This window comes from Nicotiana tomentosiformis, chromosome 11 (genome assembly GCF_000390325.3).
Source record: "Nicotiana tomentosiformis chromosome 11, ASM39032v3, whole genome shotgun sequence".
Lineage (NCBI taxonomy): Eukaryota > Viridiplantae > Streptophyta > Magnoliopsida > Solanales > Solanaceae > Nicotiana > Nicotiana tomentosiformis.
Genome location: NC_090822.1, coordinates 104,083,859 through 104,155,947, shown reverse-complemented (window position 1 = coordinate 104,155,947; position 72,089 = coordinate 104,083,859). Strand labels below are relative to the sequence as shown.

Sequence of the window (72,089 nt, the reverse complement as noted above, 5' to 3'; positions counted from 1 at the left end):
TGAAAAAAATATAAATTTAATATCATTCTAAAAAGTGAATATAGAAATATTACTATATTATTTTATATGTTTCTTTGATTATAACTTTTGGAAATATTCCAGATACTTTTGGAAGTATAGTATGATTTATACTTTATAATATTGTAGGTGAGTTTTAAATATTTAAATCTTATTTTAAAATATTAAAGAATCAATGTTTGATTTCACACGACTAGTTAAATAATTTGATCAAAGTATTTTGAACTTTGCAAATCGTTTTAGGATGAAGAGATTAATAGGTGGATAATTAATTTTTTTAAGGATATTATAATGTTTAGTTTTTTGTTTTTTGGCCAAAGTAGAGAAAATAAGCCAAAAGGAAGAATCCAAACAACTCTTATGAATATGATGAGAAGTATAGTATAAATAAAGAGAAATGCACAAACACAATACCTTGCATCTTACATAGTTTTTCCTTATCAGAAAAACCTTCATGTCTTCATCAGTCATTTTCTCACTTTAAACAAATCATTATTTGTCTTGTGAAGTTGTAGGATTAAATAATTTTCTAATCTTTATTATAGGATTAAGCTAGTTTAATTAGCTTATAAGCTTAGCGAATCACTTGTTTAACATAAAATTTAAATTCGGGCTTATGAGTGGACATGTATTATTAACATATTCTTGTTTAACCCAAAATTTCAACCATACCTAATTCAACATATTCTTCTCTCCTTTTGTTTTATATTAAGTATCATTAAAAAATTAAAATCCCTAAAATTTCAACTATACCTACTTCAACTAGCTAGGATGTTCATATATAAAAAATTACTACAAATTTAACAATGAAAACAAGATATATATATCAACAAAATACTTACCTCGACGAAAAAAATGCCGAAGAAGTCGACTGAGGAGTTGTCGCCGCCGCCAACCTTTGCTGCAAAATAGATAAAAAAAATTTAATAAATTAAGGAAAAAAGGGAGGAGAAAGGAGAGGGAGAAGGGAGGAGGAAACGAGAGAGAGAACAAACATACATTGTTCTTGGGGATGTAGGAGAAGGACGAGGGGGAGAGAGGAGCTTCTGTTGGGAACGAGAGAGAGAGATGAGAGAAGAAGGAGGAAGAAAAGTGAGCTTCTTTTTTGGGGGGGACGGGGTGTAGGGTTATTTAAAAAATATTCCGACCGATTCGGTCGAAATTGTTATTTTTTTTTTTTTTAAAAACATCTACCAACCAAATCGGTTGGAAATGAAGTCAAAAAGTCAAAATAAAGTTTTCGCCAAAAGTTGCGATCGATTTGGTCGGAAATGTGGTCGAAAATTTTTTAAAAATATATAGGAGATTTTTTGAAAAATCCGACGGAATCCTTTGGAAATTTCGGACAAAAACATTCAGTCGAAAATTTCGGTCGGAATTTAGCATTTTTTTAGTAGTGATATGAACTACGAATATAGAATTGAAGGCTTGAAACACGTACGAAATGCTTTCCTAAAAAAATATTTAATTGCTCATTCTACTCAACAAGATTGCTATGGATCATTTTATACAAATAACTTTAGTGGATATGATAAGCCTTTATATTTTTGCACTAAGCAAATAGTGAAGAAATAAATGATAAGTACATTTATGTAACTTCAACTACTAGTCATCGAAAATAAATTACTATAAATAATACATTTCTTTTGGTAAAAAGAATTTTTTTATTATTCACAAGTATGGTTATTTTCTATGTTCTATTTTATGTGATGTACTTTAATTGAGCAAAAAGTTTCAAAGAAAGGGAGACTTTTTATACCTGTGCGCTTGTATAGCTATAAATTATATCATTAAATTGAGATGAAAAGTTTAAAGTAAATTATCGTCAAATATTATTTTTAGATAATGCTGAGATTGATCAAGTAATTTTCAACAACCGGCTCATAACGCCATGCCTATAAATTGAAGACTTGTAAATTCTCAGCAATGCAAATTCTACCAAAAAAACACTCTTGAGCATGTTTGGACATAAGAAAACTTTCACTTTTTTTCGAAAATTTCACTTTTTTCTGAAATCAGTATTTGGCCATAAATTTTCAAATTCTCACTTGAAAATAAATTTTAGAATTTTTCAAAATTTGAAAAACTCCAGAAAGCTGTTTTTCAAAATTTTCACTCAGATCACTCACAAAACTTTCAAAACAACCCAAAATTATATTCATGTTCAAACACAACTCTAGTTTTCAAATACCATTTTCCTTGGAAAACAATTTCACTTTTTTCTGAAATTTTACACTTCTTATGTCCAAACGCCCACTAGGCCTCATTTGTTTGCACTTAATGGGAGTCTGAATCTTAATCATTCAGATCTTAGACATTAAGTGTGTTTGTTTTTAAAGTCTGAATCTTAATCATTAAGATCTTAATCATTAAGTTTGTTTATTTTTTTTTACTTCATAACCACTTAATGGGTCTTAATATGTCTGTATGATTAAGATCTATAGCAAAGACTTAATTTCATTAAGATGTTATTATCAATATTCATTATTAATTGCCACCACCTCCTACCATTATCAACTATTACCGTGCCACCCATAACCACCATACTCAACCACCACCACCACCACCACCTCCTCCTCCTCCTTCTTAATCATAGCCGCCACCATTATCGACAACCACCACCCAGAATCCCCCTACCCCTACCACCATCATTCTCAATCATAACCACAAACTCATTTACCTCAACTACAACAGCTAACCACCCCATCATCATCAACAACCATAGTCGGCACCGCCCACCATTATAAACTACCACCACCTTCCTCAATCACAACTACAATCACCACCACCAACTACCATTATTAATTATTACCACCTACCACCACCATTCTCAACCATAATCGACATCATTACCAATTACCATTAGCTTCTACTCAGAACCACCACCATCAACCAAAATCACCACCAATCACCGCATGTAGTCGGCATTCACAAGTACCACGGTTAGCCATCACCACCACTAACTATCATATTTTTAAATATATATATTTTATTGATAGAATATTAGATTAATTAGTATTTTATTTGAATTTTATGTTTATTAATTTTCAAATAAAGATAAATTTTATACATTCATATGTTAAAAAATAAACAATCTTAATCATTTACTATTCAAATCTCAATACACATCTTAGTATTGAGATATGTATTCAGATTTTTTAATTTTAATGCACATTTTGATATTCAAATATGTACGCATATTCAGACTAAAAAAAAAAAAAAAACTTTTGACAATTTTCACTATAGAAAACAAAAATAAAAGCGAGAAAAGTGTAATTGGAGGATCATCACGGTGGCGGATGACATGCGAGTGGTGTGCGGGACAGGGAGGAGCGCGGCGGCGCTCTGCTCCTCAATGGAAGCGGCGATCTCCTCAGACACCTTTCCTTCATTTGCAGGTCCACCAGCTGTTTGTCCAGTGGATCCTGTAGGTGCCGTGACTGTATCCATTTTTTGAGGGTCAAAATTCAATCAAATATTTCGTTTCGGGTCGACAACATCCTGGTAATGGACAGATGAAACAGTCGCCATTATTTAATATTCAATTAGTAAGGCATGCATGAGCACTGTGGATCACTAAGTATATATCGGGAATCTACTTCACTAATAAGAAACTGAGAGGGTAATCGGAGCAGAAAAGAATTTGCTCAAAGTTTATTTTGCATCCCCCTATTTTCCTCCCCTTTTACTTTTGGCAAGATCGTTATTGCTACTTTTGTCACAGTTTAGCATGATGTGATTGTGGTTCTCTCCGTGCTACCATTTTGACATAAGTTTTCAGCATTGTATGATGTGATCCAATCTCTCTGATGAGAAGATAATTGAGTCGATAGATATTATTCCAGTTGGCTAGTCCTATCCTTTGCTATTTCCTAGCTTATTAAATATGGAGTAACTTGTAGCAAGTTCAAATGTGTCTGGTTCTTTGATTTCTGAATCAACCCAGTCCAAATAGATGATTTCTGAATACAATGGTTGTTTTTCAGGTGTCATTAAAACTTGTATACGTGGCAATCGCTTCAGGTGTAGCAGCATTTTTTCGTAAGTCAAACTAACAAAGATACATGAAAGGTGTAATATATTTGAAATGCAAAAGTTCCTAAAAATTGTGCTAATTGTTTGCTAGAGGTGGCTTGTTGGACGGTGACTGCGGAGCGACAAGCTGCCAGACTAAGGGTGTTGTACTTAAAAAGTATTCTGCGACAAGATGTTACTTTCTTCGATAAGGAAGTAAATACAGGGGAAGTTATGGGGAAATTGTCTGGTGACATTTTTATCATACAAGATGCTATGGGCGAGAAGGTACGACCATAAATACTCTGATCATTTTTGTTTATAAGAAAAAAAGTTTGAATAATTCCAAGATCCGTATTGGACAAAAAATAGTGCGGTTGAAATTATACAAGAAATGTCTTGTGATTGCAACTTAAATTTTGCATATATAATTAGACCTATATTATAAAATTCTCTCTAACTCTCTCTGTTTTCTTTTTTATCTTGCTTCCAACTTTTGCTTATGCTCAGGTGGGTAGGTTCATAAGGTGTGTGGCAATGTTTATAGGAGGATTTGTTATTGCCTTCATCAAGGGGTGGCTTCTAGCACTTGTTATGGTTTCACCCATTATTCCACTGGCAATAGTTGTTGGTGTCATGTTCTTGTTCATGTCTAGAAAGGCTTCTCATTCACAAAAAGCTTATTCTAAAGCAGCTAATGTGGTTGAGCGAACAATTGGTTCCATCAGAACAGTAAGACTAAATTTAACCTTATAACTTAATGTTTATTCTCTCTCTGCTTATGTGTGTTTATTGTCCATAATTATTTTCCTGTCATTTAAATATTTTAACTTAATGCTTTATTAGTTTCCGAATTTCCACATGATTTAGCAGCTTTAGGATTAACTTACCTATCTTTGCTTTTCCTCCTTTGGAAGCCCCCCCCCTTCTGTTTGATTCCTTCATTTTCCTAGGGAACCAACTAAAACATCTTATATTTAATTTAAACATGATGAGTTGTAGAACACAGAAAGCGTTAAGCAAATGACCAAAATTAATTGCGGAAAGAAGCATATAACATTTAGAACATTTTAAACACATAAAAATCTAGATAAAATAAAGAGAGAAATAAGAAAGACGTGGGATAAAAACCTATCTGGAACGCAATACATGTTCCGAAATATTACGCACAATCTAAATAAAGTTTACAAACATTGTGCTAATCGTACATGAATACTGAAAATTGATTCTTTCTGGGGTTATTACTTTCTGGAATCTCATTGAGGAAAATGCCAGGGATCATATACTTTTTATAACTTTTGGATGAAATCCACTCTGCATGTTGTATAGGTTGCATCATTCACAGGGGAAAAGCTGGCTCTCGAGGAGTACAATAAGTCCTTACAGAAGGCATACAGATCTGGTGTACATGAAGGACTTGCAAGTGGCTTAGGCTTGGGATCAGCCAATTTTATTCTTTTCTGCAATTATGCTTTGGCTTTCTGGTATGGTGGAAAGATGATCCTGGAGAAAGGTTATACAGGAGGTTCGGTGTTGAGTGTAACTCTAGCTGTATTATCTGCTTCAACGTGAGTATTTTGTCGATGAATCTGCAGTAGCTTCGAACATGCTTTCAAGTTTAAGAGCTCTAATGTGGTCATTATCTACACAATTGCAAAAACTATTTTGTAGGTCAATAGGTGAGATATCTCCTTGCTTAGCTGCATTTACAGCAGGGCAAGCTGCTGCTTTCAAGATGTTTGAGACTATAAACAGAAATCCAGAGATTGATGCGTACAATAATATTGGGGTTATTTTGGATGACATCCGTGGAGATATATCGATGAAGGATGTTTGTTTTAGCTATCCAAGTAGACCAACAGAAAGAGTACTCAACGGGTTTTCATTGTTAATCCCTAGTGGAAAATCTGCTGCTTTGGTTGGTGAAAGCGGAAGCGGGAAGTCCACAGTTATTAGTTTAATTGAGAGATTCTATGATCCACAATCAGGTGAAATTTTTATAGACGGACTTAATCTCAAAGAGTTCCAAGTTAAGTGGATTAGACAGAAAATTGCTCTAGTAAGTCAAGAACCTACTTTGTTCTCAACTAGCATCAAGGAAAATGTTGCATATGGGAAAGATGGAGCTACCAAAGAAGAAATTGAAGCAGCAATTGAGATAGCAAATGCAACTAAATTTATTAACAGCCTACCCCAGGTTCATATTTTTTAATATGTTTTTGTTTGTCTTGATTAAAATTACTGTATAAGGATTTTGTTGAATTGAATGATTTTGCTTGTAGGGAATAGAGACAAAGGTTGGTGAACGTGGAACTCAACTCTCTGGTGGACAAAAGCAGAGAATTGCTATAGCTAGGGCAATTCTGAAGGACCCTCGCATTTTACTTCTAGACGAGGCAACAAGTGCCCTAGATGCTGAGTCAGAGAGAGCTGTACAAGAAGCACTCGACAAAATTATGGTTGATAGAACAACCATAATAGTTGCACATCGCCTCAGTACAGTGAGGAATGCTGATAATATTGCTGTCATTCATCAAGGCATAGTTGTTGAGGAAGGTATAAACAAATATGTATGGTTTCTTCAACAGTTAACATATAATGAAAACTTACTTTCACGTGTATACATATTTTTCCTAAAAGGGAAAGCCACAAAGACCATTTCTGAATGCATATTATCTTGCTTAATTATTTTTATTAGTAAGTGGTTGAAGCACTGCTGAATGAGTTGATGCTTTTAAAAAGATTTCCTACTTATCTGTTACACCTGAGAAAATTGCACAGATCTTTTTCCATGTGTAACATATATAGCTACCCTACCCAATGTTCTCTAACATTTTTGGAGACTGAATGCTAAATGTCATTATATATCTCAGGCAAACACTTTGAGCTACTGAAAGATCCTGAGGGAACATACTCGCGACTTATTCGCTTCCAAGAAGTAAATCAAGCAAAAGAGCAAATATGCCTCGATGATCCACAACATCTTTCTACTGAGTCAAGACCAGAATCCATAAATAATTATGATACTACAGCTATTGAAGAAATTCCCGTTACTAGATTGCTAAGAAATTCAGATACTAATTTAAAAGTATCTAAAAAGCTCGATAAAGCTCCTGTTACTCGTCTTGCATATCTGAATAAGCCCGAGGTTCCTATTCTTCTTGTGGGAGCAGTAGTTGCCACAATTTCTGGTTCCGCCTTCCCTGCTTTTGGGTTAGTATTATCCAACATACTTAAATCATTTTATGAGCCACCAGATGAACTAAAGAAAGATTCACAATTTTGGGCACTCATGATTGTGGTTATTGCAACAATATTACTGATTTCATCTCCATTAGAGACACTATTTTTTACCGTGGCTGGTTGTAAGTTGATCCAACGAATTAGATCGATGTGCTTTCAAAAAGTTGTCCACATGGAAATTGGTTGGTTCGATGAGCCAGAGAACTCAGTTGGAGGGATAGCCACAAAGCTCTCTGCTGATGCAGCTCTTGTTCGAGTTCTTGTGGGAGACATATTGGCGAAAATAACTAAAGATCTTGCAGCTGCAATTGTAGGGATAGTGATTGCTTTTCGAGCAAGTTGGTTATTGTCTCTTATTATCTTAGCCATGCTACCGTTCATGATGGCCAACATTTATGTTCAGAGAAAGTTCGCTAAAGGATTTAGTACTGACGCAAAGGTTTGATATCAAAACTTGATAAGCTCTTTATTTATCTTTCTCTCCTTCCGTAAGTTTCTCATTGTCTTATCTTATTACATATATCTCTTTTTGCTTTCATTAGGTGTCTTATTTTTCCGCCAAAATATAAAATTTTGCCAACTGGTATTTTTTAATATGTTTGTTCAGTTGAAAGATTGGACTGGATATACAAGTAGTCTAACCCTTCACTTTCACATGATTCCCAATTTTTAATCAAGCAATTAGCGTGGAGAAGGAGACTCTTCTTTTCCTTTGAAGGTTCCCATGTTTACTCAAGAAATTATCTTAGCTAACAAGTTTCTAATAAAAGCTTTATCTTAGAAAGTGGACTTATAGTAATATTTGATTAAGGTAGAAGCTAAGATAGCTGCAAAAGAATGTTGTCAATGATGCGAGTAAATGACTAAATATTAAAAGATAATTGAACATTAAATTTGATTCATGGGATATGCCATAATTGGATTATCTTCATCATTGTACAATATTTACTATTTATACAGGGTAAATTGGCTGTTAACATGCTCAACTAATTATCTAGTCGTGCCAGAGATTTTGCTCCTAACATTAGGACACTATCCATTGAAGTTGTTTAGTATTAGAGTGTTAATAATTTTGGGGACCAAATTGCTTTATTGATATGGAGAGGTTAACCTGCAATCATTCTTTATGCTCGATGAAGTGTACGTGAGTGCCCCAAAGTCATGTGTCTAATCCATGGTGGCATGTGATGATTGGTTAGGACTCAATATTTGACATGCAGCAGAATGTGTATAGACTGAATCTCCTTAGACAAAATAACATACTATTTTGCCCTTTTAGCCGAGCCGTGCTCATTTTATGATCAGAAAGCTTGGGCATTAGTTAAATTTTAAAGAAACCGTTAAAATGATAAAATGGCAGATGGAATGTCAAAAATCAGATAGAGAAATTTAAGAAAAAACAAAGATTAGCAAGTTAATAGAATGTGCAAGAGAAAGTGAAAAGCTCTTAATTGATGTTAATTCCCTCCTGGAAAATATTTAGTTATTTTTTTATTTTTTTTTTGGCAGAAGTTGTATGAACAAGCAAGTCAAGTAGCGAACGACGCAGTTGGTAATATAAGAACAGTTGCTTCTTTTTGTGTAGAAGAGAAGGTGGTGGAGCTATATAAGAAGGAAAGTGAAAGCCCAATAATGACCGGGACAGGAAAAGGGCTGATTAGTGGGATTAGTTATGCTATTGCATCTTCATTACTTTTCTTTGTATATGCTGCAAGTGGTTATGCTGGAGCTCGACTTGTACAGGACGGGAAAATTGCAACTTCTGATACTTTCCGCGTAAGCATTTACTTTACATGTGTAATGCATTTTTTCTATTTTTAATAAATTTATTCAATGGAAATCTAGAAATATGATTTATGATGAAAATTCTCTTATGCTTTTTCATCCATCAATATATATAGAACCCAATGTATAATCCTTCATGGATATTTGGACATCACCATTGATATGGGACAAGGGAAAAATAAAAAAAAGGGCGAAATGCAGAAATAGTGTTTGAATTTAGGAAGAAACCTCCAAATGTAATTTCTTTTTCTTCTTCAGAGCTGCCAAAAAGTGGCTAAAATTAAAAAAATAGGAAAAGGAAAAACAAAGATAAAGGACTAGGCCACATTTCTGTTAGATCTTGTGTCACCTTTTTGTTTTTAAATTTTGGGGGGAGCAGCCCGTCATAATGGGAGGAAAGAAGGAAGAGGGGACGTTTTTTTATGGAGTTCACATCACTTGCGACTATTGCGATGGAACTCCAATCTCCATCAAGTAGTTACACGTGTATTTCACAATTTAAAATTCCTTTTGTTTTTAATTATTAAGTTATCTCCCCAGTATTAAATAATAACTCTCCCTCATGTTTTCTTTCAGGTTTTCCTTGCTGTGTATTTGACAGCTATGGTTATTTCTCAGTCAAGCTTCTTTTTTAATGATTTGAAAAAAGCTAGGGGTGCTGCCGCTTCAATAATTGCTATATTAGACAGAAAGTCTAAGATAGACTCAAGTAACGAGGATGGTTTGAGTTTAGACCAAAGCAAAGGAGTAATAGAGTTTAAAGAAATATGCTTTGCATATCCAACAAGGCCAAATATCCAAGTTCTTCATGGCTTCAACTTGACAATTTTAAGTGGGCAGGTATATGTCTCAAGTAATAGTTAGTCATTTAATTACTCTATGATTTTGTTTGGTATGATTATTAGGATGCAGAATGTAGCAACACAAATTACAAAGGAATAATAGCACTTCTGGTCCCTCAATTATTGGTAAATTCTGATTTTGGGACATGTGATAAGTGACTAAGCACATTTAACCTTCAAGTAATAAAAATGTGTTTTTGGTCCGTTTATGTTGGAAACATGTTATATTTAGATTATTTATAGAATTATATTATCCTCATATATAGAGTAACAATAAAAACTTAGCAACATGGGTAATTAAATGGTATAACGGTTAATAATTCGGTAAATTTGTAAAGATTCACAAGCAGAGGTGTCAAAAGTGTACATTTAAATTAATTGAAGGTTAAATGTGCTTAATCAGATATCACAAGGACCCAAAATAAGAATTTGTCAATATTTGAGGGAGTAAAAGCGCAAAATTTTTAATTACAGATTTGGTTAGTTTAAACCATGTTCAAATCTTAGCTTGAATTATAAATGCGGGTAAGCTTTTATTTCAACTAGCCATCACAGAAAATAAAACCATTGCATATCAGGAACATGCAAAAATGGTGATCTACACCAACAGGAAATAGACAAAGTTTAGCCTATTACTCGCTCGTGACAAAATTGTGTATTTCTCAATTATTAACATCTACATTTGTTTACTACGTACATCTAGACAATTGCTTTAGTCGGAGAAAGTGGCTGCGGGAAGTCTACAGTGATCTCAGTCTTACAACGATATTATGATTTTAATTCGGGTCGAATTATGCTAGATGGAATAGACATTAAAAATTTCAACTTGAAATGGCTGAGGCATCAAATGGGGCTTGTGAGCCAAGAACCAGTTCTGTTCAATGACACAATCCGAGCCAACATCATGTACGGGAAGGACGGAGATGCGACTGAAGGAGAACTAGTAGCTGCAGCAAAATTGGCAAATGCCCACAAGTTCATTTGTGGCTTACAACAGGTTAGGAAACCATTCATCTAATTAGCCATAGAGCAAAAGCTAACCTGGATATGCAATATTAAAGAATTCATGTTCTCCCTATGCATCTTAAAATATTCAATATGTGAGGGAGGAGGCTTACTTTGTGTTCTTTAATTTTCTTTAGAGTTGGAGCAAATCTGAAGTTGTAACTACTAGCTAGTTTACAACTCCAACTTCCTTTTTATTGGGGGTGGGGAGGTGGGGGGTCCCATGGAAAAAGAAAAGGCTTACTAATATTATATTTTTTATAGATAATGTTGGAAAATACTCTACAATGAAAAGTTGGTATGAGAAAAAACACTGAGATTTGAGAGGCTGGTCTTGAAAATTCTTAAATACATGGTGAATGATATTAGAACAATTGTTTCTTGTTACTAGGTCTTTTCTTCAAGAATTAGTAATTATGCTTATCCTTTAGATTAGATTATTATCATAGATAGGCTTTAAGAGTTATCTTTCAGTTAGCTAGGTTTTACTGGTGTTTCGACTTGTACGAGCCTCCTAATACAAGTAGTCCTAGGAAGGTGGTTACTACTTAAACCTATATTAAAACTCATTATGACGTTCAATGCAACACACAGTTTTCATTGCCTTTCAAAGTGTTTATAAATACCATATACAGAGAGACTAAGGGCTTTTTAACCTATATGAGGACATTGAAATCCAGACATTTAAAATCAATGTATACATTTTAGTTCTTAATCCAATATTCTTAATTGATTTCAATGTGTCTAAAACCCCAAAATTGAAATTTGTATCAGGGTTACGATACCATAGTTGGGGAGCGAGGTGTTCAGCTTTCAGGTGGTCAGAAACAAAGAGTTGCCATTGCACGAGCTATTGTGAAAAATCCCAAAATATTGTTACTGGATGAAGCTACCAGTGCGCTTGATGCAGAATCTGAAAGGATTGTCCAAATGGCATTAGACCAAATCATGGTAAATCGAACTACGATTATAGTAGCGCACAGATTATCAACAATTAAGGGAGCAGACTTAGTTTGTGTGATGGAAAATGGAACCATCATAGAAGAAGGAAACCATGAAACTCTTATCTGTAACGAAGATGGCCACTACGCCTCCCTCTTCAAACTTAATGTGGGATCTCTCTCATAATCTCTTATTATGGCTATATACATGCCTCGTGCTTTTTATTAACCTGATGCTGGGATATTATCAAAAGTAGTATGTTATTGGCAGTTGCATAGCAAACTGTACGCACTCGCATTATGTTCATTGTTAATATGTACTATTAAACTATGCTTAGATGTTCTTGCAAGGAAATACATGTCAAGTGGTCAAAATATGACTTCCATCCACATTAAACCACCAAAGTAAAAGCCATATTATCCTTGTGTCAATTTGAGCATTAGAAATTGTGGATTACTAGCTTGACGGTTATCCAATGGACTATGAGCAGTGGTGCCTTTGGAGATATTTTGTGTAAATGTGCGTCGAAATGTGGCACCCATAGATATGTTGTCTTCGGATCGGAGTAGTTTAACAGAAGTCCAGCAGTGTGTGGCCACTGAATGTTATCAAGAGAAATTTCAAGGAAGGAATTCACTCATATATACTACTGAAGTTTATGTAGTATTGAATGAGATGGTATTTGGCTCTTTTTTTTCTTTGTAGGTGGTATTAAACGCTAGCGAAAATCTTGATTATTTTGCTAGTTCTACAAGTTTGATGGGTACATATGGGGTAGTGAAGTTGCATGAAATAATCAATATTTACAATCGGCAAGTTTGATGGGTATAATGAGAGGCTGACTGAAACGAATCTCTGTTTCAAATGTTACTTACTTTCCAGGCCAGAAGTCAAAACCAGAACCTTTAGTATGTCTTGAGTGGAAAAGAGGAAGAGGATGGTAGAATTGTTATATACACAGAGAGGATGCTTCCACCGACCCAAATCACGAGACCACGTCGTCCCAATACCCATAAGCCATCTCTTACCCTCCTCGTGCACTCCATAGTATCTCCAACTGATACACCTGATCTGAAAGACCTCCTGCGAATCCAAAGTTGTTTCTCCCATTTCTCTAACACTGCACCGTAGACCTGATGATAATATAGAAATTCCCCAAGTATTCTTCACACTCTGCTGCAAAACTCAGTCCTCAGCCACATAACGAACCCAAAATCTTTAAACACCGCACTTTACTTGAACCCACTAGAACCATTATTGAGAGTCACTCACTCAGACCTGGTCCCGAATATGTAATCAAACTCTAGTGCTCTGCTAGCACATGAACACTTCCAAGGAAGCAACCGGATGAATTCTTTTCCTTGTACATCACATCCACGGGAAGCATAAATTCTAAGTCATCCCCAACACCTGCACATGAATCGATAAGGCGAAATGTAACACATGTACGTCAAATTCCTTGTCCAAAATGCCCTTGTTGTTTTTCTCCTCTTGGTCATAACTAATCCACCAATGCACCGATAACCAGAAACTACACAGGCACACAACCACGTGACTCAATCATAGACAGTGGGCTCCCCCACTTAGCTTTACGCTACAATCACATAGATCCAAGCCCCAAAACGACCTCTTCTGCCCAGTTACCATGATCCCACACCGTTGCTTGGCCAAAATTCTCATAAGTTCTTGTTGGACTAATCATAACACATCCCGAATTATCAGCCACAATCGCACACTCGACCTCTTAACAGTCGTACTATCCTTTTCAAGCGATCCAAGCTCACATCGCAGTACATGCATCCCATGTTGAGCTGAAAGTAGAACTCTTCGTAGGAACCTCATCAAAATCACGCAACCGCTAACCTGCTCATAGGAGATAGCCCACCTGTGTAACCTCATATCGACCTCCTCCAACGTCATTGCTATAGTTATATCCATCATGAAATCAACTAATCTCCCTGGGTCCATATTGATCCGCTAGCCGTAAGAATCCCTTCATTCATTAACATCACCCAAAGGTCCAACAACGTGTTTGAAACTCGAAGCCGTATTGCATCCAAGACAATGGTCGAATACTTCACCTTTTCCTACATTCCTGTAACGACCGGGGCCGATAGTTTTGAGTATTTTAGCGCTGATCTCCTATTTATTGTTTCATCTATGTTATATTGTAGTTATGCGACTTGCCGGGGTGTTTGGTTTTGGTTTGAGGTGAATTTTGGAGTGAAATAGGACACATAGTCCCTAAGTTGGAGGTTTAAGTTATAAGAGTTGACCATAGTTTGACTTTTATGTAGATGACTCCGGAATGGAGTTTTGAAGGCTCCAATAGCTCCGTATGGTAATTTTAGACTTAGGAGCGTGTACGTATATTGAATTGGAGGTCCGTAGGTCATTTCAGCATGAATTGACGAAAGTTGGAAAAATGGGAGATTTTGAAAAGTTTGACCGGGAGTTGACTTTATTGATGTCGGGGTCGGATTCCGGTTTCTGAAGTTGGAATAGGTCCGTACTATCATTTATAATTTGTGTGCAAAATTTGAAGTCAATCGGAGTTAGTTTGGTATGAATCGGGATTAGTTTTGGAATTCGGAAGTTCATAAGTTTCTTAGGCTTGGATCGATGCGCGATTCGTTATTCTAGTATTGTTAGAGGCAATTTGAGGCTTCGAGTAAGTTCCTATTGTATTTTGGGACTTGTTGGTATGATTTGACAGGGTTTCGAGGGCTCGGATGAGTTATTTTTTAACGTGTTTGGTGTTTTGACATTGTTTTGAGCATAATCATGTAATGATCCAAATGTCCATTTTTAGTTCTAGAGATCTAAATTCGATTTTGAAACTTCCGGGAGTTTAATAATGATTTATAGGAATGATCTGGAATGTTTGGTCTAATTTTATTAAGTCGCAATTGGGTTTTTACCGCGAAGCATGAGTTAATTATTAAACGAGTGAAGTTGGTATCGCATTGAGCAAATGAGCTCTGAATTGAGTTTCGATTGAACGACTAGGTTTGTATTATTATTTTTGACTCATAGGAACAAGAATCGTCGAATTCTGAGTTCGTATGATGGAGTTAGAGCCTTGTGAGTGAAAAAGAAATTGTTGGTGCAAGCAGGTTCTGGAGCGACCAGATTTGGCACTTTTAGTGATGGGACTCGGGCTTTTAGTGACCAGATTAGTGTTTTTATTGGGCAGTTTTTTTTATAATTATTTCAACATTTTTGGAGTTAGGGAACTCGAATTTGTCGATTTTTGAGAGGATTTTTACCACAGGGATTGGGGTAAGTATTTTTGACTCGGTTTTGATTATATTCCATGATTCCATCTTCGTTTTTAGTCTTTAATTTGGTGAATCAAAAGTGAAAATTTGGGGATTTTGTCAAAAATCCGAAAATATGAAATTCATTGCTTTGGGAGTCAAATTGTACTCCGATTCGAACACAAATCACGTAATTGAACTCGTAGGATTATGGGATATCGAAATCTACCCATTGTCTCGAGTTTGACCGAGCGAGCCCGGGTATTGACTTTTGAGAAAAATTTAGCAATTGAACCTTTATGTTATGGAATTAATTTCTAATGCATTAATTGATATTATTAAGTTAATTTTGACTAGATTTGGATCGAACAGAAGTAAATTCTAAAGGAAAAGTTGTGACTGTTTAAATTGTGGATTTTTAAGCAAGGTAAGTAACTTGTCTAACCTTGTATTGGGAGAATTTCCCCTTAGGAATTTTGTTGGAAAATGGAACCATCATAGAAGAAGGAAACCATGAAACTCTTATCTGTAACGAAGATGGCTACTACGCCTCCCTCTTCAAACTTAATGTGGGATCTCTCATAATCTCTTATTTTGGCTATATACATGCCTCGTGCTTTTTATTAACCTGACGCTAGGATATTATCAAAAGTTATATGTTATTGGCAGTTGCATAGCAAACTGTACGTACTCGCATTATGTTCATTGTTAATATATACTATTAAACTATGTTTAGATGTTCTTACAAGGAAATATATGTCTGTGGAACCCACTTAAATAAAAAGAAATAAAATAAAATGATAACAAATTTTAATGGGGCGGCTGAAATATATAGTTGGTTTGTACGGTGCAACAATTTTTAAATTGTAACAAAGACTTGCAATTTGCAAGTTGCAGAACCATGCAATATGGTTGATTCAATGTTTGGCAGGTTCTCCTATAAATAGGAGCTTCGTTCGTTCAGTTTAAACACACAAAAACAAAGAGAAGCAATAGAAGTTAGAGAGAATAATCCACAGATTGTAGTCTGTGAGATAAATAGTGAGTTCCACTAATATTGTAGTGAGGTATTTTAAATAAAGAGTGTAATTTCTTTCAAAAATTATAGTAGTCTCTTGACACTACTAAGTTGTAATATTATAGTAGTAATATTGCTCCGCTCGGGTATTGTATTTACCTCGTGAAAAGAGTTGGTGTCGTTGTTACTCTCTTGTGTCATTATTATTTTTCGTGGATATTATTTCTGGCCGGGATTATCATTTTTCCCAACAACGTGGTATCAGAGCCATGGCGAATAATGGTCCACTATCGTTTCAGTACCCCCGTCTCACAAAAGATAATTATGAGAAATAGTGTCTACGTATGAAAGCCATTCTTGGCTCTCAGGATGTATGAAAAATCGTAGTCAGAGGGTATGCAAAACCCTATAATGAGAAAGCTCTGACTCAAAATGAAAAAGAGGTCTTAATAAAGACGAGGAAGAAGGATCAACAAGCCATCACGCTTATCCACCAATGTTTGGATGATGCCATGTTTGAGAAGGTGGCAGATGCTGCCACCTCAAAGGAAGCTTGGGAGATTTTACAAAATTCTCTCTAAGGAGTTGACAAGGTCAGGAAGGTAAAACTTCAAACTCTAAGTTCTGATTTTGAAGTTTTAAAAATGAAAGAATTCGAATGCATTTCGGATTATTGTTCAAAAGTGAAGGCCGTTGTAAATCAATTAAGAAGATACGGGGAGGACATAGAAGATGTCCGTGTGGTAGAAAAGATTCTTCGCACTTTAACACCTAAATTTGATTTTGTAGTGTGTACTATTGAGGAGTCTAAATAATTAGACTCTATGATGGTAGAGTAATTGGAGGGCTCTTTACAGGCCCACGAAGAAAAGATTAAAAGGAGACAAGAAGTGCTATTGGAGCAACTTCTTAAAACTCAGGTATCTTTCAAGGATTATGGAGGTGAAACGAGCTATCGAGGGAATGGACAAAGACGAGGTCGTGGCGGTCATAGAAGAGGAAGAAGTAACGGTAATAACTTTAACAATGAAGTTAAAATCCACCAGACATTCAGAGGTTGTGGTCGTGGACAAAGAGGAGGAAGAGGACGTGGCTACTACCAAGAAAATAATAGACAAAGGTATGATAAATCCAAAATTGAGTGTTATAATTGTCATATATTTGGCCATTACTCTTGGGAATGTTGTAGCAATGTTGAAGAAAAGGCTAACCTTGTTGACGACAAGAAATAAGAGGATGAGTCAATGTTGTTACTGGCACTTAAGGAAGAAGACATGGATGATTCTAGCTCGTGGTATTTGGACAATAGAGCAAAACATCATATGTGTGGATGCAAAGACAAGTTTGTGGAGATCAATAAGTCGGTGAGAGGTAATGTGTCTTTTGGAGATACCTCAAAGATTCAAATCGAAGGGATAAGTACGATTCTAATCTCCTGTAAAAATGGTGGCCACAAGTTAATTCAAGATATTTATTATGTATCGAAATTAAAAAGTAATATTTTGAGTTTGGGCCAACTTCTTGAAAAGGAATATGACATCCACATGAAAAATATATATCTTTGGCTTAGAGATTCAAGTGGAATTCTAATTGCTAAAGTGCATATGGCAAAGAATAGATTATTTTCTCTGAATCTTAAAACAATTGATGCAAAGTGTTTGAAGGCTAATGTGCAAGATGAATCATGGTGTTGGAACATGCGATTTGGGCACTTGAATTTTGAAGCACTCAAATCAATGGGAGAAAAGAACATGGTACATGGGATAATAAATCAACCATCCCAATTAATTGTGTGAAGCTTGTCTTGTCGGAAAACATGCAAGGAGGAGTTTTCCAAAGGAGGCCATGTCAAGATCAACCAAATCGCTCCAGCTTGTTCACACTGATGTGTGCGGGACAATCAATACACATTCCTTTGATAAAAGTAAATACTTTCTACTCTTCATTGATGACTTTAGTAGAAAGACTTAGGTTTATTTCTTGAACCAAAAATCTAAAGCTTTTGCTGCTTTTAAAAATTTCAAAGTACTTGTGAAAAAAGAAAGTGGCTATGAAATAAAAGCTTTAAGGTCCGATAGAGGAGGCGAATTCACTTCAAAAGAATTTAATGACTTTTGTCAATCTCATGGAATTCGTCGCCCTCTAACGGTACCTTATTCACCCTAACAAAATGGAGTTGCAGAGAGAAAGAAACGAACGATTCTTAATATGGCTAGATGTATGTTGAAAGCTAAAAGAATACCCAAGGAATTTTGGGCTGAAGCTATTTCTTGTGTAGTTTATTTGAACAACGGGTCTCCAACAAGGAATGTTATAGATCAAACCCCTCAAGAAGCATGGAGCGGAAGAAAGCCAAGTGTCAAGAACTTAAGAATCTTTGGGAGCATGGCATATGCTCATGTGCCACAGCAAGAGAGAGCGAAACTTGACGATCGAAATGTCAAGCATGTGTTTGTTGGCTATGATACGAGTTCAATAGGATACAAGTTATACAACCCAAGCAGTGGCAAGGTGGTGGTGAGTCGTGATGTTGAGTTTGATGAAGAATTGGCATGGAATTGGGAAGCTCAGGAAGAAACTTCATATGATTTTCTTCCATACTTTGGTGATAAAGAAGAACCAGAGACCGTGGAACCGGTACAAGATGTAACTCCACCTCCTTCTCCAATCAATGTCGCATCTCCTTCTTCTCAACAAAGGTCAAATGAACAACCGCAACGGACAAGGAGTATTCAAGAGCTCTATGATGGCACGAAAGAAGTTACTAATTTTGATTTTTTATATTGTCTCTTTGCTGATAGTGAACCAATAAACTTTGATGAAGCTGTTACAGACAAATGGTGGAGACAAGCCATGGAGGAGGAGATCGAGTCAATAGAGAAGAACAACACTTGGGAGTTAACAACTCTTCCCAAGGCTCATCACGCAATTGGAGAAAAATTTGTATACAAGACAAAGAAGAATGCTGATAGAGATGTGGATAGATACAAGGCATGACTTGTGGCTAAAGGCTACAAGCAAAGGCAAGGCATTGACTATGAAGAAGTCTATACACCTGTTGCCCGCATGGAGATGATTCGTTTGCTGATCTCTTTGGCGGCGCAAATGAAGTAGAAGATTCATCAACTTGATGTCAAGTCAGCCTTCTTGAATGGATATCTTGAAGAAGAAGTCTATGTTGAACAACCATTGGGCTTCATGGTCAAAAACCATGAAGATAAAGTGATGAAGTTGCATCGACAAGTATTTTTAAGAAAATGGGTTTACTCGTTGTCTCTATGAACATGCTCTTTATTAAAGTTCATACTAATGGAGATATCTTGATTGTTTGTCTTTATGTTGATGATCTTATTTTGACGGGTAATAACCTAAGTTTGTTTGAAGCTTTCAAGAAAGATATGTCCCGTGAGTTCGAGATGACAGACGTAGGGCTCATGTCATACTACCTGGGTCTAGAAGTGAAGCAGATGGAGGGTGGGATTTTTACCTCTCAATAAAGCTATACAAACGAGATATTGAAGAAGTTTAACATGCTCGATTGCAACCCCATGAACACACCGATAGAGAGTGGGAAAAAGTTGTCTAAGTATGATGAAGGAGAAAAAGTGGATCCCACTTTTTTTAAAAGTCTTGTGGGAAGTTTGAGGTACTTGACTTGTACCAAGCCAGATATACTCTTTGCAGTTGGAGTAGTAAGCCGCTTCATGTAAGCTCCTACCTCCACTCATTTGAAAGTCACTAGAAGAATTCTTCGTTACCTAAAAGGTACGATTGATTTTGGGCTGTTTTATTCTTATTCCAGTGATTTCAACCTTATGGGATTTTGTGATAGTGATTATGCGGGAGATATTGATGATAGAAAAATCATAACAGGTTTTGTGTTTTTCTTGGGTGATTCTGTTATTTTGTGGAGTTTAAAGAAACAATCAATTGTTAGTCTCTCGACTTGTGAAGTTGAATATGTAGCAGCAACATCTTTTACGTGTCATGTTATTTGGTTGAGAAGATTGTTGAAGGAGCTCAATTTATCACAAATTGAATCTACAAAGATTTGTATTGACAACAAATCCGCACATGCACTCGCGAAGAATTCCGTGTATCATGATCGAAGCAAGCATATAGACATAAGGTATCACTTCATTAGAGAATGCATTGCCAAGAAAGAGGTTGAGCTCAAATATGTGAAATCTCGTGACCAAGTTGCAGATATTTTCACAAAGTCTCTCAAGCTTGAAGATTTTTAGAGATTGAGATCAAGTCTTGGAATGAAGAAGAAAAATTAAAATTATGGGGGAAATTTGTGGAACCCACTTAAATAAAAAGAAATAAAAAGAAAATGATAACAAGTTTCAATGGGGCGGATGGAACATAAATGCAAAACCAATTTGTGTAGTTGGTTTGGACGGTGCAACAATTTTTAAATTGTAACAAAGACTTGCAATTTGCAAGTTGAAAATTGCAAGTTGCAGAACCATGCAATATGATTGGTTCAATGTTTGGCAGGTTCTCCTATAAATAGGAGCTTCGTTCGTTCAGTTTAAACACACAAAAACAAAGAGAAGCAATAGAAGTTAGAGAGAATAATCCACAGATTGTAGTTTGTGAGATAAATAGTGAGTACCACTAATATTGTAGTGAGGTATTTTAAATATAGAATGTTATTTATTTCAAAAATTATAGTCTCTTGTCACTACTAAGTTGTAATATTATAGTGGTAATATTGCTCCGCTCGGGTATTGTATTTACCTCGTGAAAAGAGTTGGTGTCGTTGTTACTCTCTTGTGTCATTATTATTTTCTATGGATATTATTTCTAGGCGGGATTATTATTTTTTCCAACAATGTGGTATCAGAGCCATGGCGAATAATGGCCCACTATCTTTTCAGTACCCCCGTCTCACAAAAGATAATTATGAAAAATAGTGTCTACGTATGAAAGCCATTCTTGGCTCTCAGGATGTATGAGAAATCGTAGACAGCGGGTATGCAAAACCCGATAATGAGGAAGCTCTGCCTCAAAATGAAAAAGAGGTCTTGGCAAAGACGAGGAAGAAGGATCAACAAGCCATCACGTTCATCCACCATTATTTGGATGATGCCATGTTTGAGGAGGTGGTAGATGCTACCACCTCAAAGGAAGCTTGGGAGATTTTACAAAATTCTCTCTAAGGAGTTGACAGGGTAAGGAAGGTAAAACTTCAAACTCTAAGTTCTAATTTTGAAGTTTTAAAAATGAAAGAATTCGAATGCATTTCGGATTATTGTTCAAAAGTGAAGGCTATTGTAAATCAATTAAGAAGATACGGGGAGGAGATAAAAGATGTCCGTGTGGTAGAAAAGATTCTTCGCACTTTAACACCTAAATTTGATTTTGTGGTGTGTGCTATTGAGGAGTCTAAAGATTTAGACTCTATGATGATAGAGCAATTGGAGGGCTCTTTACAGGCCCACGAAGAAAAGATCAAAAGGCGACAAGAAGTGCCATTGGAGCGACTTCTTAAAACTCAGGCATCCTTCAAGGATTATGGAGGTGAAAAGAGCTATCGAGGGAATGGACGAGGACGAGGCCGTGGTGGTCATAGAAGAGGAAGAAGTAACGGTAACAACTTCAACAATGAAGTTAAAATTTACTAGACATTCAGAGGTCGTGGTCGTGGACATAGAGGACGAAGAGGACGTGGCTACTACCAAGCAAATAATGGACAAATGTATGACAAATCCAAAATTGAGTGTTATAATTGTCATAAATTTGGCTATTACTCTTGGGAATGTCGTAGCAATGTTGAAGAAAGGGCTAACCTTGTTGACGATAAGAAAGAAGAGGCTGAGTCAACGTTATTGTTGGCACTCAAGGAAGAAGACATGGATGATTGTAGCTCGTGGTATTTGGACAATAGAGCAAGCAATCATACGTGTGGATGCAAAGACAAGTTTGTGGAGATCAATAAGTCGGTGAGAGGTAATGTATCTTTTGGAGATACCTAAAAGATTAAAATCGTATTGATAGGTACGATTCTAATCTCCTGTAAAAATGGTGGCCACAAGTTAATTCAAGATATTTATTATGTGCCGAAATTAAAAAGTAATATTTTAAGTTTGGGCCAACTTCTTAAAAAGGAATATGACATCTACATGAAAAATATGTATCCTTGCCTTAGAGATTCAAATGGAATTTTAATTGCTAAAGTGAATATGGCAAAGAATAGATTATTTTCTCTGAATCTTAAAATAATTGATGCAAAATGTTTGAAGGCTAATGTGCAAGATTAATCATGGTGTTGGCACATGCGAGCGGGCCCGGGTGTTGACTTTTGGGTAAAATGTAGCAATCGAACCTTTATGATATGGAATTAATTTCTAATGTACTAATTGATATTATTGAGTCTATTTTGACTAGATTTGGATCGAACGAAGGTAAAATCTAAAGGAAAATCTGTGATTGGCTAATTGTGTATTGCTAAGCGAGGTAAGAGATTTGTCCAACCTTGTAGGGGGAATTTCCCCTTAGGATTTGTGTTGGTTGTAAAAATTGTGATATGTGAAAGCCGTGTACGCAAGGTGACGAGTGTGTACATGGGCTAAATGTGGAAATTTCCGGTTTTAGCTATGTAGATTTCTTCCATGCCTTAATTGAGTTATCCTATCATGTTATATTCGTCATCATTAGTCTATTTTTATATGTTCTACTTGTTGTATATCTTACTTGCTAATTGCTATACATATTTAGTTGAAGTTCTTGTTTCCCTTGTTCCGTATTCATTATTTAATCATTGGACCCTTTACTTGAAGTTGTTAAATTATGGATTATCTGGTAGTTGAAATTAGTATTGAGTTATAAAGGTCGTGATTCACATTAAGGCGAAGTGTTAAGTTGTGAAATTCTATGTTGTTGAATTATTCACTTCCAATTGTTATTGTTGAGATTGTGGGTACAATGTGGTTAGGCCTTGGGCTCCTAGTAAAAATTCTGTTATTGTTGATTTCTTTTGGCAAGTTGTGATACTGGGCACTTGAGATGCGATCTGTGGTACATTGTGATATTGATACGCATGCGGTGAGATAAGGTGGGCTTGATACGCGTGGCTAGTAGGGGAACTACTAGAAGTCATGTGTTGTGATAAGGTAGGCTAAGCGCATGATGCTTTTTCGGGAAAATAATTTTTAAAACTAAATGTGAAAGCTCTCACGGTGATATAAGAAAATATTATGATTTATTTATGTGATTTGAGACTACGAGGCAGTACCTCGGTAGTGACTCTTGTTGGCATTTATCCATTTTTATCACATGCCCTTGGTTGTTATTTCCTTAGCATATTATTAATTATTTTCTCTGCGCTGCATTAAATTGCTTTAGTTCCGTATAGTCAACCTTGATATGCCATTTGTTGTTTAAATTTCATTACTGCCATTATTACACTGCCTTATACTTGTTCAGTATTTTATTTATTCCAGTAGGGCCTTGACCTGACCTCGTCACTATTCTACCGAGGTTAGGCTTGGCACTTACTGGGTACCGCTGTGGTGTACTCATGCTACGCTTCTACACATCATTTTGTGCAGATCTGGGCACTTCCTACCAGACCAGGCATTAGTGAGCTGAGTCAGTATGCAGAGACTTCAAGGTATACCTGCCGGCATCCGCAGGCCTCGGAGTCCCCATTTACCTAGATTATTTTATTTCTAAACCTTTATTAGACTCTGATGTATATAGATGTTCAGTATCACTTCATAGAGCTTGTGACTTGTATTTCGCCGGATTTTGGGAAATTATGTATATAGTAGTTGTTGGATTTTAAGACTTTGATTGTTATTTCAGTTATATTTTGCATGTTGTTAGGTTTACCAAGTCTTAGAGACTACGTGCCGTCACGACATCCTACAGAGGGGAATTTGGGGTCGTGACAAGTTGGTATCAGAGCCCTAGGTTCATAGGTGTTATGAGTCACAAGTAAGTTTAGTAGAGACGTCTGTACTTATCTTCGAGAGGCTATGGAACTGTTCGGAAAAGTTTCACTTCTTTGATTCCTTATTGTGTGAATTTGTTGACTTCAAAATTTTAAATCATTGTCTTTTTATTCTCTCACCGATGGTGAGGACACACACAACTGGATCTGATGATCAGACACCCGCGCCCCCTGCTATAGCCGCGAGAGGCCGGGGCCATGGCAGAGGCTAAGGACGGCTATGTGGTGTAGCTAGAGCACCCGCACGAGCTGCTACAGAGGAGCCACCAGTAGCTCCAATTGGAGAGCAGGCACCTGAGACACCTGTTGCTACCCCTGCACTTCAGGAGACTCTCGCCTAGTTTTTTAGCATTTTGGTACTCTAGCTCAGGCTGGGTTGATTCCACTTGCTCCTGCCACATCTGAGGTCGGGGGAGGAACACAGAATCCCGTCGCCCATACCCCAGAGTAGCGGGTCTAGGTTGACCAAGTACTAGAGGTCATACCAGTACAGTCGGTTGTCCCAATTCAGCCCAAGGTTAGGGCAGCAACTTCCGAGGGGGAGCAACTCAAGCTCGAGAGGTACAAGAAGTACCACCCTACTACTTTTAGCGGTTTGGCGTCAGAGGATGCTTGGGGTTTTCTTGATGAGTGACACTATATCCTCCGTACTATGGGTATTGTAGAGTCGAGTGAGGTTGCTTTCACGACGCTCCAGATTAAGGGAGTGGCTTATCAGTGGTGGCGAGCATATGAGTTGTGTAGCTCGGCCGAGGCAACTTCACTCACTAGGGCTTAGTTCTCAGATATGTTAGTGAGGGAGTTTGTTCCTCAGAGTCTTAGGGATGCATGGCGCGCAGAGTTTGAGCAGTTGCGATAGGGTGCTATGACCGTATTGGAGTATACAGTCTGATTAAGTGATTTGTCCATGCATGCACCAGCCTTGGTTGCTACTGTCAGAGAGCGAGTTTGTCGATTTATCGAGGGGCTCAACCCTGGTATCAGATTCAGCATGGCCCGAGAGTTGGATATGGACATCCCATACAAGCAAGTAGTGGAGATTTCTAGGAGATTAGAGGGTATGTTGGCCTAGTAGAGAGGGGAGAGGGAGGCCAAGAGGCCTCGAGACTTTGGCACATACAGTGGTGCTCGTGCCCCAGTTGTAGCCCGTCATGGTAGGGGTTATCTGAGCTGCCCTGTTCATTCATCCCTTCCAGCTTCCAACGGCATTCTGGCTACTTCCAGGCCTCAGGTTCCCAATTATTCACCGCCATTGTCTAGTGCACCTCCTGTGCAAGGTGCTTTCAGCGGTCAGTCCAACCGACTAGGTCCAAGCCAGCTCCAGCAGCCACGTCCTCCGAGAGCTTATTTTGAGTGTGATGATACTCTTCATATGGTGAGGGACTGCCCCAGACTCAGGAGAGGTGAACCTCTATAGACTATTCAGGCCCCATGTATTCCACAGGGTCCTTAGGCTTCTCAGGTTGTGGTTACCGCACCAGTGACCACTCCACCTACTCAGCCAGCTAGAAGTGGAGGTCAGGCAGGTAGGGGTTGCCCTAGAGGGGCAGGCCAGGCCAGATATTATGCTCTTCCTGCTTGGGCTAAGGCAGTTGTATTTGACTAAATTATCACAAGTAGTATTCCGATTTGTCATAGAGAGGCATCAGTCTTGTTTGATCCAGGCTCCACTTATTCCTATGTATCATCTTATTTTGCTTCATATTTGGATATATCTCGTGATTCTTTGAGTTCTGTTGTCTATGTGTCCACGCCTGTGGGATATTTCATTGTTGTTGACTGTGTGTATCGGTCGTGTTTAGTTATTCTTGGTGGTTTTGAGACTAAAGCCGATCTATTGTTGCTCAGTATGGTAGTTTTTGATGTTATCTTGGGTATGGACTGGTTGTCGCCCTATCATGCTATCCTTGATTGTCACGTCAAGACAGCGACGTTATCTATGCCAGGTTTGCCGCGATTGGAGTGGAGGGGTACTTTAGACTATGTTCCTAACAGGGTGGTGTCTTTCCTTAAGGCACACTAGATGGTCGGTAAGGGATGTGATGCGTATCTAGCCTATGTGAGAGATGTCAGTATTAATACTCCTACCGTTGAGTCAGTTCCGCTAGTGAGAGATTTTTCAAATATATTTCGATCTTCCAGGCATGCCGCCTTACATGGATATCGATTTTGGTATTGATTTTCTACAAAGCACTCAGCCCATTTCTATTCAACCATATCGTATGGCCCCAGCAGAGTTGAAGGAGTTAAAGAAACATATGCAAAAGTTACTTGATAAGGGTTTCATTCGACCAAGTATATCGCCTTGGGGTGCTCCGGTCTTGTTTGTAAAGAAGAAGGATGGTGATACTAGGCACTTGAGGTGCGATCTGTGGTACATTGTGATATTGATATGCATGCGGTGGTATAAGATTTTGTAGTTGAAACGCATGCGGTGAGATAAGGTGGGCTTGATACGCGGGGCTAATAGGGGAACTACTAGAACTCATGCGGTGTAATAAGATGGGCTAAAAAATGGGATGTTATTTTGGGAAAATAATTTTTAAAACTAAATGTGAAGGCTCCCTGGTGATATAAGGAAAGATTGTGATTTATTTATGTGATTTGAGACTACGAGGCGGTACCTCGATAGTGACTCTTGTTGGTATTTCTCCATTTTTGCACCTGTCCTTGGTTGTTGTTTCCTTAGCATATTATTAATTGTTTTCTCTGTGCTGCATTAAATTGCTTTAGTTCCATGTAGTCAGCCTTGATATGTTATTTGTTGTTTAAATTTCCTTACTGCTATTATTACACTACCTTACACTTGCTCATTCTTTTATTTATTCCAGTAGGGCCTTGACCTGATCTCGTCACTACTCTACCGAGGTTAGGCTTGGTCCTTACTGGGTACCGCTGTGTTGTACTCATGCTATGCTTCTGCACATCTTTTTGTGCAGATCTAGATACTTCCTACCAGACCATACATCAGTGAGCAGAGTCAGTACGCAAAGACTTCAAGGTATATCTGTCGGCGTCCGAAGGCCTCGGAGTCCCCCTCTACCTAGATTATTTTATTTCTTATCCTTTATTAGACTCTGATGTATAGAGATGTTTAGTATCACTTCATATAGCTTGTGACTTGTATTTTGCCGGGTTATGGGCAATTATGTATATAGTAGTTGTTGAATTTTAAGACTTTGAATGTTATTTCAGTTATATTTTGCATGTTGTTAGGCTTACCTAGTCTTAGAGACTAGGTGCCGTCATGACATCCTACGGAGGGGAATTTGGGGTCGTGACAATTCCAATCAAGCCCTTTTGTCATATTCATAATTCCTAAGCATAGAAACTACCTCAGAGATCATCTCCCTCGAACCATCAACACTGGAAACGCTGATTTGATCCTGAAGTCGCAACACACAACCATCTTTGATAACTTCCTCTTAGGTTCCATCTCACAATGCCGTGCCCAGAGGAAAACAAATGAAAACCAACATGCCGATGAGCCTAAATGCATTCAATCAAGGACGGCGACGCCACAATATTAACAAGAGTTCCACCAAATTCGAAAATATCAAATCTCGACCGTAGGCAACACCAACACTGGGCTGAAATGACAGAACACCCCTCCACAAGGTGACAATAATAGCCCACTCGAATACGCAGGGAGAAACATCATGAACCACATCTGCAGTACCATTACAACTCCTCGATGCCCAATTGATAACGAGCGCTCAACGTCGTATAAGAATGAGTATGAAGGAAATGAAGGCATAACCTTCTATGGAACCAAACCGCACGATGATGAATCAAGAAGAGAAGTGCTCCTAACAGGCCTGTAGCCTCTCAAAGATAAGTACAGACATTTCTGTACCAATCCGCAAGACTCTACTAGACTCGCTCATGATCGTGATACCCAAGTGAACCTAGAGCTCTGGTACCAAGCTGTCACGACCCAAAATCCACTATAGGTCGTGATGGCGCCCAACGTCGCCGTTAGGCAAGCCAACGGTGAACTATCAGCTTAATTATTCATTTTATTATTTTTGAAATTATGAATATTATAAGATAGAGAGATCAATGTAATAAAAATAGTAGGTACGTACAATTTCAATAGAAAATAAATTAAAAGTGTGTGAATGTAAGCAATTGTACACAAATTCTAGAACACCCCAAAATCCGGTATCACAAGTGCATGAGTATCTACTAGGAAGTACAATAACAATACATCATCTGTCTTGAATACAAGTTTAAAAAAATGTAAATAACTCTGATGGAGACTCTGTATGCTACGGATCGTAACATGGGATGCAACTATGTGTGCTGCGAATCGTGGCATGGAATACAGCTCACCAGAGAGTCCCCTCAACAGCTGCGCCTCCGCGCCCAAGTGACCATCAAATGAACCTGTCAAATCCTGCACATTTAGTGTAGAAGTGCAGTATGAGTACGTAAATCAACATGTACCCAATAAGTATCTAGCCTAACCCCAAAGAGGTAGTGAGGAGGGGTCGACATTGACACTTACTAGTAGTCCAGTAAATCAAATATAATAAAGTAGGCAAATATGAAACATAGTAGGTAACAATGAGTACAGGTATAGGAAAATAATACGGTCTACAGCTGAACAATGAACACAAAGTCCTCAAATACCGGATACCTCTCAAATGGAGTACGTAATGGTCAACACCAAATCAACGGTGACACCTCAAGTTTGGGAAAATTCATGAATACACGGACTTCTTATCAAGTATTTCGCATGATTATGTCGATACGAGCGGCCCGATCCCATAAAAGTGGTTTTATAGAAATGTCGAGGCGAACGACCCGATCCCATAAGAATATGATACATGATGATGCCAAGGTGAACGTCCCGATCCCATAAGAATATGATACGTGATACTGTCGAGGTGAACGGCCCGATCCCATAAGAGTGTGTTACAATATCCTACCGAGGCGAACGACCCGATCCCATAAGAGTGTTGCAGAGGCGTTCAGCCCGATCCTATTAGAGTGTTTTTATAGAAATGCCGAGGCGAACGGCCCGATCCCATAAGAATATGAAACTTTTATGGGTCTTTGACCCCACTCACAAATATACGTGTGAGTTACGAGATTCAAGAAAAACTTTCCGATGGATACGTACAATGCGGGAGAAATCCGTAAGGGAAGTACAATTTCTACGGCTAACCAAGTAGCTCGTCAAATAGTTAAATAGCGAGTATGATACTCTACGCGAGTCTAATCTCATGATAAATGTAAATTAAAGCATTTAAACATGTAAGAAGGACTCAAATAGTACAATTTAAGCATGGCGTGAGTCTAAGTCTTCCCGGACATAATCAGAAATCCTAGCATACGCACGGACGCTCGTCACCTCATACGTGTATATCTCCCACAACATGTAGCGCATAAGAATATAACACATACGGGGTAATTTCCTCCTCACAAGATTAGACGGGAGACTTACCTCGCTCTGAAGTTCCATAACCGGCTCCAACACTTCTCTAACAGCTTAAACTGATGCCCAACGATCCGAAACTAGTCAAACAATCATGAAAATCAATAAAAATAAACTCCAACATCATAATTAATTACTTTATAATAATTCCCAACTCCGCTCGAAAAGTCAACAAAGTCAACCCTCGCACTCACATGCCCGGATTCCGAAAATATTTGAAGATAAATATTACCCATAATATTACGAACTCAAATATATAATTTATTCCAAATTCCATGCACAATTTTGTGGTCAAAAGCAAAAAATACCCAATTCGAGGTTTTCTCTTAAAATCCCATAATTTTCATAAATATTCATGTTTTAATCCACTTATAAATCATGTATTTAACTCACAAGGTGTAGATATCACTCACCTCAAGTTTGATGATGAACATGGCTCTCCAAAATCGCCCCAAATCCGGCTCCCATGGAAGAAATAAAGTGAAAATTAGCCAAACCCCCGATTTAAACAAGTCTGCGCAGAATTACCTTCTTCGCGATCGCGGAAAACGTCTCGTGATCGCGAAGGCTAAAATGCCACTGCCCCAAAAGCCTTCTTCGCGTTCGCGGCCTTGAGGTCGCGTTCGCGATGCATCATTGCCCGACCTTCCGCGTTCGTGATCCCCAAGTCGCGTTCGCGTAGGCCAAAGGCCTCCTGCCTCGTTTCCTCCATTTTCCTCCTCGCAATCGCGGTTGGGCCTCCGCGTTCGCGAATCACTGCCAGACCAACCTACGCGATCGCGGACCCATCTTCGTGTTCGCATAGGGCAATCGGCTTCCCCTCCAATTTTCGTTCTTCGCGATCGCGAGACAATCTTCGTGATCGTGATCGCGAAGCACACCAGCATACCAACAGACCAGCAGTTCCAGCCAAGTTCCAACATGCACCGGGTGGTCTGAAACACACCCGAGACTCACGAGACCCCGTCCAAATGCACCGCTAAGTCTATAAATACATTGCGTACCTACCCGAAGCCCCGAAACACATAAAACAACATCGGAATCAAGAATTGCACCTCAAATCCTCATTAATCAACTTCTAAGCTTCAAACTCATTTCAACCAACTCCGAATGCGTCGACATATACTTAGACAACTCAGAATCATACTAAAATTTATGTACAAGTCACAAATCACGGTGCGAGCCTATTCCAAGTCTCAGAATCCCAAACGGACATCGATAACATCAAAATCTACTTCAAATCAAACTTATGAAATTCTAAAACTTTTAAAATGCTAACTTTTCAAAATAAGCGTTGAAATGCTTCCGGACTACCCGATACCCAACCGGAACATACATCCGAGTCCGAAATCATCATACGAACCTATTGGAACCTTCAAATCCCGATTCCAAGGTCGTTTACTCAAAAGTCAAACCATAGTCAACTCTTCCAACTTAAATCTTCCGAATTGAGAATTTTCCTTCCGAATCAACTTTGAACTCCCAAAATTCAATTCCGACTATACGTACAAGTCATAAAACATGAAGTGAAACTACTCAAGGTTTCAAACCGTCGAATGACGTACTAGAGCTCAAAACGACCGGTCGAGTCGTTACAATCAACAACTATAGACGGCATTGCCCACCGTTATAAACTATCACCACTTTCCTCAATCACAACCACAACTACCACCACCACCCATCACTATTAATTATTACCACCCACCACCATCATCCTCAACCATAATTGCTATTACTACCAATCATCACTAGCTACTACCCAGAACCACAACCATCAACCAAAAGCACTACCAACCACTGCCTCTAGTCGGCATTCACTAGCACCACTGTTAGCCATCACCACTACTAACTACCATAGTTTAAAAATATATATTTTATTGATAGAATGTGTATCATATCGTGATACACATCTTAATATTCAGATGTGTACTCAGATTCAGATACTTTAATCTTAATGCACATCTTGATATTCAGACGTGTATTCAGATTCAGATATCTTGATCTTAAAAAAAATAAATGATACTTAATCTACGTCAAGTGTCTTCAACTTGACACTCTAATAAAACTGAAGAAGTGAAAGCCACTTGACAGTTGACTGTGTAAGAAACGGAGCAAAAAGTCAGGGCTTTGTAAGTAAGCAAGCATTCTGCTACGCTAACTTCAAATTCCTTCTCTTCCTTTTTTTTCAAGTTACGATCAGAACGATGACATTCTAGGGAATCCAAACCTCCGAATCTGTTGGATATAAACTTCGACCGCAAAGACGGCTGCAGTAGCGCCGCCAGTAAAGCTTGTGTTGATTTGACTCTTGAGCATCACAGGCTCCGTCCATAGCAGTGATAAGAGAGAATAATGTTTAAAAAATGTGCAACAAAACATGTATCTGAAGATTCGGCTAATTTCACAGTCGTTGATATTCATCTTAGAAATTTTTTCGAAAGCTCATTTAATACAATGTATTAGATCAAGTCTTTCTGGAATTATAAATTCAGGTTTGCGACACAACTCACAAGGTGCAATAGTTTTCTTGCGTTTTCAATTATACGTGATGGTCGTTGGTCGGTATTCATTTTCAATTAAAGTTTTCCTTCATAATTCAATCATGTTTTAATATTCTAGCATTATCTTGGTCATTTTTATCGTTGAAAACGTTTCAATCTTTCAAAGAGCTAATTTTCTTTCTACTCTGAACTCACTGTTAATTAAGAAAACCAGAGTCTTCTACTAGTTGACCCAATCATCTATACATGGTAATGCTGATTAATCTTAGTTTATTTCAAGATCTTAATTAAATTAGTAAAGAAACTGATACTATCAGAAGGTTCCTGAAAACATTGATTGGATCTTTCACGACTTCCTTTTTTTGTAAATATATTTACCCTTGAAAACGGATAACAACTGAATTTATACGCGGTTTTAAGGATATGTAGATTAATTCAATACAAGTGATCAATGACGTTAAATTAAGCAAATAAAAGACGTAATAAATGATCAAACCAATGATAAGAGTGATCCCGAGCGCGGTTAATAGTTTAACAAGAAACTGCCTTTGGTACCGAGCTTGCACTTATGAATAAAAAATAAGAACTTTGAATAACGTTCTGAAAAACTAGAAGTAAATTGCCTCGTTATGCGTGTTCCAATGTCCTTAATGAATAATAAGCTTCCCCTTTATATAGTGAGAGGGTTTTACCCTAAGTACAATCCTAAGAAAGGTAAAAATCTTCTGTTTCGCTAATCACTGATTTCCTGCCGATACGGGCCGAGATTCACGCCGTGATATCCGGTTGGGAGCAGACATCACGGCCCTTTGTTAGTCGTGTGTGGTTGTTTGGTAATGCTCTCCGAAGTCTCGGGGCTCGAACCGGACCCGGAGGACGTAGACCCGATGCCCCCGGGGGCGGGTATTTTGCTCGAGCCCTAATACGAGGAGCTCTTCGCTCCGATACTGACTCCTTACAGTCATGTCCCTGCTCCGTTTATCTCACCGTGAAACCGAGGTGCTTAGTGGGCTCGGTTTTACCCGTATACAGATAGTTCCTTCATTTCTCAGAGAGTAGGCTTGCCGAACGATAGGAAACGATAGATGGTTTTGGTTCATTCCTTCGTACGCTACGATGAGTGAATTGAAACGTCCCATCAGTCGCGTCGTTCTGACTTCGGACACGTGTCGCTCTCCGGATGGTTACCTACGAATGCAAAACGTCGGTTGTTTCCCTATAAAATCTACCTCCCCTTGTTCTTTTTCCACTTTTCGACTAAATTGTTATCTTCAAGCTTTCCAGCCATCATCAAACCTTCTTCAAACCTTCATATATTCATCCTTGTTCTTCAATCTTCATTGTGATTTCCAGATTTTCTCCAGACTTTCTTTAAATCTTCATACCTTGTTCTTCATCTCCAAAATCCGTTTCTCCGGAACTTTGCGTTCTTTCCTCAAATTTTCAAACCTCCCCTAGATGACAATGGTCAAAACATTAAAAATTGTTCCTCAACCAATTGCCTCTTCATCTTCTCAACCGGCCGCTGGTACCGAAGCGGTTGCCCCTGAAGTGGTCGCCCTCGAAACGGCTTCGCCCGATGTGGTTGCTAACGAACCGGCCCCGGATCCCTCTTTGAAAGCGTTCATTCCTCGGGGTTGCTCAATTGAAGACGACTTTAAAGTCGATAAGGCTTCGCGTAAACGGGACCGGGGCGAAGGAGTCTCGAGGTACATATGCTCCGTGATTGAAGACGTTCTTCCCATAGTTTGTAAAGACTTCAATTGGGAGGGCAAGGACGTAGTAGTCCCCGGGCCTGAGGACGTCGTTACTACTCACGTGGAGGGGTACTTAAGTATTTACACTTACCCCTTCACACTAGGCCCGGTGGACCCGATCATTCTGGACTTTTGCAAGAGGTATGAGGTGTACCTCGGGCAAATCCATTCGTCGTTGTAGAGGATCGTGATCCTCCTCCGCTACTTCGTGAACAAAACCGAATCTCGTCGGTTCACGATCGACCACTTGCTTTGATTATACAGTACCCGGATGTTCTGAGAGGTACTGATCAAGCTTACTCGCCAGGCCAGCAAGGCCCCTATTTTGAGCATCGATGAAGATCGAGATCGGGGCTGGCAGGGACGCTTTGTCCGAGTGAAAACCGAGGATTTTATCCCCTCCGAATACATGTCATTCCCTGAGAAGTATAATGTGTCTCGTAAGTGCAATCCCTCTTTGAACGTCAAAATTCATTTTTTTAAATTTCTTTCTTCTAATTCATGTCTGTGGTTGTGCAGCTGTCACCCGGGTTTTAAATGCAGTTCCCCGGCTAAAAGAATTGGATCGAGAGCATATGTACTCAGATGTCTTACATCGAGCGCACATGGCGCGGACTCTCGAAAGGCCAATAGGAGGCCCGTTCTCATGGTAAGGCCTCTTTCTGAATAGCCAATACCATGTATGTATCTTTTATTATGCTAACTCCTTTCCCTTTTTATTATTGTAGGTTTGCCTAAGACCACCAAACTTAGGCCATCGGAAGGGAACAAAGATGCGCCCCCGTCCGTTAATCCCTCCGTTGCCGCCACGAAGGAAAAGAAGAAAAGGAAGAGACAACCTTCGGGCTCCGAGGTGAAGAAACCAAAGAAAAAGGTGCTCTGCAAGCCTGGGGGGCTCCAGTTCCCAGGTGCTGGATTCTAACTCCCTTCTCCGGCTTAGGGACGAGCCGGAGGATGAACCTATTTTTGTTATCCACGGGACAACTTATCCCGAGGAATTTGAGGAATCCGAGGGGGAGACTCGTGAGATCGACCCCTCTCTGACTCAAAATATCGAAGTGGATACCCGGGGTGAAACTTCCCACGATGCCGGCTCCGTTCCAAAGGAGGAGCCCGATATAATTGAGATCTTAGGGATGCCCTCCTACACTAAGTCCATGCTCGAGGAGGCCCAGGCGAGAAAGGAGAAGTATAATGAGGGGGGCCATGGTGCGGACGATCCCTTTATCTCCTTTTTCGATGGTGTGGATTCGTCTGCTTTAGAAGACTTATCCGGGCTGGGCGACCTGGAAGTTCCAAAGAAGGACACATCCTCAAAAGCTGACGGGCCAAGCTCGAGCTCGAAACTGACCAACCAGTTCCCTTCTGTAAGTGTGGACCCCGGTCGCAAGAGATCGATTATATTGATCGTCTCGGAGGATGCTCGGGTTTTATTCGCTCATGTGTGTGTAGCTTGCTACCTCCGATGCCTGGTGACCGAGGAGGACCAGGAAAAAATGAATGAGGTGAACGTGTCGTGCCTTTTCAATGAGGCGCAGCAAGCGCTGAACCGGGTAAGGCATTGTTACTTTCCATTGATCTATTGTTATCTGTGTTTGATGTTTCTTATGTTTTTCGCCTTTTTGCAGCCTAGGTACTTCACCACGAGAGTTTCCTTCGGTACCGAGTTGAGGTCAATCAACTTAAGCGCGAGATCAAGGAGCTTTCCCAAAAAAGGGACATGTACAAGCTTCTTAGCGAGCAGCAAGGGGGGTCGCCAAGAACCTCCAGGCCGAGCTGGATGAAGCTCAGAAAGAAGCATCGGCCTAAAGGCAAGAGCACGCCAACTTAGCGGAGAAGATAAAGGTTTTTGAAGTTAGAAACGAGGGTCCGGTCGCAGAGGCTAACAAGAATACTTCACAGGTTAAGCAAAAGATCGACCAGATCGACCAATTCCACAAGGAGATGGACAAGGTCCAAGTAATGGCCAAAGGGTGGAAAAGCAAGATGGAATTGCTGGCCTCAGAGAGGAGGCCGCCCAGGCTAAGCTGTCTTCAGTGGAAGTTCAACTTCGGGTGGCGAAGGAGAAGGCAGATACACGGGCTCAGACAAAATAAGGATCTCCGAGCACAACTGGGCTTGGCCATCGCTGAACGGGATGCCCTTGGTAAGGAGCTCGAAATAATGAGGTCCATGTTGGAGATAACCTTGGCCGATGCTGACGAGATGGTGGCCCAATACATGGCCGATGTTGAAGCGAATGAGGCCCGCCTAAAGACCAATGTTGAGTACGTGAGGCGGGTATCCCAAAAGGATACCCTCGAAGAAATCCATGCCCGAGGCTGTGACCTATCTACTGAGATCGAGGAGAAAAAAAGACTCGAGATCGAGGGCAAAAAGCTAGCTGAACCCCAAGGTGAAGAGGGCTTTGTGGTCTCTGAAGAATTCGAAGGCCCCGACGATTCTGGTGATGAGTCAGGCTCTGGTGAAGATCAGGCATAAATGCCTTAGGATTTTTTAGTTTTTGTATCCTGTACATATTTTTTGTTGAGGCCGTTTTTGTTAGGACTTTGTAAAGATATTCTGTAATCTATGAAATTTTTCCCTTTTGGCAATTTTCAAGTTTCTATTATCTTAGCATCTTTTTACAATTGCAAATATTTCTAATGCCTTAGCACAGAATCGAACGTAGTAATAATTCATTTTTCAGAGATCCAAACAAAACCTGACCTCCTAATAGGCTTTGTGCCTTAGGGTTCCGATAACCCGAGCCGCCCGAACGTATTTCGGATGACAGTCCCCGAGTAGGGGTAGCCCTTTGGGCTCGGATAGGAGCGTCCCTTGGGATCGATTGTCCCAGGGTAGGAATAGACCTTAGGCTCTATACTTTTAAGAAGCAAAAGTGTGTAATAGCAAGGTAAAAACTTCCTTTCATTTCTATGTGCAACGTATAAGATTGGAAGCGTGTAAAAGCTTATATCATGGCTAAGGTGGTCTACGCGGGCACGGTTCACTTTGACCGTTTGACCCATACAATAAATCCTAACCACTGAGCCTAAACTATTCATGCACAAAGTTTCCTTCCTTCCTTGCTAAGAAGCTTGACCCGAGGGTGATGGCCCTCAGTATTCGAGGTTGATCTTGAGAGGGCTCGGATGTTGTTGATGAGACCATTAATTCTGATTAAAAACAAGTGTTCAATTCTAAGTTAGCACGATTTACTGGCGCCTCGTTAAAAACCTTGCCAGAAAACCCATTTGGGACAAAACCGGTTCAAGAGAAAAAGAGTGCAACACGTGCTTTCAGACCTAATAGTCATATTCTCTCTTTTGGTTGTTTCCTGAAAGTGTTAGTTCGATTCGTAATATTAAAAAAGGGTGAATGATATCGTACCTTAGTAGTACTACTACTTTAAGTACGTCATGTTTCACTTGTTTGGTAACTGTGCACCATTTCCTGCTTCGAGTTTGTACGAACCCTTACCGGTAATCCCGATGACTCGATATGGTCCTTCCCAGTTCAGTCCTAGCTTCCCTATGTTCGAGTTTCAGGTGTGCAGTGTTACTTTTCTTAACACCAAGTCCCCGACATTGAAGTGTCGGAGGTTGGTTCTTCGGTTGTAATATCTTTCTATCCGCTGCTTTTGGGCGGCCAACCGACTAGGGCGGCCTCGCGCCTCTCGTCCAATAGTTCCAGGCTCGTGCTCATGGCCTCACCATTCGATTCTTTGGTCGCATATCATAACCTGAGGCTCGGTTCTCCCACTTTGACCAGTATTAATGCTTCGGCACCATAGATTAACGAAAACGGAGTGGCCCTGGTACTAGATTTTGAGGTCGTGCGGTATGCCACAAGACTTCGGGCAGAATTTCCTTCAATTTCCCTTTGGCATTGGTCAACCTTTTCTTCAGGTTTTGAAGTATGGTTTTGTTTGTAGACTCTGCCTGTCCGTTCCCACTAGTGTGATAGGGTGATGACAAGATCTTTTTGATCTTATGGTCCTCGAAAAATTTGCTTACCTTGTTGCCGATGAATTGCTTCCCGTTATCGCATACTATCTCGGCTGGTATTCCGAACCGGCATATTATGTGGTCCTGAATGAAGTCGACGACTTCTTTTTCCCGGAACTTCTCGAACGCTTGAGCTTCGACCAACTTAGAAAAATAGTTAGTCATAAACAGTATGAATTGAGCCTTACCAGGTGCCCATAGCAGGGGACCGACAATGTCCATTCCCTACTTCATGAATGGCTAAGGTGACAAGACTGAATGTAGCAGCACTCCGGGTTGATGAATCATTAGTGCATGCTTCTGGCAGCTGTCGCATTTCTGTACAAAGTCCTTCGCATCTTTCTCCATGTAGATCCAGTAATAGCTGGCTCTGATTATCTTGCGAACCAAAGATTCTGCCCCTGAATGGTTTTCGCAGGTGCCTTCATAAACTTCCCTCAAAACATATTCGGTGTCTCCCGGCCCCAAGCATATGGCGAGTGGGCCATCAAACGTTCTTCTGAATAGAGTACCTTCGGATAGGCTAAACCTGGCCACCTTCGTGCGCAGAGCTCTCGATTCTTTAGAATCCGAGGGCAGCTTCCCAGTCTTCAGGTAGTTTATATACTTGTTTCTCTAGTCACAAGTTAAACTTGTTGAGTTTATTTCGGCATGGTCTTCTTCCACTACCGATTTTATGAGTTGTACGACCGTTCCTAAGTTGAATTCATCGTCATCGACCGATGACGCCAAGTTGGCCAGAGCATCGGCTTCGCTATTTTGATCTCGGGGTACGTGCTGTAAGGTCCATTCCTTGAATCGATGCAGTGTTACCTATAATTTGTCCAAGTACCTTTGTATTCGTTCCTTTTTTACTTTGATTGTCCCATTGACTTGATTTACTACAAGGAGGGAGTCGTACTTAGCTTCGACCACTTCGGCCCCCAGGCTTTTAGCCGATTCGAGACCCGCAATCATGGCCTCATACTCGGCCTCATTGTTACTCAATTTTACAGGTCTAATAGATTTCCTAACTACATTACCCGTAGGCGGCTTCTACATGATGCCGAGTCCAGACCTCTTTGCGTTCGAGGCACCATCCGTAAAGAGGGTTCAAATTCCCGAAAAAGTCCCCGAGGTTAACAACAATTCCTTTTCGACTTCAGGTATATTAAGTCCGGCGTGAAGTCGGCCACGAAATTTGCCAAAATTTGAGATTTTATGACTGTTCGAGGTCGATATTCAATATCATACACGCTAATTTCTATGGCCTATTTGGCCAGCTGACCCGAGAGCTCGGGTTTGTGCATTATATTCCTTAGTGGGTAAGAAGTTACGACACATATTGGGTGGTATTGAAAATACGATTTTAACTTTCTGGAGGCGCTTAGCAAAGCGAGCGCCAATTTTTCTAGGTGAGGGTACCTTGTTTTGGCCTCGCCTAGAGTTCTACTAATATAATAGACAGGAAATTGCATACCTTCCTCTTCCCGGACTAAGACTACTATTATCTCGGATACTGCCAAGTACAAGTACAACTGCTCGTCCGCCTTCGGAGTATGGAGCAAGGGTGGACTCAAAAGTTACCATTTGAGTTCTTCCAAAGCTTGTTGGCACTACGAGGTCCATGAAAAGTTATTCTTCTTCTTCAATAACGAGAATAACCGATGGCTCTTATCGGAGGACCTTGATATGAACCGTCCCAGGGAGGCTATATGCCCAGTTATCCTCTGAATGACCTTGACATCGTCCACCACGGTGATATCTTCTATAGCTTTGATTTTGTCGGGATTGATCTTGATCCCTCGGTTGGACACCATGAATCCAAGAAACCTCCCGGATTTGACCCCGAATGTGTATTTCTCCGGGTTTAGCTTCATATTGTATCTCTTTAGTATGTTGAATATTTCCTGCAAATGTTTCAAATGGTCCTCTACTCACAGGGACTTAACTAACATGTTCGTCAATGTAAACTTCCATTGATTTTCCTGTTTGTTCTTTGAACATCCAGTTTACTAGGCGTTGATAAGTTGAGCCAGCATTTTTTAATCCAAACGGTATCATGTTATAACAATAGGTGTCGCACTTAGTGATAAAAGAAGTTTTTCCTTGATCGCCCGAGTCCATCCGGATTTGGTTGTACCCAGAATAGGTGTCTAGAAAGCTGAGTATCTTGTGCCCGACCGTTGCATCGATCATGCGATCGATATTAGGCAAAGAAAAAGAATCCTTGGGGCAGGCCTTGTTCAAGTCTTTATAATCTACGCATATTCTTAATTTATTTCCCTTTTTAGGCACTACTACTACGTTAGCCAACCAATCCGGGTACTTAACTTCCCGAATGGAACCTATTCTAAGGAGCTTAGATACCTCGTCTTTGATGAATGCATTCTTGACTTTGGACTGAGGCCTTCTTTTCTATTTAACCGGGTGGAACTTTGGATTCAAGCTTATCTTATGAGTGGTTATTTCTGGTGGGATCTATGTTATGTCTAAATGGGACCAAGCAAAACAATCTACGTTAGCTATAAGGAATTCAATGAGTTTTTTTCTGATCCCAAGAGTTAACACCGTACCCAGGTATACCTTCCGATCGGGCAAGTGTTCGATCAATATGACTTGCTCTAACTCCTCGACTGTCGATATGGTGGCATCAGAATCATCAAGGGCGATGAACGACCTGGGAACTCCATAGTCATCATCCTCGCCTGCCTCTAGCTTCTCCAGTTCGGTCGGAACCTGTGTCGGTGATTGCTGTTTAGTTTCTTCCTTCCTATTCGACTTTGGGTTCTTTGATGCCGAGAGTGCGGACATTGGGATCACCTTATCGACCGCGAACATTTCTTTTTCGACCGGATGCTCTCCGTAAAATGTCTTGATCCCTCCCGGTATGGGGAACTTCAATGCCTGGTGTAGTGTCGCAGATACTGCCCTTATGTTGTGAATTCATGGCCTTCCGAATAGAGCATTATATCTCATATCCCCCTCAATCACGTAGAACTTCATTTCGTGAATGGTTCCGGCGATGTTCATTGAAAGGGTTATCTCCCCTTTAGTAGTTTCACATGCCATGTTGAATCCGTTTAAAACCCGGATTGCAGGCACTATTTGGTCTTGTAGACCCAGCTGTTCTACGACCCTCGATTGATGATATTGGCCGAGCTATCTTGATCAATTAACACACGCTTAACTCGAGATTTATTTATGAGTACATATATTACCAGTGCATTGTTATGCAGTTGCACGATGCCTTCAGTGTCCTCATCGTTGAAAGAGATGGTCCTCTCCGGCATGTAATCTCGGGTTCGTTTTTCCCTTGTAATGGACACCTTAGTGCGCTTTAGCATTGGCCCTTGAGGGACGTCGATTCCACCAATGATCATGTTAATGACGTGTTGAGGTTCCTCTTGCTCGGTCTATTTGTTGGAGTCCCTATTCCTGAAGTGATTTTTGGCTCGATCACTCAGAAATTCTCGGAGGTGCCCGTTATTGAATAAACGGGCCACTTCTTCTCTCAGTTGTCGGCAGTCTTCAGTCCTGTGGCCGTGAGTTCCATGATATTTACACATCAGGTTGGGGTCTCTTTGGGCAAGATCGGACTGCAATGGCTTAGGCAACTTGGTATCTTTGATGCGTCAGATGGCAGATACGATGCCAGCAATATTGACGTTGAAGTTGTATTCCGATAACCTTGGTGCCTCCCTGGCCCCTAGCGACATGTCGAAACCATTTTTACTCATGAGTTTCCGGCTATTATGTCCTCGATCGCTCCTTTTTTCACTCCTCACAGGGTTACATCCGGACCCGCTACCTCTTCGATCTTTGTTGTACGGTTGATACCGATCTCTATTCGGTCTTGGTTCATGGTCGACAACTCTTTTAGACCTGTCACTAGTTCTGATAGGATAAATAGACCTGGAGGGCACCCAGAGCTGATCATCCTCGACTCTAATTTTTGATTGGTACTTATTATGAACGTCAACCCAAGTTACTCGGGTACTCTATCAAGTTCTGTTTCAGCTGCTGTGAAGCCAAGGAGCTTTGGGGGTTGAGTTCTTGAGTGAACGCCTGAACGTCCCAATCGTCCGTGACTGGAGGCAGGTCCATTCGTTCCATTTGGAATCTCGACACGAATTCCCTGAGAATTTTGTTGTCTCTTTGTTTCACTTTGAAAAGGTCTGATTGTCTTATCTCAACCTTCATAGCCTTGGCATATTACGAAGTCATCTGCAGGCATAGGAAATGAATCAATTGAATTAGGGGGTAAGTTGTGAATCCATATCATTGCTCCTTTCGACAGGGTTTCTTCGAACTTTTTCAGCAGAACCGATTCGATTTCATCGTCCTCTAAGTCGTTTCCCTTGATGGCACACAAGTAGGAGGTCACGTGCTCATTTGAATCCGTAGTTCCGTTATACTTTAGAATTTCGGGAATACGAAACTTCTTCGCGATTGTTTTTGGTGCCGCGCTCGGAGAGAAAGGTTTTTGGACAAATTTCTTGTATTCCAAGCCTTTCAATATCGGGGGTGCTCCTGGGATTTGATCAACTCTAGAGTTATATGTCTCCACTTTTTTGTCATTGGTTCGATCTTCTTTTCCCCTGATTCCACCCGCTTTGTCAGTTCCTCGAGCATCTTTATTATTTCGGGGTTGGTCCGGGATTCGACTTCACCCATCCTGTCCATGGTTTGTTCATTTCTTCGGGTGTTTTCCCGGGATGGTCCGGGCTCAACTCTACTGGGGGGGAGGCTTTGGTTCTGTAGCTGGTTTATCGCTGCCTGTTGAGCTTGCAATATTTCGAAGATCACCCGCAAATTGATTCCATTGCCTTCACCATTGTGCCTACCTCGGGCTGTTGATCGTGCTACTCCGCGAACGCTGTTCTCAGGGTCGGTAGGCAAGTTTGCGTCGATGGCCACATGTGAGTTGGCATCGATTGGGTCTGCAATCGGAACTCCGTTGGGGTCAGCAGGGGGTACCTCGTTGCTGGGCACTATATTGTTGTTCTCGCAATGGTGGCCAGACTCAGCATCAACATTCAAGTGAGCAGATTGAGTGTTTGACATTCTTAAGTTAACCTGAAATTAAAATCTCAAAGAACTAGCGTAAAACAGAGTGTGTTATGGAAATTTGTATCAAATTACCACTATTATCCTTAGCCCCACGGTGGGCGCCAAACTGTTTACCCTTGAAAACAGATAACAATTGAATTTATACGCGGTTTTAAAGATATGTGGATTAATTCAATACAAGTGATCAATGACGTTAAATTAAGCAAAAAAAAGACGTAATAAATGATCAAATCAATGATAAGAGTGATCCCGAGCTTGGTTAATAGTTTAACAAGAAAACTGCCTTCGGTACCGAGCTTGCACTTATGAAGAACTTATGAATAAAAAATAAGAACTTTGAATAACCTGCTGAAAAACTAGAAGTAAATTTCCTCGTTATGCATGTTTCAATGTCCCTAATGAATAATAAGCTTCCCCTTTCTATAATGAGGGAGTTTTACCCTAAGTACAATCCTAAGAAAGGTAAAAATCTTTCGTTTTGTTAATCACTGATTTTCTGCCGATACGGGTCGAGATTCACGCTGTGATATCCGGTTGGGCGCGGATATCACGGCCCTTTGTTAGTCATGTGCGGTTGTTTGGTAATGCTCTCCGAAGCCTCGGGGCTCGAACCGGACCCGGAGGACGTGATCCTGATGCCCCCGATGGCAGGTATTTTGCTTGAGTCATGATACAAGGAGCTCCTCGCTCCGATTCCGACTCCTTACGGTCACGTCCCTGCTCCGTTTGTCTCACCGGGAAACCGGAGTGTTTAGTGGGCTCGGTTTTACCCGTATACAAAAGATAAAGTTTGTATATGCACTACCCTTCTCAGACCCCACTTGTGAAGTTTGTTGTTGTTGTTGTTGTTGGCCATATATAACTCATCAACCAGGCTTGGTTCAAGTACAGATCGTTAGAACAGATCGTGTTCAAGTAAGGTCGTTTTCACGACCTTCTTTATACATAAATTAAAGAACTAATAATTGTACAACTGTTTTGTTATCAGAATGAGAAAAAAAAAAACATGGAGATAACATCTTTAAATAAATTTTAGACATGCCAGCCCTGAAAATCGTTTACTTTTAAATGTTATTTTAAAGTTTGATTATATTCATGAGCTGCACGTTAATGGAAATCTCAGCGAAAGGGGTTGACATAAAAGAAACTTTTGCCTATAAGAACTGTTTGTAGATCCCATGTAAGAACACACAGCTTATAACTTTAACAACAAACTTTTTGTCTTTTCAAAAAAATTTTCCTTTGGAAATGGATTTGAGAGATAATAATTCAGCTAAAATCAGATTAAGTGATGGGAGATACTTGGCCTATAAAGAGAGAGGTGTTCCAAAGGAGAAATCCAATTATAGAATTATATTTGTTCATGGCTTTGACGGCCGCAAAGAAAGGGATTTTCTTGCACCCCAGGTATGAGTGAATAGCTCCTGATTGTCCGATCATTTGATAATTAAAATCATTCTTCGATAAATGTGTCAAACTCAATAGAATTTGATCAATCTTATTTTTTTGTTGTTAAGGTGGATTAAGTTTATTTTGTCTTTGTAAATGTGCTTGGAGTGATGACAGTAGTGAAAATATAATAGAGATTTTTTTTAAGGGTTTTAGAAAATTTTATTTAAACAGTGAATATTCTCCCCTGATCTAATATAATATATATGGACATATGAGAAAAATAGATGCGAAGGGGTATCAATGATTTAGAGCCAAGAATATTTATTTAATTTTTTCTTTTTAATGTTGAATGTTCTTTGATTTAGAGCCAAGAATACTTACCACCAAGTGTGTGGTGAGATAAATCAAATCCCTCTACTTTTAATTAGAATTTTTTGGTTTGAGTCTTAAATATGGAGAAATTCTAAGTTAATGAGCCTTAGCGTGAATTCGAATTAGTAAGACCAGTAGGTATCGGAAAAAATTGTACTTACATATTGTCACATATACTGATTAATTAATACGTTTTGGAAAATGAGTTAATTAGGATGTAGTTGTTGATTCTTGAAATAATGAACAGGAAATGATGAACAAGATGGGGATATATATAGTTCAATACGATAGAGCTGGATACGGGGAAAGTGATCCAAACCCAAAACGATCCCTAAGGAGTGAAGCATCTGACATTGAGGAATTGGCTGATCACTTGCAATTAGGATCAAAGTTCTATATTATTTGTAGCTCAATGGGATGTTACCCAACTTGGAGTTGCATCAAACACATTCCCAACAGGTAAAATCAACTCTTTTGCGTTACACACAGATAGTGGCGTACGCATGATTTTTTATAACCGGTGTCACATTTAAAAGAGTAAGCAAATAAATTTGAAACGAAGTCGCGAAAAAAAAAATAATTTAGATCATATCAATTATTTTTAAAGATGTTAAGAGACAAAAGTGTGTTGGTTTGGGCTTGAACCCCATAACCAAACTTGAAAATTGCTAACGCCTTAACCAGCGGACCAAGCAACGCAAATTTACCAAGTGGTTTTATTCTATATTATTTATAAGTATTTGTTAATTTTTGTATATCATTTATATGTGTATTTAGTGAAATTTTCTGGCGAAATGCATAACCTAAGGTAAATCTGCCCTGCGCACACATACACACCTAAGTTTTATTTTGTAACATATAAATATTACGCTTACATTTCTTGTTTTAATTTATTTGTGACCGTTCATTTATCTAAAATATAAAATTATTTTTTCCTTTAAATCTTTTAATGTTACAGGTTAGCAGGGGTAGCGTTTGTTGTTCCCATTGTGAATTACCAATGGCCATCCCTTCCTCACAATCTCACAAAGGATGATCAAAGGAAGAAAAACTATTGGTGGATGACTATGACTGCTAAATATGTTCCTAAATTACTACAGTGGTGGGCGATTCGAAAAACTTCTTCTACCAATGATCCAAAAACTACATACTTTACTTCCAAGGATTTAGAGATTATAAAGAATATACCAGGATTTCAGGGTTTTAGTCCGGTAAAATATCACTTAAATTCGCAGTTATCTCAATGTTTTCTGTACTATTTTTTATATATGTCCAAATTGTCTTTTACATTGTGAAGGGGAACCTTGGAGCAACGGTAAAATTGTCTCCGTGTGACCTATAGGTCACGGGTTCGAGCCGTGGAAACAGCCACTAATGCCTACATTAGTTAGGTTATCTACATCATATCCCTTGGGGTGCTGCATTAGGTTAGGCTGTCTACATCACGTCCCTTAAAGTGCGACTGCCTTTCCCCGGACCCTACGTGAATGAAGGATGCTTTGTGCACCGAGCTGCCCTTTTTAATGCCAAATTGGACTTAGATGCATAAATCATCTTAAATATAACTTCTGGAGAGTAAGGTGGGATTTTCTACTTGCCATGGTACAGGAAAAACTAAGGAACAGAAGTGTTTTCAACAATCTTTGCAGTGATTTCCTTGTGGCTTTTAGTAGGTGGGATTTTGATCCTTTGGAGCTAAGCAATCCTTTTCCAGAAAATGGTCAGAGTTGTGTTCACATTTGGCAAGGCAGTGAGGATAAAGTTATTAATCTAAAACTACAAAGGCATATTGCAAACAGGTTACCTTGGATTCAATATCACGAAGTTCCTAATAACGGACATCTATTGATCTATGATACTACTGTTTGTGAAGCCATTTTAAGGTATCTTTTGATTGGAGAAACTCCACCATCTTATCCAACTAAGTCATAGTTTATAGTCATCACTGTCGCATGACCAAGAGGTCACGGGTTCAAGCTGTGAAAACAGCCTCTGCTGCATACTATAGGCCCTTGTGGTCCGGCCCTTCCCCGGACCTCGCGCATAGCGGGAGCTTAGTGCACCGGGCTGCCCTTTTTACTGTCACATAACCATGTTCAGATGTTTACATATTGAATTTCCTTTTTTTGCCCTTTTTGTACTTATCGGATGATGTATTTCATAATGTGACATGTTACAAAAAAAAAAATTAAAACAAAACACTGCTTTTAGCTATAATAGCACTTCAATGCCAGTGTTCCTATAGCATGATACCAACATCTGTGATAATGTTCCTTCCTAATGCACCTAAAACATGTCAACTGTTTTACAGAACAACCAGAAATTGAACACAATAATCTAAGAGCAAAAGCTTAAGGGTAAATAAGAGAGCCTTAGCTGAAACAGTAGATAATGATAAACTTTTACCTCAGATTTATTACAAAAGCTAATGAAGTTCACAATTATCAGTTAAGTACTTAAGTTGCTAATCAAACGTTTGCTCAGGGTAGTTACCGTCTTACTCACAGATACATGATCGATGCTAAATTTACATCATACAGTTTCACTCAACTAGTCAAAAGTTTCCTCAAGATGGTTTCACAAAAACTAGCATTGTAAATTAACAAATGTCCAGCATTAGGAACCTCATGATATTGAATCCACGGAAGCTTCTCTGCTAGATAACGGTTGAGTTCACGTGGGATAATTCTGTCATCGTGGCCTTGCCAAAGATGGACAGAACCTTCGTTCTTTGGAAAAGGATTTGTAATCTCCGTTGGGGCAAAGTCCCAGTTTCCAAAAGCTATTATCATGTCCCGATACAAACATTCAAACTCGCCCTGCTGTCGAACTTTTTCCTGGAGAAAAACATAGTTCCATTATTACGACTCCCTTAACAGTAAGCAAATAGCTAGTACAGCATTAGATGTCTTCCTCACTTATTTCATCAACAACGTCATCCGTTAAGAATAGACTAGAGAAAAAATAGCGTTGTGAGGGTTTCTGCCAATGGAAGAGAACAGGCAACCAAAGACCACATCTTGATTCATCGAAATGTTTATTTGGCTAGATATTTAAAAACTTTGCTGATATTTTCATATCATCGTGATGTTTCTTGAAGGGAAGGAACACAACAGCTTCCCAAATAGGAAACAGCATGATGTTTCTTGTTTACTCTTGGCATAAGTATTGGGATCCCTACATCTGTAGATGACGTTTTTTCTAGAAAGGACTAAGTTTATATAGCTCTCTTTGCTTCGTATACTTCTTATATAACGGGGAAATCCTCTTTCTTTAATTAATATAATCTTCTCTCTCATCGAAAATGAAAGTGAGAATCATTTACCTGACCAGGACTAGGGGCAGCTGATAACTGTTTCACTATTTCTAGATCTGGAGGACTAAATATGGCCATATTCCCTTCCGTAATACTTAAAGCGCGGAACCACTTTTGGTTCATCCACCAATGAACCAGCCATGGGGCATAATGTACAACCCGAAATGTTCGCTGATCTTGAGCAAGCATCTTTCCCAAAGCTTCTTTCGATAGTTTTGCAGGATAACAGGACCACCAGTAATTTACAAATGGAACAACAAGAGCAACTCCAGCCAGCCTGCGTAGACATTTCAATTGTTTGAATAAAAGTACTGAAATGGAACTTCTCCGGGTTTCTAATTTTAAACAATATGAAACAGGGTGAAGGTCATTTCTGAAAATCAAAGAAAAAGATGAAAATGATACCTATTCGGTATGTACTTTAGGCAACTCCACAGAGGATAGGCTCCCATGGACAAGCCAAGCACATAGAACTTGGGTCCTAGTTGCAACTTATCCGCTAGCTCCTCAATGTCAAGTGCTTCACTCTTTACTGAGCGCTTTGGATGTGGATTACTCTCTCCATAACCAGCACGATCATATTGTAGGAGATATATTTGGAGCTCTTGTATGAGGTCCTGGGTACTTAAAACAGAATCAGCTAAATGAATTACAAAGTTCAAGTACCAAAGGTTTACTAAAGACGACCTCCAATTCTAAGGATAAAAGAAAACTATATTGATGTTGCAAATCCATAGCCCATCATAAGTTTATAAAGTTCTCCATCTTCTCAGCATGAGGTATAAGAAATAATAGACGAACTGCTTCCCATGTGTAATAGCTACTAAAATGAAGACGCTAAATATTCAGTTTTATAAATTTCCATCTACTAACTTTCATACCTGGGAAATAGGTAATGTCAAGTCTTTAGAACTATCAAAGCCGTGAACAATAATGATCTTGTACTTTGCCTTCTCCTTCGCAATGCCTTCCTCTTTATAGGCTAGAAATCTCCCATCACTAAGTTGGACCCTTGGCGAAGTCACTGGAGGACCACCCAGTGAGCCACAAACTTTAGGAGGGGGAGGCTTAAGCAATGCCAGATAAGCCCATCCCAACACTCCAACTGTTGTTGCTATTGCTATTTGTGCAATCATAACTGAAAAGAGAAGGGATGAATAAGAGAATAGAGGAATAGGGTGCAAAACAAAATAGACAAAAAATAGTAGTAATCAGGAGACTCGAATGCGGATGACACTGGAATAGTGATAACACATGACAGGTAATGGCCACTGCTTCCCCACTACCATTCTCAGCATAACCACAGCCAATCATCTATCCTAATACAACCTAAATGCTATACGTCACAGAAATGTGATGTCATAAACTTATTGCGCCTCGCTCATCTATTGACTTGGCTGCCCAAAACATTCTGCCGAGAACCACCCTGGCACATTTTGCTTGCAGCTCACTCATAAATTACGAGAAATCCAAGCAAAGCCTATCAGACTTAATGCATATTCATCTGGACAGAGGGCATGTGTCTTAAGAACACATATCAAACATAATTTGACAGTAGAACTCAGATCTCAAATCAGACCTCTGGAAGGCACTTGTCATTAGAAGTTATACAACAAGAACAGATATGAGAAAAGTGTTTAGTAGGTAGCTAAGGCACAAGTGAAGCTTGGCCTCTATAAGGCATTAAAAGATGGACCCAAAAAAGCCATATAGCAATTTTTGGTGACAGATCATTGTGTTCATATCATGCTCGAAAAAACTTTGCAATTGTATTTCAAATGCTCTGCATCTAACAAGATTCTGCTACAACAACAAACCCAGTGTAATCCCACAAGTGAGGTTTGGGGAGGGTTAGTGTATATGCAGACCTTAACCCTACCTTTAAGAAGGCAGAGAGGTTGTTTCCGGTAGACCCTTGGCTCAAGAAAGATAAAAGGAACGAACAAGATTCTGCCACAACAACAAATAATAATTAATCATCTAAAATATGCAATGCCCTTGTAATAACAAGTTTCTCACACCAAAACCCACTCCTGATCATGTTTCTACAAGTACAACAGAAAATGGCACACATCAAAACATCCTAGCTAACAGAAATGGCACACATCAGAACATTCTAAGTTTTGATGTGATATAAAAACTGAGTTTCAAATTTCAGTAAGCCACACAATGGCTTTCAGTAAGAAGTCCGACCCCATTATCAAAGAAAAGATCTTAAATCTAATGGTTCGATAACTGCATCTGCTGAATTTATTGTAAAAAGGATACAATTAACCAAATAATCAAGAAACCAAGGCGAACAGTCTACAGAACATTCCCCTTTTCAAAACATAAATTACACATTCAAGAAAAATACATCTATCATTATCCCCTCATTTTAGCAACTTGTTCATCATATGCTAATTTCAGAATACACACAAGCAGAATATTCTTTCATTTCTCCATTTCAAAATGGAGAATTGAAAACAGCACAGTGAAAGCAAATATCATATTAGTAGCAACTACAGTACAAAAATCAGCTGAAAAAGTGAAAGCAAATATCAGATTAATAGCAACTACAGTACAAAAATCAACTGAAAAAGGTGTAATGCAACACATAAGATTAAAATCAGCAGACCAATCCCAAATATCGATGATTCAATAAAACAACAGCAAAATAGAAAAAAGAAGGTAAAATTGTTGAAAAAAGATAAAATTTTGAAAGGAAACCCACTTGAAGAAAGACGAAATGGGGTGTTATTCTTGGATTTTCTGGTGTGAGCTCTAGCAGAAGCAGCAGTTACTCTTTTACCACTTTGATTTACAGCCATTAGAACAAAGTATATATATGTATAAATGAGAGAATGAGCAGTGGGTAATTCTGTGGAAGGAATTATGCTGCCAATCCACTTCAAAAGAGCAGTAAAATAAAACGTGCTGTCTGACTTGAAGAGGAGAAAGAGCCCACAAGAGAAATTTGATTTGATGTTGTCTTGTCCAAATGGAGAATGAATTTTTCACCCAAATACCGAACCTCACTAAAGGCTACCTAATAATTCCGTCTCTGGTATTTAATTGCGTCCATGATTTAAGAGAAAGAGAAATACTTTTGACACGTATCATCGTGATATTTTTATACCAAATAAATCAAAATTACATTTCTTATATTATGTCACGTCCAAATCGTTTAGTATAAACTTACTTAAAATCTATTATAGACATGTAAATCTAAATTGTTCACCTTCATAGCATGTTTGGCCAAACTGGAAAAAATATACTTATTTTAATAAGTATTTTTTTTAAAAGTATTTTTCAAAAAATAACTTTTGAGGAGAAGCAGTTTGTGTTTGGCTAATCAGTCTGAAAAGTACTTTTAAGCAATAATTTATGTTTGGCCAAGTTTTTCAAAAAGTGTTTTTAAGTATCAAATTACTAATAAGGACATAAAAAGATTTACTTAATAGTTAATATTATATGAATAAATAAATAATCTCAAATGTTTATTATTAAAGATAATAATTAAGTTTTTTCATTTTATTTAAGTAAAACATGAAAATAAAATTAAAAAGTACTTTAATTATTTCAAGATGATTTAAATATGTCAGAAAATTATTTAACAAATATAAAAGTATTCCTCCCAAAAGTTATCATATATTAGAAAGTTATCCAAGAAATAAAAATAAAATATTTATACATTAGGAGAGTTCAATAATATAATCTCTAATTCTAAGTATTAGGTTTAAAATAAGTAAGGTTATTATGATATATATCAAATTTTGTTAAGGGTATTTTTGGTAAGAATAAAAGTCAAAATTGCTTCTGCTTCTGGGGAGAAACTACTTGTTTATGCTTCTCTAAAATAATTTCTCCTTCTTCCTAAAAGCACTTTTTTTCACCAAAAAAGTATGGCCAAACACCTCAAGTTGAGAAAAAAGTGCATTTTGAGAAATTTAAAAAAAAAAAACACTTTTGGGGTGGGGAGAAGTTTGGCCAAACAGACTATAAATCTCAATCTCAAATCTAAAATTTCACCAAGAACCACAAATCTTCTCCAAACTCCCTAAAATTTGAGATTTAGCTCCCCCTATAGATTTTGGCTATTTTTTTTTCAAAATATCTTGGAAAATATGTATTGTTTGTTCATGGAATATGATTAGTTTTTGAAAAAAAAAAAATCAAGTTCTCAAAAACTGGTTTAGGGTAGTTTTTGGGTGAAAATTTTTCTTCCACTCACAAAATTTCAATTATTTTTAATAAAATACATGTCCAAATACAACTTCAACTCCAAAAAATATTTTTAAATACAATTTCAAAAACTCTTTTTTCAAGTTTCAACAAAATTAATGTTCAAATGCTAGCTTAGACTCTTCAAAAGATCCCCAATAAAATTCAATAACACTCACTTGAAACAAATCACTACTTTCCCCACCTATGTCGGAAAAATATCTGAAATACTCCATTAACAGTGAGTGTTGAAGCTAGAGCTTTAAGTTTGAAAAACTCGGAGTTTGTGAAGGTGTGATTTTGTTTCAAGTGAGCGTTATTGATTCTTGTCAGGGATCTTTAATTTCGAGGAGTCTAAATATCAAATTAGTGAGTTTCGAAAAGATTTAACGTGGTTTTGGAGAAAATTTCATATTTGAGATTGAGGTTGAAAGATGAACATTTTAAATTTATATTTATAAAAGATTTTAACTTAGTCAATAGTAAACGACCTGGATGCGGTATAATAGATTTTAAAAGTTTGTTGTGATCTATAATAGATTTTAAGTCAGTCTACACAAAATGAACTGGATATTCTTATATTGCATTCCCTAAGTGAAATGATACCTTATAAATTGCTCTCGATCACGGCTTTTCAGGATATATTTTAGAAGTGTCTCGTGATCTATGATAGATTTTAACTCAGTCTATACTAAACGACCTGAATGTGCTTATGTTGCATGCCCTTTAGGTGAATCGACACATTATAAATTGCTTCCAGTTACATCTTTTCAAGATAAATTTCAAATGTATTGTGATTTAAAATAGCTTTTAACTCAGTCTGTACTAAACGACCTAGTATGCTTATTGTCACACCTTTTTTTAATCCCAAAAATATATATGTATGTTATGGATTGTGGGTTAAAAAAAAATTCTAATTAAAGTGATAAATTTTAGTAGGAATTATTTTATTTATAGAGTCGCCACTTGAAATTGATTTTTCACCTTTTAGTTGAATCCCTAGTCAAAGGAGGATTTGACTATATTATTATTGGTCTGTGAAAACAAAGTTCGGGTAAGAAATTCCATTGACCGGAGAGAAGGTGTAAGGCATTCCCCGAGTCCCGTGGTTCTAGCACAGTCGCTTTATTAACTTAAACTTGGCTTGAATTAATTTTGGACAAACTGTGATTTATACGATTTTCAAAAAAATTTTCCTATGTTCGCTTTTATTGCTTGATTAGATTTATGAAAATTATCTTTAAATAAGTCACGCATACGTATACTCATTTTATTTGGCTTGTCAAGAATCATGTCACGCGTACGTGTACACAATTAATAACACGTTTATAATTATTCGAAGTTTATTGGTCAAGTCGCGTGAACGCGCACTTGTATTGGGGTTAGCGTATCATAGTTATGTCATGGGAACCGTACCCAAACACATAATAATTATTAAGACGCGCCTAAAGCAACTAACGATGCTTATTATTCATTTTCTAAAACTAACTTTGAGATTATTGTAAGGCCGTAAGAGTATGGAAGTCATTGTAGAGAAGCATGAAATAGATTAATTAGTTATGGAACGGGGGCTAGCTATATGTGTTTGAGAAAAATTGGGCCAGCATATGGATAAATATGAACATCCTAGTTTTTCTTTTGGGCTTCTGGCAAAACTTATCTCACTTGGTCCAAATCTTGAAAGAGCCCCAAACGGATCTAGTAATAATTGACATTAAACTCAATTTATCCAATATCTATTTCATGACAAAGATAGTAACATAATGTGGTTTAGAAAGAACAATTTAAAAATAATCAAATGCCATCACTTTTCAAATGATATTCCATCATCATGTAGTATCTCAAAGTCTAATTTACATAACCATTCATCATCAACAATCAAATCATATATCAAACATAAATGACGAACTCAAAAATATTTGAACAAATCAAGTCATGCTTTTAATCATGGAATCAAACTAGAAATATCGAAATGAGATGAAAATGAACCTTTGAATTGATGAACAAAGCTGAAAATTTGCAATTCAATCAGGCTAAATAAAGCAACGATCGTTGGGTTGAAACGCCGAAGCTATGAATCGGAATTTCGAATGGAAACCTCGCCGAATAGAACCTCGATCGCGTCCTTTTTCACGTCCAGATTTGAACAACGAAACCCTCCAATTTGGGGTGAAAATTGGCTGATTTGTGTGACTGTTCGGACTGGTTTTCATGTGGTTTCTAAACAGATTTTTAGATCTGTTCGGCATTGATTTTTGGACGGTTTTTGGGTTGATTTTGGGGGTATTTTTGTGCTGTTTTTCAGCAGCTCCGCAGCTGATTTTGCTGCATTTCTGGGTAGATTTTCAGCTGCATTTTTTGGGCTTTTGGCGGAGCTTTAGATGGTGTTAATGGGGTGAGTTTGGCATCTGTTTTCGCTTATGTTTTTGAGTGTTTTCAGCTGAATTTCAGCTGGGTTTTATGCTATTTAGGGAGGAAGAAAGGGTTATTTTGGGGTCATTTTTGGACGGAGAAGAGGGCTGGTTTGAGGACAGAGTTTTTGGACTATTTTGTGGTGGTTTTGGGGCTATTTCTGGGTCTATTTTAAAGGCTGATTTCTGGTGTATTTTTGCTGGATTTTCTGAAGTTTGGTTGCTAGTTTTTGGTGATGTTTGGGTGCTTTACATGGCAATTTTAATGGAGAAAATGGTGGTTTTTGGGTGGTAATCTGGACTAGTCTTTTATGGAGGTTTGTGGGTATATAAATAATAAAAATAAGAGAGGAAAAGCGTAGGAAGAAAGTGATGGAACAAGGCAATAGTGGAAGAGGAGTGAGATGTAACACATGAATAGTGTGGTAGGTGAGTGATGTGACAAGGAAATAGTATAGGGAAGGTAGAAAGTAATTTTATTAGATTTGGTCCGTGATTAAAATAAATTCTCTTGTCCTCTATGTAATAGACTTTGTTAAAAATATTACATATTCTCTATAAAGCCTACTAATAAAAATAACATAAAAATTAAAATATCATGATTAAACCTAAAAAATATTAAATACAAAAAAGTAATAAAAATTCAAATATAGTCAAAAATTATGTGTTCACACTTATATTGCATTCCCATTATGTGAAGCAACACCTTATAAACCCGCATCTTCACTTGAAATCTTGTAAACTCGCATTGGTGCCTTGAGATTGAAGATTGATTCTTGAAGCTCGAGCTTGAATTGAGACTTAGATTGACTCTTGAATGCTCACTTCTTATTTATAAGTCGAGAAGATGGATTTTGAGATGCTGGTCGATGTGTGCATCACGTCAAAACTTGACCCCAACTGTCTTTGTGCTCGAACAACCTTCTTTTTCGATCAGAGTTTGAAACTTGATTCTTGGAAAATCGGGTTGCTGACACATTATCAAAGCTGACTCAGACTATCTTGTGATCTAAAGAACTCTTTTTTTCTGACGAGAACTAAAACTGCAAGCTTTAATGTCACAATCTGTGCTTTACGACAAGGTCTTACAAAACCATCATAGACGAACAAAACGAACAAAACTTTTCTGCATTTTTGCCCCAGTGTGACACTAGAAAATTTTTGTGAGTTATTAGAGAAAGCTATAAATTATCTAGTTTATTGAAAGGAAAACAAAGATAACAGAATAAACTAGCTATGTGAGGATATGCAACCACGTGCTAGTACCTTGCGTTACCAAAAGGAAATATAACAGTGGTTGGCACCTATATTACTGAAAAGTAATATAACCAAGGGTTGGTACCCTGTATCACTGAAAAGAAAATGTAACCAGGGGTTGATACCCTATATTACTAAAAAAAAATGTAACCAGGGATTAGTGATCTATATTATTGATAAAATGATGAATCCCCATGGGCAAAAAGGTTCTACCCGAGTTAAACTATGAAAAGCAAGTCTAGGTAAAGAGTACTTCCACCCGAAAAGAGCTTGAGCGAAGTGTACTTCTACCCGAAAATATGAGATGGATCCCCCTAGGCGAAAAGGTTCTACCTGGGTTAAGCTACATAAAATAGCCTGAGCGAAGAGTACTTCTACCCGGAAATATGAGCTGAATCCCCCTAGGCGGAAAGGTTCTACCTGGGTCAAGCTACGAAAATGGTTTGTATGAACAGTAGTGATTCATGTTTAAAATAAAAGAAAATGGAGATTTTGCGGAAACTTACCTTTGCTGACATTCGTCCTTTAAGAACCGTCATTCTGCACTGCTTTGTTCCTGCTTCAAACAAAGAAAAGTTATGAATTTTAAAAGTGGTGGTCGGTTTGTGGCCTTGATGTCTTTGGCAGCTTGGCTTTGTGCCCATTCGCTTCTGGAAGACCGACTGTATTGGTAGTTAGATACAGTTTCGGTAGACTCTGTTGTTACTTTCAAGAGACTTTTGATATCTGTACCAACCCTGATTGTGTTTGTGGCTCAATCTGCCTTATCCCAAAAGGAACACACATTTTTTTTAAACATTTTTTTTCCTGATATCTTGCATGACTTTTGTTTTAAAGAAATTTATCTATCAGAGCGAATCACAACTGGATATGTACCTTTTGCATGATGTGCATGCACCATAGTCTTTGTTGGTACTATAGAAAATCCATGATTAATCTTGCGGTCTTTTCTTTGCTTGCTTTTGACAAGTAGGCCAACAAGAGTATTTTTGTGAGGAACCTTTGTTTTGCACGAATCTTCAAGATATGTCGATTGTAACAACTGAGTGCATGTTTCTCCCTGGACAGTGTTATCTTGAACGTTCTAGCCAAAATTTACTTTGTGCAACTAAAAAGCTGGTAGCAGATTTTGAAATCTTTTCTTGCTTGTTTTGATGAGGACTAACTCAAAAGTAAAAAGACAAAGCTATGCACAAATATAAGGAAGTAATTTTTAACAAGAGATGCAACTTTTATGGGAAAGGAAGGAAAGAAGGGGCTCATGTGAGTGTGGTAGCCAGACTTAGTGATCATGACATATATTTTAGACTTAACGGCCCGATATTTCGAACTAATCTAACCTTTCCTCTTGTCATTCCTTTAAGCTTTGAAACCGAGCATCTTTTTGCCAATTATTTTGCATCAGACTCACGACTCACCTTTGACGTGGCGCCCCGAGGGGTTTTCACTAACAAGTCTATCTCATTTATTTATCTCTACTTACCGTCACTTTAAAGTGCCTGTGAAGGTTTTCACTAGTAAAGCTCTCTCTCTTCTTCTTTTTTTGCTTTCTCGTGTGAGCAACTTGATAGTGTTCTATGTCGTGTGATAATTGTTGCTCATTGCATGCTTCTCTTGGTATTCTTAAAGGTTTATTAGGAGGTCTTTATTTGGAAGGCTTTTGGATATGGTAAGAAAGAAAGAATGGTATGAAGGCTCAAAATAGACTCAATATGATGGAGTTGTACACTTACAACTCTTGGAATTGACTCTTTAAATAAAACTAAAATAAACTCATGCCCTAATATTAGATATTGGATTTTTTTTTTGTTGGACTGAATCCTAGTATAGAGCTGCCTATGTATCCTTTAAAGTAATTAAGTCAAACGTAGTTCAAACTTCTGAACTAACTATTTCTTTTTTAATCTTTCTTTCTTTAATTTTTTTCTTTGAAAAATGCCCCAGCTCTTATGTTCTAGGGGCATGGACCTTACTCTATTTTTTTTTTACTTTTGACTCTAGTCTTGATTCCAAGAGGGAGGTCAAAGATTATAACATAGGCTCAAAAGGGATAACAAGTGGTATAAAATATTTGGGTAGCAGAAAAAAGGGCATCCTAGCCTCGAGAACGCCAAACATATTATCTCTTCACAATCATGACATTGATAAACATGTTGTCTTGTGGGTCTTGTCCAGCGTAAAGTTGTATGAGCAATAATTTTCTCGCAGGGAATGACCCTTGTCAATTTGGGTGACCTTTCTTTCTTGATATTGAAGTGCGTATTTCGATATTGATTGATTCGTTTCAACTTATCTGTATTGCACCTTCTTTTGAAAAACACTTTCTATCTTTTAGTGCTAAACAGACTTCAACTCATCTGATCATCCTTGTTCCCGATCTTCACAAAAATTTATAGGTAGAGATCCTTAACCTCTATGGATATGACTGCTTTGGTTCCACGTATACTTGGTTTATACTTATTTTCGAAGTGTTTCAACTCTTTATTCATCTTGTAAAGTGTTTCTTTCTTTTAGTTATAAAATTCAAGACTAGATCAATTTTTTAAAATCTGGCCGAAAATTTTGCATGTATGTCATGTCCCTAGAACTAGCGGAAAAAGAACTATACACAAAATAGACACAATATGACTAACTGTATTTTATTTAATAGAGAATGGAAGTATCTTATAACACAAAAAGAAGAAGAAAAGACAACAAAATAAGCTACCATGACTCCTACTCGACTGAAAAAGGACTGACTTTTTAGTTATTAAGCGACATCTTAGCCATGGACTTACAGATCAACATTCTACGACATTCAATAATTTTGATTGCTTTGGAATCAACATTCAAATTTTGACTTTTTTATCAAACCGTTCCCAATATTGGCTATCGGATTTTAGGACTGGCGGCATGAGAAATTTCATAGCAACCAATTTGCCAAAAGACTTGGAAGAATTCTCATGTCGCCCTATCATCACAGATCGTCTCACACTTAACATGTCATGTTGCTCAAACCTGGTAAGAGTCAACCAATATTTGCCTATATTTTTCACCACCAAACTGTGTACTTGCCTTTTCATGACCATAGTTGGATCAACAATAGCAGTGCTTATTCCCTTGGTTGAAAAGATGATAGAGTTATCCTGGATTATTTTCGTGATTTACCATTACAAACCAACAAACTGACCACCTTTAACTAGCTTTAATTTCAAAACAACAAGCACGTTAGAATGAACACACTCTTCTTCTCTTTCTTCTTTTTTTTTTCTTTTTCTCAATATTTTTCTTTTCTTTTCTTTTTTATTTTTTTTCCACTTTTCTTTTTCAAAATCATTCGATCGAACCTGATGTGGGTTACCTACGTATCATATGGGAACATGAATCAGATCTTGCGTAGTTCGGGAAGATTAGGAATAAAGTAAATAAACTAACTTTTACTCTTATACAATTCAGACCATGATAACTCTTAACAAGAAAAATATTTTTTGGATTTTTTTTTGGGAATTGTTGAAAGAAAGACTTCTAAAGAAGAAAAAATATATATGTTTTTTTGGATTTTGATTTTGTTTTTTTGGATTTCGATATTGTTTTTTGAATTGTTAAGACTTCTAAAGAAGAAAGAAAATATTTTTGGATTATGAATTTTTTGTCTTTCAATTTCCAAAAATAATTTTGGATTATGAGTTTTCTTTTTAATTTTCGAAAGAAAAACTTCTGAAGAAGAACAAAAATATTTTGGAATTCAAAATAATTTTTTTTTTAAATTTCTCGATTTGATGTCTCAAAGATAGATTTGAAGGAAAATATTTTTAGATTTTTAAAAATTGGGGCCCAGGCCCGATAAAAGTTGCCTACGTATCTCACATCCGGTGAGAATCAGACACGCGTAGTTCGATCAAACCAACTATTTCTCTCTTTTTTTATTTTTATGAAAATTAATCTTTAAAAACCATATGCACTAGACCACATCATTTTTTTTCTCTTTTCATTCAACTGATTTATGCTAAAGTCAGTCAACATGGAAGCCTCCCAAATAATGCAACAAGTAGTACATAACATGACATAATGGTCGCAACAAGATACCTGTCCTAAAATAGAACTCGGCCACTGTGCCGACCCCTGTTAAGTCAAATGCACGTGATGCAAATAAAGCGAACCTACTAGGGATATCCGGCATGAGTTTTGTTCTTCTAGGTTTAAATCCTGATGGAGAAGGTATCTAGACAGGCCTACTCGAGCGGATAACTCGAGCCGGGGAGGGTCAGCGTACCGGTAGCATTGCTTTTCGGCTTATCTGGTGGTGCTCCCTGCCTAAAATATATGTGACTAAAATCCTTCACCGGGTGGCAAGCACCTCGGCTATCTCAAGGAAAGTGGGCTATGTCAAGCAAATGCCTAATTTTAATTTCAAGAAGACTAAGAGGGGTGCGTGAGAAGATAATTTATAATGTACAGTTCAACAATATCAAAGCGGTAAATAGCAGACAAGTAGGATATTATGCCCAAATAAATCACATTATATACAAAATTAATAAAGCCAAATAAAAGTCAATAAGTACAAGCTCAAATTCTGGTCAGCCCCCAGCAGAGTTGCCAGAGCTGTCACACCCCTTTTAACCCCAAAAAGATATATGTATGTTATGGTTTGTGGGTTAAAGAGTTTTTCCAATTAAAGTGATAAATTTGAGTAGAGGTTATTTTATTTACACAGTCGCCACTTGGAATTAATTTTTGGGTGTTCCAAGTCACCTTTTATTTATATCCCTAATCAAAAGAAGATTTAACTCTATTATTATTAGTCTACAAAAATAAAGTCCGAGTAAGGAATTCTGTTGACCGGGGAGAAGGTGTAAGGCATTCCTCGAGTCTCGTGGTTATTGCACGATTGCTTTATTGACTTAAACTTGGCTTGAATTAATTTTGGACAAACTGTGATTTATACGATTTTCATTTTTCCCCCTATGTCTGCTTTTATTGCTTGATTAGATTTATGAAAATTATCTTGAAATAAGTCACGCATATGTATACTCATTTTATTTGGCATGTCAAGAATCATGTCACACGCACGTGTACACAATTAATAACACATTTGTTATTATTTGAAGTTGATTAGTCAAGTCGCGTGAATGCGCACTTGTATTGAGGTTAACGTATCATAGTTATGTCACGGGAACTATACCCATAACCATGATAATTATTAAGACGCGCCTAAAGCAACTAACTATGCTTTTTATTCATTTTCTACAACTAATTTTGAGATTATTGGAAGGCCATAAGTGTCACGACCCAAAATCCACTATAGGTCGTGATGGCGCCTAACGCCGCCGTCAGGCAAGCCAACGGTGATATACCAATTTGATTGCTCATTTTTTTACTTTCGAAATCACAAATTTTAATAAAAAGGGGAGATTTACACTTCCAAGTCACGAGAATGTACAACAGTTGTAATTTATAAAAGAAATGAAAGGCGATAATAATGAACGAAACCCTAAACATCAACTAGTACAACCCCAAAACCCGGTATCACAAGTGTATGAGTATTTTTTAAGGAGTACAATAATAATACAATATCTATCCAGAATGTAAATAAGACAGAATAAATTAAATAGTACGATGGAGACTCGGTGGACTGCGATGCGTATCCTGAATTGCAGCTCACATAAAGTCTCCTCAACGGATGTGCTTACGCGCCAAGATGATCACCGAATGAACATGTCAGATTCTGCACATTTAGTGCAGAAGTGCAGCATGAGTACGTAAATCAGCGCGTACCCAGTAAGTATCTAGCCTAACCCCAGAGAAGTAGTGACGAGGGGTCGACATCGACACTTACTAGAGGTCCAATAAAAATAATATAATAATTCATAACAGATACGAAGTGCACAACGATAGTGGGGTAAATCTGTAAATTTCATAATCTTCCTAATATTTCTTTTAAAGTATAAATTTCTCGATATTGTATCCTACCTTAATAGCTCAGGAAATGCCAAGTGTCAATATCAAATAAATAAGGAATATCATAAAAATGTCGGGCATTAGTGGAAGGTTTATCTCGTAAATATCCGGACTACTAGTGATATAACGCACGATTCTGCCGAGGTCGTTCGGCCCGATCCAGAATAATGTGTACACTGTCGAGGGTCGAGCAGTACGAACCATAGATGCATCTATTATACTGCCGAGGCGTTCGGCCAGCTCTACAAGAAAAGAAGGAAGTTACCAAATTATGAGACACATGTTTATAATACAGTACATGAGCACAGAACGAATATAATATTTACCGTTTCTCAAATAACTTGTCCACAACTCAAAGTGTTAAGGCTCGGCCCATTATACATATATTTATTTCTAAATCAAATTCAGTTATAACTTTAATTAATTAAGCTAGCAAAACGAGTTCAAATAATTCAATTATTACATGATAAAGTCCTTAAGTCTACCCGGACATAAACATGCTTTAGCTACTCAAAGCCAAACAATGCGCAACTCAATCAAAATATACTCCAATACTTATAATTAATCAATTCATAAAAATCCCCAACTCCGCTCTAAAAGTCAATAAAATCAACCCTCGGGCTCACGTGCCCGGATTCCAAAAATTTTCAAAGATAAACTTTACCCATAACGCCACGAACTCATATATATAATTTATTCATAATTCCATTTCCAAAATCGTGGTAAAAACCCAAAAATACTCATTTTTAGGTTTTCCACCAAAATCCCAAATTTCTAGAAAAAATTTTCATGCTTAAATCCATATATAAACTATATATTTAACTCACAATGTGAAGAAATCACTTACCCCATAATAGATGATGAAAATGGCACTCCAAAATAGCTCCAAAATCGGCTCCCATGGACGGAATGAAGTGAAATTGAGCCAAACCCCCGTTTTAAAAGAACACACTGCCCAGCCCGACCTTCGTACCTACGGTCCATTAGCCGTTTCTATGGCTCCGCACCTGTTGAAATACCCATCGCATGTGCGGTTCCCACTAAGCCCAGCCAAGTCCGCTTCTGCGGACAAAACGCCGCACCTGCGGCGTCGCTTTTGCGACCACTCCTCTGCTTCTGCGGAAAATCCTCCAACACGAAGCCTCGCACCTGCGGAAACATTCCTCGCTTCTGCGGCATCGCATGTGCGAGATTCTTCTGCTCCTGCGCCTTCACCCCCTTCTGCGCCCAGGGTTTCGCTTTTGCGCTTACGCAGATGCGGCCAAAGCTTCGCACCTGCAACCCTTCTCCTGGCCGGCTTTCTCCGCTTCTGTGACGAACCTCATTGCACATGCGTGTCTGCACCAGCGACCAAACCATCGCAGGTGCGGTGACATCAGATTTCAGCAGTTTCCAACATTACCTCAAATCCAAATTTCATTCTGATTTCAATCCATTTTAAACCCGAGGCCCTCGGGACCCCATCCAAACATACCAACACATCCCAAAACACGACACGAACCTACTCGGCGTCTCAAATCACACCAAACAACATCAAAATTGCGAATCAACAATCGAAACCTTTCTTTAAACTTTCAAACGGACGAACGCGTCCGATTCATATCAAAACATTACGGAATGACGCCAAATTTTGTGCACAAGTCATAAATCACAATACGAACCTATTCCAAGTCTCGGAATCCCAAATGGACATCGACAACACCAAAGTCTACCTCAAACCAAAACTTAAGAAATTCTAAAGCCTTCCAAATGCCAACTTTCCACAATAAGCGCCGAAATGCTCCCGGATAATCCGATACTCAACCCGAACCTACGTCCAAGTCCGAAATCATCATACGAAATTATTGAAACCTTCAAATCCTAATTCTGAAGTCATCTACTCAAAAGTCAAATCTTAGTCAATTCTTCCAACTTAAAGCTTCCGAAATTAGAATTTTTCTTTCCAAATCAACTCCGAATTTCCCGAAATTCAACTCCGACCACACGTACAAGTCATAATACCTGAAGTGAAGCTACTCAAGGCCTCAAACTGTTGAACGACGCGCCAGAGCTCAAAACGACCGGTCGGGTCGTAACATTCTCCCCCACTTAAACATACATTTGTCCTCGAATGTGCTAAGGACTGCTCCGGAGTTATCCAAAATCACTGTCTAACACCTTGTGCACCTACCTATGCCACCATAACCCAGTTGAACACATTATCCCGAATCAGACTGAAGATCCTCCCTTTTTATTTAGTCGAAAAGCCTTAGAACCAAATTCCAACCTCCGAATTTCTCTACAAAACCCGATTCAAACATACGAACACCATATCAATCACTACACATTGTACCAAAACATGATCGTACAACTTTGCTTAATTCACACTATGCACCGCATAATTCACATGCCCATAATACATTCTCCGACCACAACAGCTGAAATCTCATGAATCAGATGCCCGCAATATGCCTCATAACACATGTGAGCCCTGTTCAAATTCTCGCAATACTTCCACTACGAAAGAGACATGTAGAAACTCATAGCCACCCGCCGAATCAATAAATCATGGAGTCTCTCCTCTTAGCAAGAACCATTACCTCATTCTGAACTGAATAACGATATTTTCTCTTTAACGTACCTTATATAAATCTGATTGCACTAATTTCAGGTCCAATAATCTCGTCTCACCCAGTACAAACTGCTCATGCAATGAGTCACCTAGAACATTGACTAAGATCTTATGCGGCACCATCAAAGAGCCAACAAGCCACAACTCGAATTTAACTCATAAGGAAGAACGAACTCTGACAGAGAATTACCCAGCCTGCGTAACGAATAAAACGGCCGAATAGATGCTATGAACCTACCTCAGGGATGAAAAATAAGGCACACAAAATAAGTTAAGGAACTATGTTCAACATCTCACTGTTGTGGCGTGCAACCCGATTTAATATGACACTATTGCAGAGTGCAACTCGATCCATACAACATGCCTATGGCAATGTGCCACCCGATCCAAATAATATACCCGTGGCGGTGTGCTACCCGATCCGCACATAACAATCAAGAAGAAAACACACACATCAAGCCATAACGCTTATACTTACATAATGCTCGAATATCAACCACAAGTACGCCAAGTGCATAATACAAATTGTGGGGAGACGGATAGTGCCATATGCTACGAAACCCAAGCACAACTAAGGTGTGATGTGTGACCTGCATCACGAGAGCCACCTTGCTCATATAACACCGCAAGCTACACGGGACCTCAACACACATGCGAATAATCAAGTTGTCTCACAGCCCACATGACACAATAGAGATTTACATGGAATAGCTGATTACGGGAATAACATCAAATGCCCGAAAACTCCTCCGTAAGTAATGCTATGACGAATGAACATATCCGACCTGACGTACAGCATACCTTCACATTAGACCCACCAACAGACATCAAACCGATTTTGATCATACCATACTAGGCCAATAACCTTCCAAGGGTCCACAATGGCCTCATTCATGACACACACGAGCAGCCGTCCACTCCGGGCCAACTCCCACAGTTCACAACCAAGGGAATAGAGCGCCTTCCAGGTATAAACTCTCACATTAACGATAGTACCAAAAATATTCGAACTTGGTTTCAATCTTTAACAATCAGGTAACTAGCATGTCACACTCATACAAATTTCCCCGTGGGGTACGCTCCCACGGCCATCCGCCTAGGTAGCAAAGTCCGCCTATCCATACCATCAACCGTACTAATTATGTAAAGCAAATCAATACACAAAGCCTCTTACACAGAAACGTCATTCTTAGGTAACACTAAAGAAAATGCCAACCTACTCTGAACATCTAAATTCTCCCCTGCTCATCCGATCTCGTGACTTGTCAACACCGAACCGCAACCTTGATCCTCAACTTTTAAATTCTCATGTGTCACGACCCAAAATTCCCACCTTCGAACCGTGATGGCGCCTAACATTTCACTTGCTAGGCAAGCCAACGTTAGAATAATATTAACCATTTTAAAATAACTTTTAAATTTATTAATAACAAATAAACAAATGCGGAAGTAAAGTTTGAAATGTAGTGTATACTCCATAAAATAACGGTGTCTAAGTACCATCCCAGAACTGGTGTCATAAGTGCACGAGCTTCTAGAATAATACAAATAAAGGCCTGACTAAAATAAAGTTGTCTTAAAACAAACACACAGCTAAAGTAAAGTAGACGAGGACTTCAGAATTGCAGACGCCGTGCAGTTATACCTCAAGTCTCCTATGGGTAGCTGAAATCCGAGCAAGTCTATGGTACGTCGCTGGGACCAACTCCGAAATCTGCACAAGAAGTGCAGAGTGTAGTATCAGTACAACCGACCCCATGTATTGGTAAGTGCCGAGCCTAACCTCGACGAAGTAGTGACGAGGCTAAGGTAGGTCACTTACAATAACATGTATGCAATAATAGTAATAACAACAATAATAGAAATAAATCAGGTAACTTATTTTAACAGTTGAAGCCAATTCAGCAGTCATAACCAATTATTATTTCCATCAATTTCCATTGCAGCGTGCAACCCGCTCCCACAACGTATTCATTTTCAATCCTCCCATATATTAATTTTAATCAAGTTTATATAGACTTTTAAATAAGTTTATTGCGGCGAGCAACCCGATCCCCCAATATGGACTTTTAAATAAGTCTGTTGCGGCGTGCAATCCAATCCCCCAATATAGACTTTTAAATAAGTCTGTTGCGGCGTGCAATTCGATCCCCCAATATAGACTTTTAAATAAGTCTGTTGCGGCGTGCAATCCGATCCCCCAATATAGACTTTTAAATAAGTCTATTACGGCGTGCAATCCGATCCCCCAATATATATATATATATATATTTAATTTCATTTCCGTTGCGGCGTGCATCTCCAAATATATTTCAACAACTCATAAATATAATAAAGATTACTCCAATAAATACCACGTTCAATGAGAAACTATTAAGCATCAAGGCACACAATAATTATAATTTATTTATGAACAAACAAAGGCAATTAGCAATTAATTGTGAAAATCATGGAGAAAATAGGCAGTTTAATATTTAATATGCTAAATATCAAGTAACAATTAAGACACATAAATCAAATAGCATGTAACAATTATTGCAGGAATTTCATAACTAATATTTGACAAAGAATAAGAGAGAAACAATTATTATAACAATTAATTTGTGTCTTAGAACAATTTATGATTTTTAAATAATTATGCAAATAATTAATTTGACGACGTATAGACACTCGTCACCTCGCCTATACGTCGTTCACATGTATTTCACATAACAAATAATTTAAGGGTTCTATTCCCTCAAGTCAAGGTTAACCACGACACTTAACTAGCTTTGCAATTTTAATCAATTACTCGACCACAACTTTTCCCTTTAAATTCATCTCCAAAAGCTTCAAATCTATTCACAAACAATTCAATATACTCAATATGAATTATAGGAATTAATTCCATATGAATTTACTAATTTTCTGGATAAAATCCGAAATTCACTTTTAAAAATTTGACAATGGGACCCACGTCTCGAATCCAAGAAAAACTCAAGAATTCGAACACCCGTTCCGATACGAGTTCAACCATATAAAATTTGTCCCATTCCGATATCAAATGGACCTTCAAATCTAATTTTTTCCTTTTTGGAAGATATTACAAAAATCTGATTTTTCTTCCACAAATTCACGGATTCATGATATAAATGAGTATGGAATCATGAAATATAATCAATATAGGATAAGGAACACTTACCCCAATGTTTTCCTGTAAAAATCGCCCAAATATCGCCTAAACCCGAGACTTAAAACTCAAAAATGAGTAAAAATGGCGACTTCCGAATTTATGGGCTCTGCCGAGTCATTTCCGCATTTGCGAACCATATTTTCGCACTTGCGAGCCCGCATTTGCGAGAAAAATCTCGCATTTGCGAAGTGGGGCTGCTAGGTGAGGCCTCGCATCTGCGGAGGAAAAATGCGCACCTGTGCTGCCTTCCGCTTCTGCGGACGCGCGGGTACGTTCAAGTTTCCTCACCTGCGGACTCTTTGCCCAGCTTGCCCAGGCCGCTTCTGCGAGGGATGACTCGCTTCTGTGAGCTCGCACCTGCGATGGAATTTCCGCAGGTGCGATTACATCAAATGGCAGAAACCTTCAGATTTCGTTCTAAGTCCAAATTCGATCTGCTAACCTTCCGAAACTCACCCGAGGCCCCGGGGACCTCAACCAAATATACCAACAAGTCCTGAAATATAATACGGACTTACGTGCGAGTCTCAAATCACATCAAATAACATCAAAATTATAATTCACACCTCGATTCGAACTTTTGAGTTTCAAACTTTTCAATTTACAAAACTTGTGTCGAAACATGTTAAATGAATCCGGAATGACTTCAAATTTGGCACACAAGTCATAAATGACATAATGGAACTATTCAAATTTTAAGAATCGGATTCCGCCCCCGATATCAAAAAGTTAACTCTGTGGTCAAACTTTTGGAAATCTTTAGCCTTTAAATTACTAGTTTCCGTTAAATGACCATAACTTGAGCTAGGGACCTCTAAATTAAATTTCGGGCATACGCCCAAGTACCAAATCACGATTTGGACCTACAGGAACTATCAAAACACTGATCTGGATCCGTTTACTCAAAATGTTGACCAAAGTCAACTAAGTTGAGTTTTAAGGCTCTATTTCATATTTAATCTATTTTTCACATAAAAACTTTCCGAACAATTATAAGGACTGCGCACACGAGTCGAAGCATGATAAATAGTGCTTTTTGAGGTCTTAGAACACAGAATTAATTATCTAATTTAAAGATGACACTTTGGGTCATCACATTCTCCACCTCTATAACAAACGTTTGTCCTCGAACTGAGTTAGAAAAAGTACCTGAGCTGGAGAAAAGGTGTGGATATTTACTCCGCATATCCGAATCAGACTCCCAAGTAGATGCCTCTACCGGTTGACCTCTCCATTGCACCCGAACTGAAGGATAACTCTTAGACCTCAACTGCCAGAACTGCCGAGCTAGAATAGCCACCGGCTCCTCCTCCTCATCATAAGTCAAATCTTTGTCCAATTGGATTGAGCTGAAATCTAAAACATGGGACGAATCACCATGATATTTTCGGAGTATAGACACATGGAACACCAGATGAACCGCTCATAAACTAGGTGGTAATGCAAGCCTGTAGGCTACTTCACCACCCTTTCAAGAATTTTAAAGGGTCCAATATACCTAGGGCTCAACTTGCCTTTCTTTCCGAACCTCATTACACCTTTCATAGGTGAAACTCGGGGTAATATTCTTTCTCCAACCATGAATGCAATATCATGAACTTTACGGTCGACATGACTCTTTTGCCTAGACTGAGTTGTGCGAAGTCGATCTTGAATAACCTTGACCTTATCCAAGGTACCCTATACCAAAATCGGTACCCAACAATCGAGCCTCTCCCGGTTCGAACCAGCCAACTAGTAAACGGCATCGCCTTCCGTACAATGCCTCACATGGAGCCATCTGAATGCTCGACTGGTAACTATTATTATAAGCAAACTCTGCAAGTGGTAAGAATTTATCCCAAGAACCTCCAAAGTCTATAACACAAGCGCGAAGCATATCTTTCAATATCTGAATGGTGCGCTCCGACTGTCCGTCTGTATGTGGATGAAATATTGTACTTAACTCAACCCACGTGCCTAACTCATGCTGTACAACCCTCCAGAAGTGCGAGGTAAATTGCGTACCTCGATCTGAAATAATAGACACTGGCACACCGTGTAGGCGGACAATCTCATGAATGTAAATTTCAGCTAACCGCTCTGAAGAATAGGTAACTGCCACTGGAATGAAATGTGCTGACTTGGTCAACCTGTCCACAATGACCCAATCTACGTCAAATTTTCTCTGAGTCCGTGGGAGCCCAACAACAAAATCCATAGTGATACGCTCCCACTTCCACTCAGGAATTTCTAACTTCTGAAGCAAACCACCAGGTCTCTGATGCTCGTACTTAACTTGCTGACATTTCAGACACCGAGCTACATATGCAACTATATCCTTCTTCATTCTCCTCCACCAATAATATTGCCGCAAATCTTGATACATTTTAGCGGCACCTGGATGAATAGAATACCTGGAACTGTGGGCCTCTTTCAAAATTAATTCATGAAGCCCATCCATATTAGGCACACAAATACGAACCTGCATTCGCAGAACTCCATCTTCCCCCACAACAACCTGTTTGGCATCACCGTGTCGCATCGTGTCCTTAAGGACAAGCAAATGAGGATCATTATATTGCCACTCTCTAATGCGCTCATATAAAGAAGATCGAGCGACTGTGCAAGCTAGAACCCGACTGGTATATGAAATATCTAACCTCACTAACTGATTAGACAACGTCTTAATATCTACAGCTAACGATCTCTCACCAAACCAGAATATACGCAAGACTGCCCATACTCACAGCCTTTCTACTCAAAGCATCAGCCACCACATTGGCCTTTCCGGGGTGATACAAAATGGCGATATCATAGTCTTTCAACAACTCCAACCATCTTCTCTGCCTCAAATTAAGATCTTTTTGTTTGAACAGATACTGAAGGCTACGATGATCAGTAAAGACCTCACATGAGACACCGTAGAGATAATGCCTCCAAATCTTCAGCGCATGAACAATGGCTGCCAATTCTAAGTCACGAACAGGATAATTTTTCTCATGAACTTTCAACTGCCTTGACGCATATGCAATCACCCTTCCATCTTGCATTAATACTGCACCAAGCCCAATGTGAGATGCGTCATAATATACCATATACGATCCTGAACCTGTGGGTAATACCAACACTGGCGCCGTAGTTTAAGTAGTCTTGAGCTTCTGAAAGCTCAACTCACACTCGTCTGACCATCTGAATGGGATACCGTTCTGGGTCTGTCTGGTCAATGGGCTTGCTATATATAAAAACCCTTCCACGAACCAATGATAGTAACTTGCTAAACCTAGGAAACTCCGGATCTCTATAACTGAGGTAGGTCTAGGCCAATTCTGAACAGCCTGAATCTTCTTAGGGTCCACCTTTATGCCTTCTGCCGGTACAACACGCCCCAAAAAAGCAACCGAGCTTAACCAAAACTCGCATTTTGAAATTTTAGCATATAACTGATTATTTTTCCAAGTCTAAAGCACACTCCGAAGATGCATCTCATGCTTCTCTCGGCTACTGGAGTAAATCAAGATATCATCAATGAATACAACCACAAAAGAATCCAAATAGGTCTTGAAATCCCGATTCATCAAATCCATAAATGTTGTTGGGGTATTTGTCAATCCAAATGACATCACAAGAATTTGTAATCGAGCCCGAAAAGGGGTCTTAGGGACATTAGATACCCTAATCTTCAACTGATGGTAACCAGACCTCAAATCAATCTTCAAAAATACCTTGGCACCCTGAAGCTGATCAAATAGGTCACCAATTCTTGGCAGTGGATATTTGTTTTTGATAGTGGCCTTGTTCAACTGTCGATAATCTATACACATCCGCATAGAGCCATCTTTCTTCTTTACAAATAGTACTGGTGCACCCAGGGCGAGACACTAGGTCTAATGAATCTTTGATCAATCAAGTCTTGTAACTTCTCCTTCAATTCTGTCAACTCTGGTGGGGCCATACGGTATGGTAGGATAGAAATGGGCTGAGTGCCCGAAGCCAAATCAATACAGAAGTCAATATCTCTGTCGGGTGGCATTCCCGGCAAATCTGCAGGAAATATTTCTGGAAATTCAAGAACCACTGGTACTGAATCCATAGAAGGAACATCCGCGCTGGTATCGTGAATATAATCCAAATAGGCTAGACACCCTTTCTCGACCATATGCCGAGCTTTCATATAAGAAATAACCCTGCTGGCAGAATGGCCAGAAGTTCCTTTCCACTCTAACCGAGGTAACCCCGGCATGGCTAGGGTCACTATCTTGGCATGACAATCCAATATAGCATGATAAGGTGACAGCCAATCCATACCCAAGATGACATTAAAATCTACCATATCAAGAAGTAGAAGATCCACACTAGTCTTAAGACTATCAATAGTAACCACACACGAATGATAGACATGATCTACTACAACAGAGTCTCCCACCGGTGTAGATACACACACATAAGCACTTAGAGAATCACAAGGCACAACCAAATATGAAGCAAAATAGGAGGACACATAGGAATAAGTAGATCCTGGATCAAATAGAACTGAAGCATCTCTATGGCAAACTAGAATAATACCTGTGATCACAACATCAGATGACTCAGCCTCAGGCCTAGCT

General features: G+C 38.6%; 4 protein-coding genes across 7 annotated transcripts; 3 read left to right on the top strand and 1 right to left on the bottom strand.

Annotated features, from left to right (window-relative positions):
* The first annotated feature begins 3,250 nt into the window (after nucleotides 1–3,250).
* Nucleotides 3,251–12,223, top strand: LOC104090978 (ABC transporter B family member 21-like). Of its 3 annotated transcripts, none has more exons than XM_070187997.1 (12): nucleotides 3,251–3,522; nucleotides 4,005–4,059; nucleotides 4,145–4,320; nucleotides 4,543–4,764; nucleotides 5,362–5,600; nucleotides 5,704–6,229; nucleotides 6,315–6,588; nucleotides 6,906–7,714; nucleotides 8,785–9,051; nucleotides 9,637–9,900; nucleotides 10,606–10,899; nucleotides 11,682–12,223. In XM_070187997.1, the coding sequence occupies exons 3-12, from the start codon at nucleotides 4,267–4,269 to the stop codon at nucleotides 12,033–12,035; spliced, it is 3,303 nt and encodes a 1,100-aa protein (XP_070044098.1). In that variant the 5' UTR covers nucleotides 3,251–3,522; nucleotides 4,005–4,059; nucleotides 4,145–4,266; the 3' UTR covers nucleotides 12,036–12,223. The 3 variants fall into 3 exon arrangements, with proteins under 3 accessions (XP_070044098.1, XP_070044099.1, XP_070044100.1); XM_070187998.1 differs by having other exon boundaries at nucleotides 3,509–3,640; XM_070187999.1 differs by lacking the exon at nucleotides 4,543–4,764 and having other exon boundaries at nucleotides 3,509–3,640.
* Nucleotides 12,224–21,358: 9,135 nt separating this feature from the next.
* On the top strand, nucleotides 21,359–21,760 carry LOC138901960 (uncharacterized). Its single transcript, XM_070189761.1, has one exon. The coding sequence runs from the start codon at nucleotides 21,359–21,361 to the stop codon at nucleotides 21,758–21,760; it is 402 nt and encodes a 133-aa protein (XP_070045862.1).
* A 22,256-nt stretch (nucleotides 21,761–44,016) lies between these two features.
* LOC104090977 (uncharacterized) lies at nucleotides 44,017–46,810 on the top strand. Its single transcript, XM_009596202.4, has 4 exons — nucleotides 44,017–44,239; nucleotides 44,844–45,055; nucleotides 45,555–45,807; nucleotides 46,205–46,810. Exons 1-4 carry the CDS (start codon nucleotides 44,081–44,083, stop codon nucleotides 46,526–46,528), a joined length of 948 nt encoding a protein of 315 aa, XP_009594497.1. The 5' UTR covers nucleotides 44,017–44,080; the 3' UTR covers nucleotides 46,529–46,810.
* Nucleotides 46,811–46,968: 158 nt separating this feature from the next.
* Nucleotides 46,969–50,914, bottom strand: LOC104090976 (uncharacterized). Of its 2 annotated transcripts, XM_009596201.3 has the most exons (6): nucleotides 50,626–50,716; nucleotides 49,792–49,862; nucleotides 48,794–49,050; nucleotides 48,318–48,529; nucleotides 47,922–48,189; nucleotides 46,969–47,433 (listed from the first exon to the last, which is right to left on the bottom strand). In XM_009596201.3, exons 3-6 carry the CDS (start codon nucleotides 49,046–49,048, stop codon nucleotides 47,143–47,145), a joined length of 1,026 nt encoding a protein of 341 aa, XP_009594496.1. In that variant the 5' UTR covers nucleotides 49,049–49,050; nucleotides 49,792–49,862; nucleotides 50,626–50,716; the 3' UTR covers nucleotides 46,969–47,142. The 2 variants fall into 2 exon arrangements, with proteins under 2 accessions (XP_009594496.1, XP_009594495.1); XM_009596200.3 differs by lacking the exon at nucleotides 49,792–49,862 and having other exon boundaries at nucleotides 50,626–50,914.
* Between the last annotated feature and the right edge of the window lie 21,175 nt (nucleotides 50,915–72,089).

What these genes read in the sequence shown, in the direction of transcription:
- LOC104090978 (XM_070187997.1), top strand. Translation starts at nt 4,267, where the DNA reads ATGGGGAAATTGTCTGGTGACATTTTTATCATACAAGATGCTATGGGC. An exon ending in CAATTGGTTCCATCAGAACA is followed by an intron (nt 4,765 to 5,361) that starts GTAAGACTAAAT and finishes CATGTTGTATAG; the next exon opens with GTTGCATCATTCACAGGGGA. An exon ending in GATTTAGTACTGACGCAAAG is followed by an intron (nt 7,715 to 8,784) that starts GTTTGATATCAA and finishes TTTTTTTGGCAG; the next exon opens with AAGTTGTATGAACAAGCAAG.
- LOC138901960 (XM_070189761.1), top strand. Translation starts at nt 21,359, where the DNA reads ATGAAAGAATTCGAATGCATTTCGGATTATTGTTCAAAAGTGAAGGCT.
- LOC104090977 (XM_009596202.4), top strand. Translation starts at nt 44,081, where the DNA reads ATGGATTTGAGAGATAATAATTCAGCTAAAATCAGATTAAGTGATGGG. An exon ending in GGGATTTTCTTGCACCCCAG is followed by an intron (nt 44,240 to 44,843) that starts GTATGAGTGAAT and finishes AATAATGAACAG; the next exon opens with GAAATGATGAACAAGATGGG. An exon ending in ATCAAACACATTCCCAACAG is followed by an intron (nt 45,056 to 45,554) that starts GTAAAATCAACT and finishes TTAATGTTACAG; the next exon opens with GTTAGCAGGGGTAGCGTTTG.
- LOC104090976 (XM_009596200.3), bottom strand. Translation starts at nt 50,722, where the DNA reads ATGGCTGTAAATCAAAGTGGTAAAAGAGTAACTGCTGCTTCTGCTAGA. An exon ending in CCCATTTCGTCTTTCTTCAA is followed by an intron (nt 49,051 to 50,625) that starts GTGGGTTTCCTT and finishes TTCTCTTTTCAG; the next exon opens with TTATGATTGCACAAATAGCA. An exon ending in CTGCCCCTAGTCCTGGTCAG is followed by an intron (nt 47,434 to 47,921) that starts GTAAATGATTCT and finishes GTTTTTCTCCAG; the next exon opens with GAAAAAGTTCGACAGCAGGG.